Source organism: Erinaceus europaeus, chromosome 3, assembly GCF_950295315.1.
Source record: "Erinaceus europaeus chromosome 3, mEriEur2.1, whole genome shotgun sequence".
In the NCBI taxonomy this organism is placed as follows: Eukaryota; Metazoa; Chordata; class Mammalia; order Eulipotyphla; family Erinaceidae; genus Erinaceus; species Erinaceus europaeus.
Window position 1 is genome coordinate 23,516,347 of NC_080164.1, and position 72,089 is coordinate 23,588,435.

The window sequence follows — 72,089 nt, forward strand, 5'->3', positions numbered from 1 at the left end:
AACTCAATTGTTTGTAAGGTAGATTGTTTACTGAAATTAGTTTAGTTTGTGACTAGAGGGGGTTATAAATTTTAGTTCATTTCAGATTGTCTTTAAAAACACATACACGTTGATTCTTTGCAGTTGGGATCTGAACTCAGTATGATCAGATCTGTGCTTGGTGACCTGTGGCTAAATCCTCACCTACTTTCCCTGAATCCAAGAGGAGGTAAAGAAAGCTAGGACTGATCCCTTGAGGAAGTTTTGCTGATGGCAGACATCTTTAGGGATTTCTCTGGCTTGCTTTGTGTTCAGCCCAATCACTCCTGCCACAGTAGAAACTGCTTCTGACCTGTAAATCAACATGAGGTTATCCTTATCTGTGCTTTCATCTACCTACTTGAATTCAGCACCTTGGAAAGGACCTTTCTCCCTTTCATAGGGCTTTAGATGCTTACCCCATGCCTCCTAATTGCCCAACTCCTTTAGCTGGTTTGCATTTTGAAAGGAGTAGATTTGCTGCTTTCCACTAGAAAACATTTTGGGAAGCTTTAAATGTATTGGCTTAGAGTGCCAGACTTGAATGCATAAGTTCTGTAACTGTCAGAGTGATGCACTGGTTCTCTCTCCCTCTTTTTCTTGTTCCTAAATAAGATACTTGTTGGAAAGAAGCATTTGCAGACTGAGGGAGCCATTGCCATACCATTAAGCCCAAGTTTGTCTTCACTCTTTCCTGCCTATCATTTTCTTCAAATTCTATTTTATCCCGTAAGTGAGAAGACGAGAGTTAGAGGATGATAATTCTTGTAGGTGTTTTCTCCCCAAAGAGCAGGTTTAATGTGACAAGTGAGAGAATCCTATCCATGTTGTCTCCTTGCCATGAAGGAAATCTTTGCCCTGAGAATAAGAACTCATTCCCTCCTGGCAGTGATTTTTCCTTTAAGCATTTTGATGTAAAGAAAAACATATTTGTAGGTAAATGAACTAACATTGAGCACACTTTTCCTGCTACACAATAAGCAAAAGAATAGGTTCTTATCTCGAGCACTGTGGATTACATGCTAGACTTTGGCACAGAAAGGGATCCTGGCATGTGGTGCGTTACAAGGTGGGAATGAGTTGGAAAGAGGAAGAGACAGAAGAATCAAGACTCAGATTTCACAACCAGACCTGGGGTTAAAGGCTTCTGTGTGAAACTTCATGGTACATATTTCACAGGGGAGAGCCTTGTGCACAGTTTAGTCAAACTGGAAGGTAACTCATCATCCGGTCCTGAAAAAGAAGCATCTTGATTTTCTGAAGCAGTGATTCAGCAAATTACACTTGGTAATATCCTAGTATTAGCCACTTGGACTATGACTGTGCCATATTGCAGTAATTTTTGTCAAGGGGTGAACTGACCCGCCACAGCATTTTGTGAGAGTGTGTTGTTGACTAACTGCTTCAGTGACCACTTTGCAAACAAAAGGACAAAGAATAATGCAAAGGGAAATGTTTGTCACCTTGTAATTTGATTTTAGTTAGTCTTTCAGGCTGATGGGATGTCCTGCTGGTTTAGAGAAGCAAGTTGTCTTTGCAACAGCAGGCCCACTCCTCAGCCTGGCAGAGTCTTGCCTTCTGTTTGACCTCCTAGATTTTTCTACCACCTTATTGGAAAAAGCCTTACCCATTTCTCTAAGCAGCTATATAACTGGCATGGAGCAAATTTAATAATTCTACTTTCTCACAGCAAGTTCCTGAAAAAGCTTTTAATATTTGCAAATGAACAGAGGAGCATGGACTACTCTAAAATATCGTTTTTATTTCTTTCTTTAATCCATCCTTTTTTTCCAGTGTAGTGCCAGGGAATGAACTCAGCAGGTCCTGCATTCAGGATTCTTCTGAGCAGCCTCTCAGGTTCAGATCCTTCATTCTTTCTTCTGGGGCTGGGCAAGGAGGTTACCACAACAGTGCTCTACCATCCATGGATATTGCTTTGTGCTCTCCATGGTGCTCTCACATGGTACTGGAATTTGAACCCAGGGTCTCAAACATAGTAAGGTGTGTGCTTTATTGAGAGAGCAATTTGTTTTGTCTCCAATCTTTGATTATTAGCCCTTGCTTAGGAGTATGGACTTCTTATGATAGTGTGACTTAGTGTAAGTAGACATACCCCAGAGAACTGATGGTAGAGTGAAAAGGGATGGGCTTTGGATTCAGACACTTGAATTTGATTACTTCTGCACCCCATATTTAACAACTGAGAGAAATTCCCATGATGATCATTGAGGGTTGTTGGGTAGTATGCCAGCTCCCCCTGGCTTCTGCTTAACCATATGCCTATATAGGGATAGATTTAATCCCATTCAAAGCTTTGGTCTATTTACATAAATCACTTTTACATTTACATAAAGCACTCCCTCCAAGGCATTGGTGGTTCAGTGATAGGATTCTCACCTGCTCCGCCCCCTCCTTGTCACACTCTGATTTTCACCAGTCATTTTTCTCTCCACCCTCTCTATGTCACATCCTGTTTCCACCCTACTTGGCAAGTATATATAAAGACAGCATTGTGAGTTTTACAGTACTTGAGTTTAGCTTAGCTCGTCTTAGATTGTGCTGCGTCTTGCCTGAATAAAGAGATACTGCCTACAGCTCAACCATGAGTCCCTGGTCGTCTGTTACCCGCCCGTGAAACCAGCCCGGAGAAAACAACATAACCCGGCAAAAACAACAGAGGGTATATCGTCTGCTCACCACAGCACCACCTGCAGAAACATTGTCTTCCAATAGCCCTCTGCACACAGGAAGATTATCTGGCGTACTACTTGAGTGGCATTGCACAGAGGAAGAATTCCCATAAGAGTGATCTTCATAGGGGGTAGAATTTGCACCTTCCTGCAAAGATGCACCTGCTTTCACAAGGCAGTACACTTCCTGTGCTCAGAAATGGTAGGAATCAGTTCATTTGCTAGCTGAGGGTCCACAGAGACTAGCTCCTAGTAGAGGGGGAAAGGGCAAAGCCCAGTTCTTGTGCCCTGTTATGGTCTCTTCATATGACACATATTTTGCTTTTTATCTAACCTTGGTTTAGAATGACAGGGAAGAGAACTCTAGTTGATTTTACAGGTAGAAAAAATATAAAAAGGAAAGATAGATGTCATTGATTAGTTTCACTTTTTCTCCTTAACTAAATTTTTATCAATTTTTATCTGTGTCATTGACAGGGATTCAGTCTCTGCACTGAGACTGCACATTGCTCAGCTTTCTAACTAAATTCACAGTAGAAGTTTCTAGCTTTTCTTTTGTTATTAATCAGTTGTTGAATATTTACTTCAGTGTACACAGTGGTGCTAATTAGTATATAGAATACAGAAAACTTGGCATTTGTAGTGTAATATTCTGTACAGGATGCTGCCAATCTTGATTTCTCCTATCTAGGGGCAAGAACTTTATTTGTTATGGCCTATCAAAAGGCCAACATTACTTTAATTAGAACTTTAGGGAGGAAGAGAAACAATTTTGGAAGTGAACAAATACATTACTTGTGAGTAAATGAAAAAGATTACCAAATAAACTTTTTTTCTTTTTTTCCCTTTTTTTACAGAGCACTGCTCAGTTCTGGGTGATGGTGGTACAGGGGTTAGAACCTGGGCCTTTGGAGCCTCAGGCATGAGAGTCTCTTACCATTATACTATCTACCCACTACCTGCACAGAATAAATTTCAGCCACCATTTGTATGTGATGCTGTTGATGCATTGATAGTTGATATAAACTTCCACTTTCTCCTCAATTAGTTGGGTCACCTTGATGTAGTCTCCAAGTATTACAGATAGCCTAGGGGTACTGTTCAAGGTCTTGTGCAAAGGCCATTCTAGGCTGAACTTTTTCTTCATGTTCTTTGATTTTATTTTCTGTTTAATATTTGCTTACTATTTTGGCTATGCTACTGTCACTGACCTCTGAAAAAGGCATTTTGCTTATTTTTTACTCATCTGAATGGTGTTCTTAGCTTTTTTTTTTTTTTTTTTTCTCATGGAGCTGCTTGGTCCACATGACTTGTGTTATTTCCAAATCTAGAGACTTAGATCTACATGGTTTAATGACTATGGGGACTGCTCAAACCCAACATGACTAAGCCTAATCTTATTTCTAACTGCTATGCCCACTCCCAAATTGTTCAGACTCAACCTGACCACTTCGGGGGTGTGGGGTTTTGGAAATTTCTCAATCTTTTTGTGTCGTCCTCATCTATAAATGGGAATTTAAAGAAATCCAACTCTCTTACAGAGTAGAGGAGAGATGAATGAGTCAGCTTGTGTGTCTTCACACGTAAACCGGATATCAATATTAGTTATCACTAACTGGTAAGGCTTTATTCCCTTGGTTTTCTCTAACTCTGTGGCTAACACCACATTTGCACAGTAGCTCAATTTTGAAACCTTTGGATCATCCTTAATTCCTTCTTCATTATGCCATTCATACACAGGTCAAGTAGCACCACATCAATCCCTAGGCATCTCTTGAAATTGTCTTTCTTCTATAATCCAACGGCCACTACGATGACCTTTTGTAATAATAACCACTGAGTTAGAGTTTTTATACCTATAATAGCTGCTTTATTCCTACTCTCAGCACTAAATGCAGAATTATGCATTTTATTTTTAATTTTATATATAAAAAGGAAACATTGATTAAACCATAGGATAAGAGGGGTACAACTCCACATAATTCACACTACCAGAACTCCGTATCCTATCCCCTCCCATGATAGCTTTCCCATTCTTTAACCCTCTATGAGTATGGACCCAGGGTCATGATGGGGTGCAGAAGGTGGAAGGTCTGGCTTCTGTAATTGCTTCCTTGCTGAACATGGGCATTGACAGGTTGATCCATACTCCCAGCCTATCTCTCTCTTTCCCTAGTGGGGCAGGGTTCTGGGGAATCGGAGCTCCAGGACACATTGATGGGCTGCTCAGGGAAGTCAGATTGGCATCATGGTAGCATTTGGGAACTGGTGGCTGAAAAGAGAGTTAAGACATAAAGCCAAACAAATTGTTGACTAATCATGAATCTAAAGGCTGGAAATGTGCAGATGAAGAATTGGGGAGGTCTCCATTTTGTAGATAGCTAGTAGGCATATTCTATTTACAGTCCAAAGCATGTGATTATACTGTTGTTTTCCCCTGAGCCTGAAATCTCATATACAGGTGGATCCAAGTTATTGTCTGGGGAGATGATGTCATGGCTGGGAAAAGGACCAGAAAGCTGGATCAAGGAAGAGAGTAGCTCCCAAATATGGAAAAGGTGTATAAATATTGTTGACTGTAAACTCCATGGATTTGATGTGATCTTGGGGCCATATTAAGCTTAGGAGCCTATGTGACCTCTGCATCCCTGTAGATCTGAACTCACATTCTGTGGTCATGAGTAGGAAAGTTCCAAGCTGCTACAACTTCAGGAGCCATCTTCCTCAGGTGGAAGATAGAGTATGTTGCCCATCCTCCCTTCAGAGGTTGGAACATTCTCTACTATTGTTGATCAAAATTGAGGGCAAGTTCCTATGGGGGCCCACTAAGGGGTCTGTTTTGTTATTCCTGAAAGAGATGACCAGTAACAATGGAGAGAGGGATTTATTCAAGGTCTAGGCCCATCATGTCTGTTTGGGAATATCAGGACTCCCCAATTAGGGCCCCAGCTGATGAGGTGGTCTGGTAGTGACTAAAGAGTCATCTTTAAATTATGCCAGTCTCTTGCCCTTATTCAGCATTTGCACTCCTTGCTTTGATAAGGTTAAGGAAGGTTAAGGTGAAGGTGAAGGAAGTGTAATAGGAAGTAGATGAGAATGGCATCCATGAAGAAGGACAGCAGCAACAAATAATGGTGGTAGTATCTCAATGTTGTCCTCATTTGCATTTCTCTAGCAATCAGCAAGCTGGAGCAATATTTCATGTATTTGTTAGCCTTTTGGATCTCTTCTTTAGTGAATGTTCTGTTCATATACTCTGTCCAGTTTTGGATGGGGTCATTTGCTTTATTGTTGCTAATTTTGATGAGCTCTTTGTATATTTTGGTGATTAGTCTCTTGTCTGATGTATGGCATGTGAATATCTTCTTCCATTCTGTGAGGGGGTCTCTTTTTGTGTGATAGTTTATTTGGTTGTGCAGAAGCTTTTCAATTTGATGTAATCCCATTGATTGTTTCTGCTTTAGTCTTCCTTGAAATGGAGTTTGTTTCATCAAAGATGTCCTTGAGGTTTAGGCGGGAAAGTGTTCCACCAATGTTTTCCTCTTAGTAATTGATAGTTTCTGGTCTAACAATCATGTCCTTGATCCATTTGGAGTTGACTTTTGTTTCTGGTGATATAAAGTGCTTCAGTTTAATTGTTCTGCATGTTTCTTTTTTTTTTTTTTTTTTCCTCCAGGGTTATTGCTGGGCTCGGTGCCTGCACCATGAATCCACCGCTCCTGGAGGCCATTTTTCCCCCTTTTTGTTGCCCTAGTTGTTGCAGCCTCGTTGCGGTTATTATTGCCATTATTGACATTGATTTTGCTGTTGGATAGGACAGAGAGAAATGGAGATAGGAGGGGAAGACAGAGAGAGAGGGAGAGAAAGATAGACACCTGCAGACCTGCTTCACCGCCCGTGAAGCGACTCCTCTGCAGGTGCGGAGCCGGGGGCTCGAACCGGGATCCTTACGCCGGTCCCTGCGCTTTGCGCCACGTGCGCTTAACCCATTGCGCCACCGCCTGACTCCCTGTTCTGCATGTTTCAACCCAATTTTCCCAGCATCATTTATTGAAGAGAGCCTCCTTCTTCCATTTGCTGCTTTGGGCCCCTTATCAAAGTTTAGATGTCCATACGTGTGGAGCTTTAGTTCTGGTCTTCCAGTTCTGTTCCACTGATCTGTGTGCCTATTTTTGTTCCAGTACCAGGTTGTTTTCATGATGGTGGCCTTATAATATAATTTGAGATCTGAGAGTGTGATGTCCCCATTTATTTTTCTTTTCCTCAAGATTGTTTTGGTGATTCTAGGTGTTTATGGTTCCAGATAAATGATTGTAGTTTTTAATCTATTCTCTTAAATAAGCTTTGTGGAACTTCAATGGTTATTGCATTAAATTTGTATATGGCTTTGGGGAGAATATTCATTTTGATGATATTTATTCTTCTAATTCATAAGCATGGGACGTCTTTCCATTTCTTGGTATCATTTTCTATTTCCTTGAATAGTGTGAGTCATAGTTTTCAGTATACAATCTTTCACTTTGGTCAGCTTTATTCCTAGGTATTTTATTGATTATGCTGCAACTGTGAATGGGAGTGATTTCTGCATATCCTCTTCGTTGGATTTAGTGTTTCCATAAAGAAATGCCACTGATTTTTCTACACTAATTTTGTAGCATGACACCTTGCTATATTGCCTAATAACTTCCAGTAGTTTTTTGCTGGATTCTTTAGGTTTTTCTATGTATACTATCATATCATCTCCAAATAGTGAGACCTTGACTTCTTCTCTTCCAATCTGTATTTTTTTTTCTTTCTCTTGCCTGATTGCTATGGCAACAACTTCCAATACTATAGTTGAAGAGTTATTTTGATGGACAGCCCTGTCTAGTCCAAGCTTAGGGGGAATACTTTCAGCTTCTGTCCTTTGAGTATGATATTGACTATAGTTTTGCTGTATGTGGACTCCACTATGTTGAGCAATTTCCCATATTCCCATTTTTTTCAGAGTTTTGAGCAAGAACAGGTGTTCAAATTGTCAAAGGCTTTCTCTGCATCTATTGAGATAACCATGTGGTTTTTGGTTTTGCTTTTATTAATGTGATGAATGACATTGATTGAATTACATACGTTTAACCAGCCTTGCATTCTTGGGATAAATCCCAAATGGTCGTAATGAACTATCTTTTTTGATATACTGCAGTATTCAGTTTGTCAGGATCTTGTTCAATATTTTGGCATCTATGTTGATCAGAGATATTGGTCTGTCGTTTTCCTTTTTTGTTGTGTACCTATCTACTTTTGGTATCAGTGTGATGATGGCTTCATAGAAGTTTGAAGGGAGTGTTCCTGTTTCTTTGATATTGTGGAAGAGCTTTAGAAGTATAGGTATTTACTGTTTTCTGAAGGTTTTGTAGAATTCATTCATAAAGCCATCTGGTCCATGACTTTTGTTTTTAGGAAGATTCTTAGTAAATGTTTAGATTTCTTTTTCTGTGATTGGTGCATTTAGGTTTTGTAGTTCTTGGTTCAGTTTTGGAAGGGCATATGTTTCTAGGAAATCTTCCATTTCTTCCAGATTCTCTACCTTGGTGGAGTATAGGTTTTCATAAAGTTTCACATGATTTTCTGCATTTCTGTGGTGTCAGTTGTGATATCTCCTCTATCACTTACAATTCTATTTATTTGAGTCTTCTCCCCCCCCCTTTTTTTTGTGAGTCTGGCTAGGGGTTTATCAATCTTGTTTAATTTTTCACAGAACCAACACTTGGCTTCATTAAATTTTTTGTGTGGTTCTCTTATTTTCAATGTTGTTTATTTCTGCTCTAATATTAGTGATTTCCATCCTTCTGGTTGCTTTAGGGTTCCTTTGTTCCTCTTCCTCTAAGTCCTTAAGGCATACAGTAAGGTCAGTTATTTGAGCTTTTTCTTGCTCTGTAAGGTGTGATTGTATGCTTCTGAGTTTCCTTCTTGCCAGGCTAACCTGAGGGTGTTTCTTCCCGAGCATGTGCTCTCTGGATTGGAGAGAACTCGGCTGGAGCCAACCTAGTCTGCTGCATGGGAGAGGGATCAGGAACTTGTGCCGGGCTAGTGTCACGGGAGAGAGAGAGACCTTGGAACTCACGGAGCAGGAACACAGTGCAATGTGTTTATTGATCAGAAAAGAATATGCCTTTATATCTTCTGAGGCGGATGTGGCTGGCTGGAAAAGGAAGTGGGTGGGAGAGTGGGTGGAGAGAAGGAAAGAGGATGAATTCCATCTAACCAGTGGGGATTAAACCAATGCCCTGCAGGAATCTTTTACACACATTGACCCATTTATATATGACCATTAAGTAAGAGGGAGATAGATGTTGGGAAGTTGTGAGGATGTGGTTGAGCTTGGCAGGGCTTGATCCTGAGGGGTGTGTCAATCCTGTTAGTCTCTCTCTCTACTGAGAGGTTGAGCAAGGAGGGACAGTAGAACCCCAAAGGTATGCCTCCTCCTATCAGTCTCCCTGCCTCACAAAGCGCCTGGCATTCCTGATACTATAGCCATTAGATAAAAAGAAAGGGTGAGATGTTGGGCATTATGCCAGCTCCCCCCTGCTCCATTGCTTAATGTGGCGGTCTATTTACATAATCATTGTTTTGCCTGAGATCCACTCTGCCTGCAGGGCATTGGTTTAATCCCCACTGGTTAGATGGAATTTGCACCCTTTTCCTTCTCTCCACTCACTCTCCTACCCAGTTCCTTTTTCTGACCTGCCACTTCCGTCTCAGAAGATATAAAGGGCAGGTTTTTCTGATCAGTAAAACATTTCACTGTATTCCCGCTCAGCCATGAGAATTCCTGGTTCCTCTCCCATGTCGCTGAGTAAGCAGCAGCTTAAGTTGGCTCCGGCAGAGTTCTCTCCAACCCAGAGAGCACGTTCCCAGGAAGAAACACCCTCAGGCTAGCCTGGCAAATTCTCTATACTGTATGTCTGAGTAAAATCATTTCGTAGCTTTCTTTTTATTTCCTTATTCACTGAGCACAATCACCTCAAGTTCCATCCATTTTGTCCTTAAAATACACAATATTATCTTTTTAAATGTCAGAGTAGTATTCCAATTAAATAAATGTTTCATAGCTTCATATATATATGTATATATATATATATATATATATATATATATATTTAGTGATTTCCAAGATTATAAGATAATATGAGTATAACTCCACACACTCCCACTATTAAAGCTCTGTGTCCCCATTCCCTTCCAATGGTAACCACCATAGTTTTCTTTGAGTCACAGATATGGGTTGATAGTATGTACTTTTTTAAAAATTTTATTTATTTTCCCTTTTGTTGCCCTTGTTGTCTTTTCATTGTTGCTGTAGTAGTAGTTGTTGTTGTTGGATAGGACAGAGAGAAGTGGAGAGAGGAGGGGAAGACAGAGAGGGAGAAACAAAGATAGACACCTGCAGACCTGCTTCACTACCTGTGAAGCGACTCCCCTGAAGGTGAGGAACTGGGGGCTCAAACCGGGATTCTTATGCCACAGTTCATTCCTTAACCCCAGCCTTCCTTTGTCTTTCCTTATAGGATACTGTTTTGGAGAGGTGAGGTTCTTGGACATGTTGATGAGGCAGTAATATATAAAGCAGGATAAAATGTTTAATGAACAGAGACCAAGGTATAGGAATAGAGTGAATAGAATGGGAACCCTGGGATGGAAAGAAATTAGGATGTTTATTTTAGTCATGTTCCTAGGAAACTACATCTCATAACTTATTTTTTTTTAATTTTTAAAAATATTTATCTACCCTTTTTTTGCCCTTTTTATGTTGTGGTTGTTATTGTTAGATAGGACAGAGAAAAATAGAGAGAGGAGGGGAAGACAAAGAGGGGGAGAGAAAGACACCTGCAGACCTGCTTCACTGCTTGTGAAATGACCCCTCTGCAGGTGGGGAGCTGGGGGCTCAAACCAGGACCCTATGCTGGTCCTTGTGCTTTGCACTATCTGTGCTTAACCTGTTATGCCAGGACTCTACTCCCCCCATAACTTCTTTTTCCAGTCATCTGTCCGTGAGCAATTGGGTTTTTTTCTACTCCTTGATAGTTGTCAATAAAGCAGTATGAACATAGGGATTCATATGTCCCTTTGAATTATTGTTTTAATACCCTTTGGATGTATGCCTAGGATTGATATTACAGGATCATTTATGTTCATTTGGGGGCTTAAGCATTGTCCATACTATCTTCCAAAGGAGCTGCATGAGTTTACATTCTCACCAACAGAGCAACAAAGTTCCCATTTCTCCACATCAGCAACCTGAATATGGGGATAGTGAATGATCTGTAATTTATGAAGCAGCATATATGGGACTAATCCTGCTTGATGCTGAAGAGGAAGAATGATTTTCTCTTTGATCTTCTAGGTCCTTGACTGAAACTCCCAGAATCATTCCCATTTTTATAGCCATTTTCCTTTCTCCAGACTCTTAGCTATACACTATTCTATGTCAGATTTGCTGAGTAAAGGCATTAGAAACCAGTTTCAGAGTTTACAACCCAAACCTCTTGGGTCTATGGGTCTGTGGATCAGTGAGAGAGAGATGAATAATATAGGTTACACTTCAGGTCCCTACTCTGTTCCTTGTGCATTTCATGAATACTGTGCCTGGATAGCTGTACCACATTCTTTTCATGGTGTATGGGGATGGGGGAGTGAGAGGGAGTGGACTAGAGGTCAAGCCAAGTCGTGCATTTAGTTAAACCTTTGCTCACTATCATTCCATTGCTCTAAAGGGAACATATGCCCATGGTCAAATTCGTCAGGGTGAGGAAGTACACTTGTTCAGTCTAGTAGGTGGTGATACAGATTCACATAGCAAGGGCATAGAATATGCAAGCTACATTATTCATGCCTATTTCAATAGCTTAGTGGTAGGAAGGAATTTGGCACACTGTAGTTTCTTTAATGGTTCTCAAATAACATTTTAAGACTGTTCTGGTTACCTTATTGAGGTGAATAAACTCATTTTTGTGTTAATGATAAAAGTTATGAACATGCTAATACCATTTCTGTATCCTTCACTAAGTTCTTTATCTGTTCTTTTCTATTTGACTCTTACAGCATTCTAGGTAGTAGTAGTTGGGGTATAGTACATAGTTAAATAAATTGGGTGGGGTTTGATATTATGTTTTACATTTTACATACAGAATACCATGAAATAACTATCCCCTGTATCTATGTGAATTGTTTTTCCTAAGGTCATAGACTTGGTAAATGACAAAAGCAGTTCTGAACTTCTCCATCCTATCTCCTTCTAACTCTGCCAGTGTACATCTCTGTAATCACTGTAAGCACATGGCCTTTTTTAAAAATATTTTTTCCAATAAGCCTTTTATATAACCACATTAAAAATAAATTAACCTAAAGGTGCAATATGGCTAAGTTCTGACCTCATTCAAGAGGCTTGTTCAGATGGCCGGGCCCACATGGCTCAGGGAGTTCAGGCACCGGGCACATTTTCTGTGAGAGGAGTAATGAAAAAATATTGACCCCCCCCCCACATTTGGACAGAACCATTGCTTGAAAGTCTCATTGCCTCTGTCTTTATCTTGCAGCATTTTTGCCTCTGCTTATTTAATTTAGGCAAAAGAAGATGAGAAGACTCACTTGTAATGCTACACAGGGGCACATACTTTGGACATGTTCTAGCTAAGACTACAGACCAGATCAAGTTCATTCATAATCCCCTAGTGGAACAAGTGACTGAAATCATGAAAGGACACAGATCATGAAAGACCAGTGATGTGTCATTTACTACTTAAATGCCTTTGGAATGTGGGAGACCTCCTCAGAATAAGGAACTGACTGCCACAAAAAGAAATTGTAACCAGGACAAGATGACTGCTGTGACACTGGGTCTCAAAACAAAAGCAGGATGTAGCTAGGGGCAAAGTGATCTATCTAGATGGGATGGAACTCCCTCAGGCATACCTCCACTTCCACTCAAATTTCAAGACCTGACCATCCATCCTTCCTGCATCCACACCCCGTCTTTACTTCCTTCCCCTATTCTTACCCAGGTATAAGCTTCCAAGTCTGTAAAGAAGGATTCAGGTTTGACTTCTTTGTCTGATTGTCCCTCTCAGGTTTCATATCAATAAACCTGCCTGGTTCTATGAGATACATGTCTCTCTCTCTCCTTCTTTGCATCTTGATCCCCAATATACCTTGATACTTTTTTTCTATCAGAAGAATATTAATTAGGTAAGGCTACCACAATCCTTACACTGGAAATTTTCTACTTGGTAAACATACTGGGGTTTTATTTTAATATCCTTCTTTTTAAATTTATTTATAAAATGGAAACACTGACAAGACCATAGGAAAAGAGGGGTGCAATTCCCACCACCAGAACCCTAAACCTCTATCATTTATTTCCACTTTTTCTTTGTGATTAATAGTAGGTTATAAGATTGTATGATTACAGGGCATAGTTCCACACCACACCCACCAGCAAAGACCTATGTACCTTGGGGGATTGTTTTTAAGACTAAAACTGAGATTACATTTTTAAAAAGAAAAATGAGCTTTTCTAGCATAGTTCCTAGCAAGGTGTATTTAGTTGACTTGATTTCAATTTTCCTTTCTAGAAGTAACTTAATGTTTCTTCCCTCCTTAAACATAATAGTGCAGTTGTCTTTTTCATTTTGTTTCACTTAAAAACTACTGTACCTTTAAAACAAAGTTAAAGGTAAAAGCTATACTTCCTCCCAGCTTTCATTGTTGAACCCAAACTAAGGATACAATTATTTGGAATATAACTAAAATATGTCTACTAGCTATCTACAAAATGGAGGGCCCTCCAACTCTTCATCTGCACTACTCTAGCCTTTAGGTAAATGATTGGTTGACAATTTGTTTGGCTTTGTATGCTAACTCTTTTCAGCCACCAGATTCCAGATGATAGCATGATGCCAAGCAGAATTTCCTGGACAGACAACTCCACTAATGTGTCCTGGAGCCCTGCATTCCCAGATCCCTGCCCTACTAGGGAAAGAGAAAGACAGGCTGGGAGTATGGATCAACCTGTCAACATCCATGTTCAGCAGGGAAGCAATTACAGAAGCCAGACCTTCCACCTTCTGCATCCCACAATGACTTGGGACCATACTCCCAGAGGGATAAAGAATAGGAAAGCTATCAGGGGAGGGGATGGGATACAGAGATTTGGTGGTGGGAATTGTGTGGAGTTGTACCCCTTTTATCCTATGGCTTTGTCAAGGTTTCTTTTTTATAAATAAAATAATAATAATAATAATAATAATAAAATATTCTGTATGCCTATGACTTGGGGAGGGGGAGGAAAGAGGTGAAGAGAAACTTGGGGGCCTGTGCATGATGATGTAAAGTGGTCTAAATTGTGGGTGAGTATGTTCTGCTAGAAATGTTCACTAGGATATGAAAAGTTATACCCATAGGCCAAGTACTGCAGTGTAAATTATTAACCTCCCAGTAAAACGTTAAAAAAAAATTCTGATTACATTAATTCGAGAGAAAACTATTCTGATACTATTATTAAAAGAAAACTGTGGGGGTTGGGGGATAGCGCAATGGGTTAAGCGCACATGGTGCAAAGAGCAAGGACCAGCATAAGGATCCTGAGGCCCTGGCTTCCCAGCTGAAGCTGGGTCTCTTCACAAGCGTTGAAGCAGGTCAGCAAGTGTTTTTCTTTCTTTCCTGCTCTCTATCTTCCCCTCCTCTCTCGATTTCTCTATGTCTTATCCAACAAGAACAACAGCTATAATAAGAATGACAATAACAACCACAACAAGGGCAACAAACTGGGAAAAATAGCCTTCAGGAACAGTGGATTAATAGTGCTGGCACTGAGCCCCAGTGATAACCCTGGAGGCAAAAAAGAAAGAAAACTGTGAAGCAGAGACTCTTTAAAAGTGAAGATAAAGTTTGCTGACAGCTCTGCCAAAATAAAGGAAAAATAAACCTGCTGTTAGGAAAATAAAATTATAATAAAAAATTGATAACTGTATCAAGTTTATATACATATTATTACATCATGTCCTCATATTGCCCAAACTACATGATGCCAAATGTGCATACTTCTAAATAATATGTTTACAGGAGCAACATGAATTTTTAAAAATGTATTTATAAAATAAAAATGTCAACAAGACCATAGGATAAGAGGGCTACAAGTCCTCCTACTTCCCACAATAAATTACCAATTTCCGTTCTTGAGCTTGAACAACTGCAAAGGAGAAAGTCAGACTTAAAAAAAAATTTTATCCTCATTAGTGAAGAAAGTGTCCAATTAGACATCACTCCCATTAACAGAGACTCTCAGAAATGTATTTTGCTGTTAAATACACACTTTACCTTCAAAAATGGTTTTTGAAAGCCTCATTTGAGATGTTTGAAGTCATCCTTAGAAACGACTGTGTGTTCAGGAAAATTAGAAGCAAGTGGCAGTCCTAATAGATCAGGGGAGCTTGGTGAAATGAACAAAAGTAGCTCAGCAGGGCGTAAATGCTTGAAAACAAAAATTCAGAGTTTACAGGCAGAGGTTGAGGCGTTTAAGAGGTACTTCAAGGTAGTTGTGCGGTTAATCCTTTATTAGGTCATAGAAATGCATTGCATTGAAGAAGCAATATCCCGAGTTAAATAAACATAATTTCTTTTCTCACCAAGTCTGTTAAATAGATAGTTTTCCTATGTAAATATTTTGGAACAACTAACCCCCCATAGGACTTCCTTCTATTGGAATATAGGAATATAGTTGACATATAACATTTGCAAATTTAAAGTACTATGAAACCTAAAATAGCTCTTGCTTTTTTTTTTGGCCCATATGAAGATGTATGGAAACCCAGCATGGCAGAGTGGAATAGATGTTCTTTAAGGGTCCAAACTTGCAGGAGTAGTGAATCTGTATAAGAGTCTACAAGAGAGTGACTGTAGGCACCAGTGTTGGATTCTAATCATAAAACTGGATCAAAAACTAACTCTTGATTATTATAAACAAAATCTCTTGATAGTCTTTTATTTTTAACTCTGAGACCAGATACAGAAATAACAACTCAGAATAAGTGTACTGAGAAAAACAAAAGAGGGAACAATCTCATGAAGAGAAATGGCAAATGACAAAGAAAATAGAAGGGGAGAATGATTTGGAGGAATGATCTTTGGACCACTGACATCCAGGAGATGCAAGAGAAATAGGGATGATTTTTAGCTGGTTGACTAAGCAGAAACATCTCAGATAATTTTTCTATCCACAATATCCAGTTATTCATAGTTTTCCTAACATCCACTACCAAATATGCTCTATTACTCAGGAGACTCTACTCAATTTAACCCATCACTGGACTCATTTGACCCTCTGGACTTTCTGTCCATGTATAGGAAGAAACCAAAACCATGGTGCATATTTGAGGTAGTAGTACTATCTACTAACTACTAGTATTTGCTAGTAGAAAAAAACTACTAGTATTTGCTTTCCTGCCTTTCTATTCAGTTTCTATCCATCCTCTATTTTCCTTGTTGCTCAACAACATTATCTCTGATTACTTTGCTCTGATAAGGTCTCACCTCCATTTTTCCATGTCAAAAGTTAGTATTTCAAAATATAGTTTGAATTGTGACAAATTCATATTCTTTCACTTAGAATGAATAACTCTCCTGTGTTCATGTAACAGCTGGTCCATATATTTCGAAATGCAACACTTCAAGCCTTGATTTTGATATAGCTGTGCAGGTGCTGTACAGATATTGGTTACCTTTTCCACTAGACCACAATATTCTTGGGAGCAAGGACCCTGTCCTGTTTCTCACCATAGACTTCACAATGCTTCACAAAGTATATGCTCTACATATTTATAGAGCCTGCTGGGTAGCCTTTCAAGCAATATTCTATTGAAATGCACATATTTATTTATTTATTTATTTATTTATTTATTTATTATTGTGTGTATGTTTCTGAGAGAGAGGGAGATCAGAGCACTGCTCATCTCTGGCATATGATGGTCCTGAGAATACAATGTGAACCTCAGACATTCACATCCTGTGTTCTAATGCTCTGATGTATCTGTTTATCTGCTTAGCCCTCAAATAGTATTGAATTTTAATGGATTATTTAAAATAGCTCCATTGAACCTTTTAGAAGAGTTGGAAAAGGCATCCTGCTTGAGACCTTGTCTAGTGCTCTCCAAATCTTACCATATATACTCCTTTGTGATAGTGCTAGTTCTTATGGCACATGGCACTTGTTGAACATCAGTATTGCCTTGCAGAGAATTCTCCTGATTTATTCAATGTAACTAATTAAAAGTATAGAGCTTTGCCAGTGGTTAGGTCTCCTGAATGAATGATCAGTCACATAAAAGTTCCAAGTCAAATCACTGAGTGGTTTTCTCTGATCACCTTACAGTGCTGGTGTACCCTTTCATTTGCTTGCCTTGCAAAGAAAATAATGACCACAGCAACAAAATGGTCTCTAAAGGTAATGCTAAGAATCCTGATGCTCAGTTAGTATATTGGGCTTCACAATTTGGCAGTAATAATCAGACTGATTATTACTGATTTCTTTCCTTTTATTCACCAGTTTCATTTATGGATCCCCCACTAAATAACAGGTATAGGCATAGAGCTTTGAGATGTCAGAGGAAATGGGGGGGCATGACTCCTCACTGCAGCAAGACTGGCAGAACACTGAGCTTAGTCAGGTAGATTCTGAAAATGATACAAATTATGTTTCTATCTTAATCTAGAAAATTGGTAGTGTTTGTCAACTGGGCCTAGTTTAATATCAGTATTCTATTCATCAGTGTTCATCTCTCCCTATCTTTTTCAAGGTTCTATACATTTAAATGCTTTATTTTAGTTTTTGGACAGTCTGACATTTGCTTAGCATTTTCATGTTTATAGGCTATAAGTTCACCGACTGAAGGATAGATCTGTCTTCTAGATCTTGTAAATGCAATCTTAGATTTTTTTGTGACCTTAGGCCCTCACACAATAATTTCACCAATCCTTGACTTTGGACAGGTGGAAAGGAAGAGGCAGATTCTGTTGTAAATAATTATTTCCCTAATAAAATAATATTAAAGTTGTGGTCACTACCACAACTTCCCCCTAATACTGTGGCAATTCCATATGGTGCTGGGGTTCAAATCTGGCATATACATGGCCAATATGTATTACAAGGAATACCCTTTACCCAGTGAGTGGTCTCTTCAGCCCAGACATGAAACAACTTGAAGTAAGATACTTGAAGAATTAATGAAGCTAAGGATCTCAGAATGAGGTAGTTCTAGAGCTCTGCAGATGGCTTGGTGGGTAGAACCCAGGTTTACCATGGTGTGTGCTGAGTGCAAGCTCTCATGGAACCACAATGAACAGAGTTAAGGGAACTCTGTGGATGGCAGTGCAGTATATTGGACTCTCTCTCTGTCATTCTTTCTCCCTCTCAAAATACAGACTAAGTATTAGGTCAGGAAGATAATTATCAGTGTCATGAATGTGCAAAGCTCTGAGTTTATTCCCTGGCTCTGCATTAAAAAAAAAGTTGAGATCATCCTGTATTACTCAGGTAGGTAAATCCAGTTAGTGGACTTTTTGTCATCACCAGGGTTTCACTTCTTTTGGTCAACTTTGTCAGAATAAACAGAGACAGAGAGACATAGGAAAACATACCACAGTCTTGAAGATTCCACTGGTGTGTGAGATCTAGACAAGGACATGGATATCTGACAAAGCAGGTTCCTTCCCTGGTGAGCTATCTTCAGGCCCCACAATTACCCTCTAAACAGACAGAAGAGAAAACATTCAGAGAAGATTACCATGTAAAGATGGGCCAGAATTTGGAAGGATGCAACCATAAACCAGAGAACACTTGAAGCCTCAGGTGCTGGAAGTCTGAGCCCGGGTGTGTGGGTGGGTGGGAGACTGGCAGAGACAGGTACATCCCTGTGAGCACTTTGGTGTTGAATCCCATGTCTCCAGTGTTGTTTTGTCAGTTTCCCAGATTAGCTTCCCTATATCCAACATAGATCCCTTCCTAGGTGCTTTGAATTATTAAATCTTACTTGACACATTCTGGTTAAAGCCAGTTTAAAAACTAAGACAAATACAAAATAAAAGTCCAGAAGGTAAAGGAATTGTTCATGTTCTCACATACATAAAATGCCCAAAACATGCATCCAACTCGTTTCTGTCTGGCTCCAAAGCTAATATATTTTTTTGTGTCTGAGGCTCATTCACATGAACGCCAGAGTGAACAGTAAACTCATAGGAATACTGTTGTTCATAACTCAAAGCTATTTCTTTTTTATCAGAGTACTGCTCAGTTCTGGCTTATGGTGGTGCAGGGGATTGAACCTGGGACTTTGGAGCCTCAGGTGCTGGTGCTTACTTACGTGCTGGTGCTCTCAACAGAGGTAAGCCACTGGCATCCCTGTTGCCAATTCAAGGGCTTGCGTAAAACAGAAAGGACCTGCCACAAGAAATTCAGGTATGAACTTCAAATTTTATACAGAAGGGAGAAAGCTTATATAGCAAAGTGGAACAAAACATTTTTCACATATGTCAGTAATCATAGGTTTCCAAAAGGTCAGTACCCCCATGGTGGGGAGGGCTAAGTAATGACGGGAATTGATGAAATACCAAAAGGTCAAAGCAGTTAGTTTCCATGAAGCAAGAGATGTTAATTACCTAACGGTATTAAGAAAAACATGGTGGTTAAATCAGCAGAGTGAGGTGAAGCAGACAAGGGCAGAGTATTGATGTAAACATGATGATCAAAGACGGAGGAATGAGGTGTGTGAGGGTCTCATTGTTAAGTTACTGGCAAGGCAGTGTGATGAACTATACTTTGTATGTGATCAAAGATTATACTTTGTATGTGATCAAAGATGGTGAACTTATAGTGAACTTTAAGTGAACTTTCAAGCAGGCAACCATTTGGTTTGCAGCAGAAGAATGATTTAAGCGTTAGAGGTTGCAGGACTCTGTGAAGCCTGGGAGACTGACAAGGGGGAACTGAGTCAGGAAAGCATTTCCCTCCAAGCTCTATCCTTGAAAGGGAGAGATTGACAGGTGGGGTGTCTTTTCAGACCTCCATCTCATGGATGGGGGAGTTCCCCTATTCTCTACCATGCTTTCACATAATCCCACACTTAGGCATGAGAGTCTGTTTGTATGAACATTATGCTATCTACCCTACACCTTTTTTCTTTCTTTCTTTCATCTTTCTTTCTTTGCTTTCTTTTCTTTTCTTTTTTTTTTTTTTTTTTTTTTTTTAGATATTCTTCATCAGTATTGTTTCATGGAGTCTACCAGAATATTCTGGACACCAAATGTTTTAAGTAAAAGCAGGGCTTGAATTTTGTTCCCCACACCATTTTTCTATTTTGTTTATTCAACTTTATCTTGGAGTTTTTTTCTTAACATAAGAATTTTGTTTTCTTCATTGATTTTCGGACACAGTTTCCATTCCTCCTTCTCCTTCTGTCCATCAGACTAACAGTAACACAAGTGTCCTATCATATGCAGATAATGCAGAGTGCCGTAATATGTACTTCAGTCCTGCTGCTAATGTGTGATAATTGCATGGTTTCTTTGAATGCTAAAATGGCACACTTTCTACTTAGTGATTCTGTACTAGTATATAATTTTGTTTTAGAGATTTATTATTTTTTTATTTGAGCTGGTTGTAGATATTTTTAAGCATGAAAAGCATAGTAGATCAGGTAATATTTTCCAATCAGGAATATTAAATTCTGCTAGATTTAAAAACCTATATATAAATGGTATCTTACTCTAAATAAACACTCATATGTGTAAATAATTGGAATTACTGTCTACTAGACACTCATTTATGCAACTACTGAGAAGGCATTTATAGGGACATTTACTGAGAAGGGAATGCATTGTATTTAAAATATCTGGCTGTCACTGATCTCCAATGCTGTTTACAAAAGACCTAATCCCAGAAGGGAATTATTTGTAGCATCTGAAATTATGTGGCTTTATCTTAATTTATCTAAGATTTAAAGCAATTCTGTTAGCCTGACACTTATTGATAATATCCGTTGCTGGTTATATCCTAGTGCTTAGATTCATCTTAACTTGTCTCTGATTCCTAAACTTGCTTACCATAGTGCTAAGGATCTTTATTGAAGTAGCAACATTTGATTAAGTTAAATGGAGAAAAAGAGACTGCCGAACCTCTGTGTATTGCTTGCAGAGGCATAATTAGGTAGTGGGATAAAAGATTTCAGTGGCTTCTTGAGAAATCAATGATCAAGAGAGTAAGTTTGCAGAAGACATAGTTATAAAACTAAAGGCATTTTAAGACAGACAGGAAGAAATTCTCATGAAACTGGTATGGCATATAACTAGTTTATCCAGTGATAGGAATGAGTTTTATAAGCACTTTTATTTTTCACAATTCTACTTATAGCCACCAATTCAGAGGACTGTAGACTTTTTTTACCTTCCTCCAGAACCATGTATGATTTCATTGCCTTGGGTCACATTTTCATTCAGATAGACACACATAGGTATCAAAAGACAGAGAGGCTGGTAGGGGCCAGGCAATGGCACACCTGGTTGAGCACACACATTGCAGTGCTCAAGGGCCCAGGTTCAAGCCCCTCCAGTCCCTACATGCGTGGGGGGGGGGTGGGGGGGTGAGGGGGGTGGGAGAGGCTTCAAGAATGGCAAAACAATGCTGCAGTTATCTTTCTCACCTCTCTTGATCTTTATCTTCCCTCCCATCTCAATATCTCTGTCTCCATAAGAAATAATTTAAAGAGAGATACTCAACATTTATTTAAAGAGAGGGAGAAACACCATAGTACCTGCATTTCTTCCAGCACTATAGCATTTTCCATGTGGTTGCTGGGCTCAAACTTGGGTTGCATATATGACAAGGCAGAGACCTTCCTTGCTTTCCTGCTCTAAAAAGCTATAGACAAGAGGGTATCTGGGGATCATTTAACCCAGACACCACTATATTTCATAGGTGTTGTTGTAGAGTTAAAAACAATTGAGATGGGGGGTGAGGGCGGGCAGTAGCACAGCAGGTTAAGCACATGTGGCACCAAGCACAAGGACCAGTGTTAAGGATCCCAATTCAAGCCCCTGGCTCCCCACAGGCAGTGAAGCAGGTCTGCATATGTCTGTCTTTCTCTCCCCTCTCTGTCTTCCCCCCTCTCTCCATTTCTCTCTGTCCTATCCAACAATGACAACATCAATAACAACAACAATAATAACTATAATGACAACAACAACAAAACAGCAAGGGCAACAAAAGGGAAAATAAATTATAAAAAACTTGAGATGGTAACCATACCTCCCAGACACAATGGTCTAATTGATCTGGATAGAAACAAAATGTTTTGTTTAAGTTTCAGGCATTGGTGTTTTACTTTCCTATTTTAATTTTTCGGAGTGAATCCCATCATAATTACTCTATCTTGTTTTGAATTTCTTATCTTGTCTGTTTTACAATTATACATTTTGTGAATTGAACCAATATTAGAAAATTATAGACAGGTCCCAATTAAAGCTTTCAGAACCTTACTTTTTTTAACCCCATAGTTACTAAAGGTTGGATTATATAACCTGTATAATTGTCTTATGAGTTTTTTTTTTCCCATTAAGTGCCAAGTATAAACCAGAACTTAGTGAGGACTCAAGACAATATCTCTCCATTTCACCTAGACTAGTTCATGGACATCTGTCCATGTTACATTGACTGGGTGTTTTTCTGGCTCACCCATCTCATCTATATAAAGCACTGTTATTAGTGTTCATGGCACTTAAACTCTGGTGGCAGGTGTGGTGAGTCACACTATGGGTGTGAAGCTGTACTACTAAAATATTCCAATACTATTAAGTCAACTTTTAAAGAAATGGAATGAGGCCTTCCACCACAATCATGGACTATAGCCTCATAAAACAGGCCACTTTGAATCAGAGGTAGTCAAATTATGCCACTAGTAAATCAATGGTCATAATTTTATTAAAAAATATATTTCTGTTCTTTTTTCTCACTATTATTTTGGTGATTCTAGGTATTTTCTGGTTCCAATACATTCCCTGAAGGTATAATTACTGCTAGGTTACAAAACACCATCATATTGCATATATATATTAAATGGATTGAATAATTCAGGATTTAAAATACCCAAAGATAATTTATCATAGAGAAATTTCAGGCAGGGGTGGATAGCAAAATGTTTATGCAAAGAGACTCTCATGCCTGAGGCTCCAAAGTCCCAGGCTCAACCCCCTACTCTACCATAAGCGATAGCTAAGCAGTGGTCTGGTAAAGAAGAAAGAAAGAAAGAAAGAAAGAAAGAAAGAAAGAAAGAAAGAAAGAAAGAAAGAAAGAAAGAAGAAAAAAAGAAAGAAAGAAAAAATGAAAGAAAGGAGGAAAGAGAGAAAAATCTCACAGAAAGAAGGAATTTCTTAGAATGACACATGACTCTAACTTTGAAGTTCACAGTATTTTGAAATAGCAATTAGAAAATGATTTAGAGATGGCTCACAGATTTGAACAATCTTGACACAATTTAGATGTTAATTAGTCTGAGTAGAGTTATTTTTATTTATATTTCAGCTCATATGATCCTTTTTAAACTTTTTAAAAATCTTTACTTATTGATTGGATAGAGACAGCCAGAAATTGAGAGGAAGTGGGGAAATAGGGAAAGAGACAGAGACATCTGAAGCAGTGCTTCACCACTTGTGAAGCTTCCCCCCGAAAGTGGGGATTGGAGGCTTGAAACCAGGTCTCTGTGCATCATAGCATGTGAGCTCAACCAGGTGTGCCACCACCCAGCCCCTGTGATCCTCTTCAGATATACCATCACTGATTCTCTTTATACATAACATCTCCTTAATCACTTTATTGTGTCACTAGGGGGTTTTGTTTTATTTCCTTTATGACTTCATTGTCTTTTTCTTGTTCACTTTGGTATAATGGAAAGCTCAAAATTAAGATACACATTTAATATGACTAATCTTGTCAGCAGTGTTCATCACTATTTCCCAAAGTTTCTAAATATTTCAGAAAATATTTACTTAAAGAATAAATAGTAATTGATAAATAAACCTACAACAAAAACATTGAAATTATATGGAGAAAATTTTCAGTTAAGTCCTGAATAAATTGTACATAAAAAGTAGAGGAAGCTTTTTATGTTGATGTTTTTATAACTGGCATGTCTTAATTTAGACCCTCCTTATAAAGAATAAAAATCCAAGAATATTGTTTTTAATTCATCTGAAACTTATATGAAGCTAATGACTATTATATGACTACTAAAACAGAAATGGAATCCTGAATAGCATGAATCTAAATATTCTGTCATAGAGAAAGGAGGTAATTGCCTCATTATGTTTTGTACTAGTAAGAATTTTTCTTAGGAATCGTATTTAAATTAGCTTATTCAAACTGTGCTGCATAAAGAATATATCACTGCCAAGATGATTAGGAATCTAGAAATAATTTCATTTCAGAGATGTTTGAGGGGATTGATTTGACAAACTAGAAATGTAAGTACATTGCTGGCAAAAGGCAGTGGTCCAAGAAAGCAGAGAGTTAGCAGGTGGAATCTAAATTTCCTGTATAAACTCTGCCCATTTACCAGGCTAACTCCACAAAGAGTCATCCACAGTGATGGAAAGACTCCAAATAGGCCATCTAGGATTAAAAAAAAATCTGATCTAAGATTTAAGATACCAGCCAAGAGACAGAGTTCACAATGTGAGTTTAGCTTAGTAAAGTCTCTACAAAATCAAAACACAATGCAACGCTCTCCAGGGGAATGTAACAACAGAATCTAGAAATCCACAACATCCCAACTGGAACGAAAGAGAACAGTCCTGCCCCACATGCCACAAGGAACATATATTTCAAAGCAGCCATGATGATTTATGTTCAAGAATATAAAGGAAGACTTGCCAATAGTGTAAATGTTATTTTAATAAGTTAACAATAAATTTTAAAATTAAAGAGAACAAAGTAAAATATGATATGAAACAAAATTTCTGAAACTAGTTTGTAGTATATGCTGATTAATGAAATAATGTTCATTCACTAGTTATTACTCTTATACTGGTAGTTTTGTCTTTTTTTTCTTTCTTTTTTTTATTTAAATTTTTTATTTAAGAAAGGATTAGTGAACAAAAGCATAAGGTAGGAGGTGTACAACTCCACACAATTCCCAACACCCAATCCCCATAACCCACCCCCTCCCATGGTAGCTTTCCCATTCTCTATCCCTCTGGGAGCATGGACCCAGGGTCGTTGAGGGTTGCAGAAGGTAGAAAGTCTGGCTTCTGTAATTGCTTCCCCGCTGAACATGGGCGTTGACTGGTCGGTCCATACCCCCAGTCTGCCTCTCTCTTTCCCTAGTAGGGTGTGACTCTGGGGAAGCTGAGCTCCAGGACACATTGGTGGGGTCTTCAATCCAGGGAAGCCTAGCCAGCATCCTGGTGGCATCTGGAACCTGGTGATTGAAAAGAGAGTTAACATATGAAGCCAAACAATTTGTTGAGCAATCATGGATCCCAAGCTTGGAATAGTGGAGAGGAAGTGTTAGGGAGGTACTCACTGCGAACTCTAGTGTACTTCTGCTTTCAGGTATATATTCTGCAGTAGTTTATGGATATGTGTGCACATAAGCTCTCTCTCGGTTTTGACTTAGTATTGATTCTGTCATTAAAGCATGTAATTTTGTTTCAAAGAGAAACAAAATTTTTCTCTTCCTCTATGACTCAATCTAGTAATGGTTGTCCTTAAAGTCTGAAATGATGATAATTTATGTTATGTTTCCTGCTTGAGAGGAGAGAAACAGCCACATCCTAAGAGGATGTTCTGACTCAGTCTTCATTCATGGAGTAGAAGATATTAAAACTTTGAAGTTGAATGACTCTGCCTACACCACAGGTAGTCCAATCCCAATAGTGAATCTGAGTCATTTGTGTAGGAACTTCTTGCTAGTTTAATAGGAGAGGGAATGGATAAAGAGTAAGTCAAGTGTCTTTCTCCACAACTACTTAACAACTGGATCCAGTCACTATCAGGCCACCCCATCAGCTGGGGCCCTAGTCGGGGAGTCCTGAGATTCCCAAGCAGACAAGATGGACCTAGACCTCGAATAAATCCCACTCTCCATTGTTACTGGTCATCTCTATCAGGAACAACATAATATATCCCTCCATAGGACCTTGCCCTCAAATTAGTTTAACCACGGTAGAGAATGTTCCATTCTCCTAAGGGAGGCTGGACAACATACTCTATCTTCCACCTGAGGAAGATGGGTCCTGAAATTGGGGCATCTTGGAATGTTCCTACTTAGGACCACAAAATGTGAGCTGAGATCTACAGGGATGCAGAATATGGAGAATATGCAGAATACTAAGCTGAATATGGGCCCTAGGGCAGATCAAATTAATGGGATTTACAGTCAACAATATTTATACACCTTTCTCATATTTGGGAGCTATTCTTTTCCCTGATCTAGCTTTCTGGTCCTTTTTCCAGCCATGCCATCATCTCTCCAGACAATAAATTGGATTCGCCTACATATCAGATGTCAGGCTCATGAAAAAAAAAACAGAAACAAACTAACAAAAAACACAAAACACTAGTATAGTCATGGACCCTTTGAAATATACATAAATTAAGTGTACTGTCTACAAAATGGAGACCCCCAAATCTTCATCTGCCTTTAATCCAGCCTTTAGGGTTATGATTAGTCAACATTTTTTTTAGATTTATGTATTAACTCTTCTTTCAGCCACCAGGTTCCAGATGCTACCATAATGCCAACCAGACTTCCCTGGACAGAGGACCCCACCAATGTGTCCTGGAGCTCTGATTCACCAGAGCCCCACCCCACTAGGGAAAGAGAGAGATATGCTGGGTGTATGAATTGATCTGTCAATGCCCATGTTCAGCAGGGAAGCAATTACAGAAGCCAGACCTTCCACCTTCTGTACTCCATAATGACCCTGGGTCCATACTCCCAGAGGGATACAGAATAGGGAAGCTATCAGGGGAGGGGAGAGGATATAGAGTTCTGATGGTATGTACTGTGTGGAGTAGTACCCCTCTTATCCTATGGTCTTACCAGTATTTCCTTTTTATAAATAAATATTATTAAAAAAAAAACCAACTGGATCCATTATCCTCTTACTTAGTCAAACTGTTCTCTCCAAGGACACCAGTTTCTACATAGTCTCTGAATCCACTTCTCTGTGAAGTTCTTTAGGGACTGTCATGACACATTATTAGATGCCATCCTAGTTCCTTAGATGTTATTTTACAATAGCCTATTAAGATTCTTGTCTTCTCTACTTCCAAATGTAGGCTGAAGCCATAGTTAGGTATTTAATCTCCATTTCTGGATCTATAGATTTTGTTTGGGAGAGTTCACAGATTGTTTTCTCTCATGCACTTTCAAGGTTTCATCTAAATTTACTAACTGGTCATTTCTAAAAATAAGAATCTCAAAGCTTCATTTCCTAAAACCTCAGTTGTGAATGTGTAAAATTATCCTTGATTTGTTTATTTTAAATTAATGGAGTTTCATATGGGGAGAGATAATCATTTATGGTTATGCAAAAGACCTTTAAGCCTGATTCTCTGAAGCCCCAGGTTCAATTCCCTGTACCACTAAGAGCCAGAATTGAGCAGTGCTCTGGTAAATAAACAGCTCAGTGAGTTTCTGACCTGGATACATGGAAAAAGATATTTCTCAGTTGTTCACAGTACCATTTGTCAGAGCTAATCTGAGAGAGTAGGCTAAGACTGTAGCTACGGACAGCCTATGTTCTTTTCCATCTCTTTATTTTTTCTTTCAAAATTTGTACTAGTCATTTAATATTGATTTACAGAATTATAAGATAACAGGGGTATATATTTTTAAAAATTTTTATTTATTGACAAGACCATAGGATAAGAGGGGTACAACTCCACACAATTCCCACCACCAAAACTCTGCACCTAATCACCTCCCTTGATAGCTTTCCTATTCTTTATCCCTCTGGGAGTGTGGACCCAGGGTCATTATGGGGTGCAGAAGATGGAAGCTCTGGCTTCTATAATTAATTCTCCACTGAACATGGGCATTGGCAGATTGATCCAGACTCCCAGCCTGTATGTCTCTTTGCCTAGTGGGGCAGGGATCTGGGGAGGTGGTGTTCCATGACACCTTGGTAGGGTCATTTGCCCAGTGAAGACAGGGCATCCTGATAGTGTCGGAAACCTGGTGGCAGAGTAATGAAGCTGAAGAGTTGACATTCCATGTCTGACGTCTCTGGACAAAGTTCGAAGTGAAACATGTCAAGGTGGTACTGTTGCATTCATTAGGTTGGGATCAGCAGGTGCAGTAAATTGGCGTGCATTGAGAGAAGCATGCGGGGAAGTGAGCCCCACCCTAGAGGTTTCAGGACTAGGAGAAATATGAACTTTATAGAGAAAGGGGAGGATTCCTGCTGTCTTGAGGTTTAAGAAGGCGAGAGATTTTTCTAAGATGTGAGAAATGAAAGAGTTAGACTATTTATTAAGGTAAATTCACTTTTGTTCATCCTAAATATTGCAAATCTCTATTTTGGCATAAAATGCTACATATATTTTGTTCATAAAAGATAGAATTAATTGCATTTTAAGCTACACATCAGTGTCTTCCTCACAACTATAATTGTCACAAAGAATTGGAAGTATGACTTGTAAATTGTAGAAAAGATGGAGGGACTTTAGGGGTAGCATCCTTAGGTTTTGTTGGGAGAAACCATTCATTTTCTGGGCATATGGCCAAATGGTTTTTCTTTTATAGATCAACATTGAAAAATATTATGAAAAATATCACATAATTTAATTAAATTTACATGTAAACTAGCAAATTCAAATCCAGAGACCTGCATATTAGTGAACAAATGTATATAAAAATAAAATTTTATTATTTAAAGGCAGAACGTGCTCCTTTCCATTATTTGAAACAATATTATTCTTCAGCCACAGGCAAAATATAATAAATTAAAGTATCACTTTTTTCCCATTTACTATGAATCTTGACCCTGGCTAGAAATGTTTTGCCCTGTGGCTCAGCAGAGCCAACTCTTCAGGAAGTAGTCAAGGTACCACTACTTGCTTATATCCATGCCTTCTACCACAGTGTCCTGTGACTACAGTTTCTCTACCCTATGTCACCTGGAATGAGTGATTTAGAATGATCCTCTGGGATTTTTATTTATTTTGTTTTTGTGGCAGGACCTCATACATGTGCATGTGTGATTCCACGGTTCTAGGTGGTCATTTTTTCTTCTTTCTATCTGAAATTCAGATAGGAAGAGACCAAAGATGATAGATAGATAGATAGATAGATAGATAGATAGATAGATAGATAGATAAATAGGTAGATAGAGATAGAGCTCACAGATAAACAACCTAGCATTTTTCCACCATCCATGAAGCTCCCTTGGTGCCATCCATGGTGGTGCCAGGGAGGGAACCCAGGTCCTCATGCCTGGTAACACGTGAACTTTCTTGCTAAGGAATGAGCATTGGTGAGTGATAGCTCTCCCAGCACCAATACCTGGTTATAAAAACTGTTTCTGCAATTAGTAGACTTGTAACCTCTTCTCCCTCCCTCCCCATGTTGTGAATGTTATGGACTGAATTTCCTTATTCATCTCTGTGATTTAAATACTGCCTTGCTCAGTGAGACTGTAAAGCACTCAAGAGATAGGCTTACAGTTTTTTGGATATGAGATACAGTTACTAGTATCCAGTCCCTTACACAGAGAAATGTTTTTATTGTTTGAATATACATTTATTTATTTACTTATTTATTTATTGGGAGAGTGAAAGAGAACTAGATCACAACTGGCCTATGAGTTCCTGGAAACCAAGCTTGGGACTTCATGCATACAACTCTCATGCCCCACCCACTGAGAAATCCCTGCAGTGGTGAGAAATGCCTTTTTTTTTTTTTTAAAGATTTTATAAATTATTATTTATTTATTTATTTATTCCCTTTTGTTGCCCTTGTTGCTTTATTCTTGTAGTTATTATTGTTGTCATTGTTGTTGGATAGGAGAGAGAGAAATGGAGAGAGGAGGGGAAAACAGAGAGGGGGAGAGAAAGACAGACACCTACAGACCTGCTTCACTGCTTGTGAAACGACTCTGCTGCAGGTGGGGAGCCCCTGGCTCGAACTGGGATCCTTACACCAGTCCTTGCGCTTTGCGCCACGTGCACTTAACCAGCTGCACTACTGCCCGACTCCTGAGGAATGCTTTTTAAAGAAAGTGGAATTTAATGTTTATTAAAATAGTTTCTATGTAGTAAATCTCAATGGTTCTTAATTTTTCTCCTTTCTAATTGCAGTTAACACATCGCTTCATTGAGATTTAGACTTCATGTCTTATTTTATTTGGATCCTATAATTCCTGTCTTTCTTTTTAAGGCAAAATAACCCTTATCTCAGGTTTTGTTTTCAGAGACATTTATCTCACACTAAGGCTCATTAAAAGTTTTAGGACTGAGATTTTAATCTTACTAGTTAAGCAAACTATAGCAGGGACCATGTGAATTCTCCTTAGATTCAGTATTTTTTGTTATATTAATCATAAAGCCCATATGTTTTCTTTTGTATATGAGCAGAATGAGAGAGAACAGATTGTTATAGTGTATGTCTAGAAAGTGAAATTCTGGGGGCCAGATGGTGGCACACCTGGTTGAGCACATGTATTACAGTGCATAAGGACCTGGGTTCAACCTCTGGGTCCCCAACTGCAGGGGGAAAGCTTTATGAGTGGTGAAGCAGGGCTGCGGGTGTCTCTCTAACTCTCTTCCTCTCTGTCACCCCCCACTTTATTTCTGGCTATCTCTATCCAATGAATAAAGATTAAAAAAAAAGAAAGTACAATTCTGTAGGAATAATGATGTGACAGATGCCAAACATTTTTATGTGTGAAGGTCAGGGAACTTATTTCTTTTTTACAAGAACATTGGGTGTAATATCTAAAGAATATTGGGTATAATGTCTAAATAATTGGAAAATCATGATTTTAGACATATGGCATGTTCTTCATGCTTGAGCTTTCTTGGTAAAGCATGAACTTTGCTGAGACTTAAACCACCCATCACTGTCAAACCCTATTCCCAATTAAAATGTTGCTGACAGGTTGACTTCAGACACAAAAGTCTAGGTCTCTCTGATTCTATAATCTGTGGTCTGTTCAGACTATGTGTTTACACTGTACAAGGTAAAACTTAACTGTTCAACATGAATAGTTACTGTAGTTTTCATTTTTATTTAACTCATCAGGTTCATTTCACCACCTTTGAACCATATAGTGAAGATTTCATATTCATCTTTTTTTTCCTCCCCTGGGGCGTATCTTTTCTTAGGGAGTTGGCAACAAAGATATACTCTATAATTCAGTTTCTTCTTGTACAACTTTTTTGATTTCATATATTATTTTGTTTTACCGAAGGGTTAATGATTGACAGTGCAGTCATTGATCTGTGCATACAATTTCATTATGCACCAGGCCCATTGAGTTTTCTTCCTCTCCTCCCTCCTCCTTTATCCCCAGAGTCCTTTGCTTTGGTGCAATCCACGGTGTCCAATCTGCCTTTCACTTTATGCTCTTCATCCCTGTTCCTGTTTATAAGTGAGGTTATTTGGTATTTGTCCTTCCCTTTTTGGCTTATCTCACTTACCATGATGTCCTCAAGTTCCATCCAAGAGAATACAAAGGAGAAAACTTTGTTATTTTTAATAGCTGAGTGGTATTCCATAGTGTAAATATACACATTTTTTCACATTTAATATAAAGGGTTTATTAATGTAAAGCTCAGGGGAGGAGGCTATAAACTTTCCGAGTACAGTCATAAAGGTTATCAATGAAATGTATAATCTCTCTGAAAGTTGATGCCATGCTTATTTCCAGGGTGAGAAATCAGACTAACACATGTAAATTAATTCTCTTCCCTTGCCTCCTTACAGAATTTAACTTCTCTCTCCCATCTTTTATTTTTTATTTTTATTTAATTTTTTATTTATAAAAAGAAAACATTGACTAAACCATAGGATAAGAGGGGTACAACTTCACACAATTCCCACCACCAGAACTCCGTATCCCATACTCTCCCCTGATAGCTTTCTTATTCTTTAACCCTCTGGGAGTATGGACCCAAGGTCATTGTGGGATGCAGAAGGTGGAAGGTCTGGCTTCTGTAATTGCTTCCCTGCTGAACATGGGCATTGATGGGTCGATCCATAGTCCCAGCCTGTCTTTCTCTTTTCCTAGTGGGGCAGGGCTATGGGGAAGCAGAGCTCCAGGACACATTGGTGGGGTCCTCTGTCCAGGGAAGTCTGGTTGGCATCATGCTAGCATCTGGAACCTGGTGGTTTAAGGAGAGTTAACATACAAAGCTAAGCAAATTGTTGACCAATCATAGACCTAAAGGCTAGAATAGTGCAGATGAACCATTGGGGGGCCCTCCATTTTGTAGATAGCTAGCAGGCATATTTCAGTTATATTCCAAAGGGTTTGTGGTTATACTAGTATTTCTTTTTGTTGTTGTTGTTTTTGTTGTTTGTTTTTTTAGCCTGAGTTTGAAATCTGATATGCAGATGGATCCTAATTATTGTCTGGGGAGGTGGTGTCATGACTGGCAGAAGGACCACAAAGCTGGATCAGGGAAGAGAATAACTCCCAAATATGGGAAAGTTGTATAAATATTGTTGACTGTAAACCCCATTGATTTGATGTGACCTGGGGCCCATATTCAGCTTAGGAGCCTATGTGACCTCAGCATCCCTGTAGATCTGAGCTCACATATGGTGGTCATAATTAGGAACATTCCAAGCTACCTCAATATCAGTACCCATCTTCCTCAGGTGTAGCATAAAGTATGTTGTCCTCCTCAGGTGGTAGATAGAGTATAAACATAAAGCAAGAATGTTGCAGATGAAGATTTGGGGTCTCCGTTTTAGAAATAGCTAGTAGGTCTATTTTAGATATATTCCAAAGGGCCCATGACTTTACTAGGTTTTTTTTTTTGTTTTTTTGTTACTGAGCCTCACATCTGGTATGCAGGTGGACCCTAGTTACTGTCTGGGGTGATGATATCATGGCTGGAAAAAGGTCTAGGAAACTGAATCAGGGAAGAGAATAGCTATCAGATATGGAAAGGTGTATTAATATTGTTGACTGTAAAGCCCATCGATTTGATTTGGGGCCCTTATTCAGCATACAAACCTATGTAATCTCTGCATCCCTGTAGGTCCAAGCTCATATTCTGTGGTCATGTGTAGGAATGTTCCAAGTTGCACCAATTTCAGGACCCATCTTCCTCAGGTCGTATGTAGAGTATGTTATCCAACTTCCCTTTGGAGGATGGAACATTCCTTACCTTTGTTGATCCACATTGAGGGCAAGGTCCTATGGGGGCCCCCGAAGGTGTCCATTATCTTGTTTCTGATGGAAATGACCACTGACAATGAAGAGAGGATTCTATTCCAGGTCACACCCATAGTTTCTCTGTGGGAATCTCAGGACTCCCTGACTAGGGCCGTAGCTAATGGGGTGGCCTGATAGTGATAAAGAGTCATCATTAAAGTATGCCAGTCTCTTGCCTTTATTCAGCTTTCTCAGTCCTTACTTTGATAAAGTTAGCTTTGGAGTGACTGAGGGAAGTGTAATAGGAAGTAAGTGAGGAGGGCATCTATGTCTAAGTAGAAACTATTTCATTAGGAACTTTATGGGTGTCTTTTTAGGTCTTACTACATGCTTGCTTCATTTATTGACTCACTGTAAACTAAAGTGCACTTTTGCTTTCAGGTATATATTTTGCCCTAATTTATGGATACATGTATACATATGCCCTATCTCATAGAACCTGGTCTACATCTAGGTTTTGGGGCTTTGTTAGGAAGTGAACTACCAGAAATGGAATTAAGAAGTCCTATGAGACAGGAAAGGTCTCACCACAGTAATGGATCTGAAGCATTGACATTCCAAGCCTGACATCTCTGGACACAAACCTAAGTGAAGCATGTGAGGTGGTTCTTGTTGCATTGACTAGGTTGAGATCAGCAGATGCAGTATCGTTTGGTATGAGTTGAGAGAAGCATGCAGGAAAGTGAGCCCCAACATAAAGTCTCCAGGACTGGGGGAAATACATGCTTTATAGTAGAAGCGGCTTCTGTCTTAGGGTTAAAGAAAACAATAGATAGTTATTGCAGTGATCAAATTATTTGGCTTAAATTCAAAAACCCCATTGTTAGGATTTGTTGTATCATATAGGACCTCACCATAATTTCTGTCCTTTGATGTTATTTAAATATACCTGTATCTTATAGAGTAACACCACTGGTTGCTTCTTTTTTTCCCTGGTGTATGCTTTTGGGAAGGTCTATTTGTACCCTTCTGAGAGTTCTACAGACTGCTATCCACAGAGGTTGGGCTAGTTTACATTTCCACCAGCAGTGCAGGAGGGTTCTTTATTCCCCACAACCTCTCCAGCATTTATTGTTGCTACCTTCTCTGGTTTATGTCATTCTCACAGGAATGAAGTTGTCTATCATTGTTGTCTTTATTTGCATACCTCTGACAATCAATCATTTGGAGCAGTTTTTCATATGTTTTATTAGACTTTGCATCTCATCTATGAATAATATTCTGTTCATGTCCTCACCTCATTTTCGAATGGGATCATTTACTTTCTTCTTGCCTAGTTTGGTGAGATCTTTATATATTTTGGTTATTTACCTCTTGTCTGATATATGGCATGTAAAGATCTTCTCCCATTCTGTGGGAAGTTTTTTTGTTTTGTTTTAGAGGTGGTTTATTTTGCTGTTCAGAAGCTTTTTAATTTGATGTAATTCCACTGGTTAATTTTTGATTTAGTTAGAAGAACATTTAATTAATCTGAATGAATAAGAACAATAATTACCAATCAACTAGTTACATAATGGGGTAATAAACTATCTTTTCTTTCAGTCAAAATTTCATTAGAATTTATCTGGTCTAAAAGAAATGTTTATTTCAATTCAGCACCTGAAATTCTTTTAAAAATATATTTATTTATTCCCTTTTGTTGCCCTTGTTGTTTGATTATTGTAGTTATTATTGTTGTCATCATTGTTGGATAGAACAGAGAGAAATGGAGAAAAGAGGGGAAGACAGAGAGGGGGAGAGAAAAATAGACACCTACAGACCTGCTTCACTGCTTGTGAAGTGACTCCCCTGCAGGTGGGGAGTGGGGGGCTCGAACCAGGATCCTTAGGCAGCTCCTTGCATAGCTCCTTGTGCTTCTCACCATGCGCATTTAACCCTTTACGCTATACCAGACTCCCAGCACCTGAAATTCTAATACCTTTACTCATATTACCATTTTAATGAACAATGTTGAAAATGAGTCATTGAGTTAAACTGCATTAGATTTTTTTCAAAAGTATGAGCTCTTCTATTATTTTATCTATTATAAATGTAAAGAAGTCAAAGGGTGGGTGTGTTCATTCTAAATCTCTTATTCACAAGGTATGAAATGCTGAATGCAACTAACAAGTAACTTTGATTCCATTTCTCTATGTTGCATTCCAGCTTAGAAGGAATGGAGACATATGACCCCAATCATTAAGTTAAATAGTACTTACAGAAGTTTCTTTTAAACATGCCAAGGGCTTTTAAGTAATTTACGGTTATCTTCTCAGCTGTTTTCCTTGTAGTAAAAGCAAGGTCAGATTTGCCTAGAATGGAATCCAAATATTAAAGTCTATCACCTACATACATTGACTAGTCCTTTTATTATTATTGTTTCTTCTGGAAGTCACATCTTTAAGGTAACTTTTTCAGATAGAAAGTAAGACATAGAGCTGGATGGTGACTCACTTTGTTGCGTGAACATGTTACCAAGAGCAAGGACCCAGGTTCAAGCACCCAGTCTTTACCTGCAGGGGGATAACTTCACAAGTGATGAAGCAGGGCTGCCGGTGCCTCTCTGTCCCTCTTCCTCTCTATATTCCCCTTCCCTCTCAGTTTCTGACTGTCCCTGTCTAATAAATAAAGATTTTTTAAGTTGAAAAAGTTAAAAAAAAAAAGAGACTGGAAGAGAGGAAAAGACACTGAGGCACTTAAGCTTCTACCAGTGTGTTGGGGGCTGGACTCAAACCTGGATCTGTGCAAGTCTCTGTCTTAATGTTACATGAGTCTCCTCTTGATTGTTTCAGAGTCCCTATTTCTAATCCCTGACTTTTATTTATTTATTTTTTATTTAAGAAAGGATTAATGAACAAAACCATAGGATAGGAGGGGTACAACTCCACACAATTCCCACCACCCAATCTCCATATCCCACCCCCTCCCCTGATAGCTTTCCCATTCTCCATCCCTCTGGGAGCATGGACCCAGGGTCATTGTGGGTTGCAGAAGGTAGAAGGTCTGGCTTCTGTAATTGCTTCCCCGCTGAACATGGGCGTTGACTGGTCGGTCCATACTCCCAGTCTGCCTCTCTCTTTCCCTAGTAGGGTGGGTCTCTGGGAAAGCGGAGCTCCAGGACACATTGGTGGGGTCTTCAATCCAGGGAAGCCTGGCCAGCATCCTGATGGCATCTGGAACCTGGTGATTGAAAAGAGAGTTAACATACAAAGCCAAACAAATTGTTGAGCAATCATGGACCCAAAGCTCGGAATAGTGGAGAGGAAGTGTTAGGGAGGTACTCACTGCAAACTCTAGTGTACTTCTGCTTTCAGGTATATATTTTGCAGTAGTTTATAGATACGTGTGAAGATATGCTCTCTCTCACAGAAAATGGTGTATATCTAGGTTTTGGGACTTTGTTAGAAAGTGAACCACCTGAGATGAAATTAGAGTATACTATGAAAGGAAAGGTCTCACCCGACTAATGAAGCTGAAGGGTTGTCATTCCACATGTGAAGTCTCTGGACACAGTCTGAAGTGAAGCATGTTGAGGTGGCAATCGTTGCGTTGGTTAGGTTGTGATTGGTGGATGCAATATTATTTTATATGGATTGGGAGAGGCATACGAGGAAGTGGGCCCTATCCAAGGGTTCCAGGACTGGGGGAAGTAGGGGCTCTATAGTGGAGATGTGAGGTTCCTGCTGTCTTAGGGTTCAAAAAGACAATCGATAGTTAATGTTATCATCACATTATTTGGTAATTGGGTTAACTTTGAAAAGTCCTTTTGTTATGGTTTGCTGTACAGTACCCAGTATCTTGTATATAGCTCTGCTATTGGATGCTTCTGATCCATCTTGGACAGAGCTAGAAGGAATTATGTTAAGTGAGCTAAGTCAGAAAGATAAAGATGAGTATGGGATGATCCCACTCATCAACAACAGAAGTTGACTAAGAAGATCTGAAAGGGAAACTAAAAGCAGGACCCGACCAAATTGTAAGTAGGGCACCAAAGTAAAAACCCTGTGGTGAGGGGTAGACATGCAGCTTCCTGGGCCAATGGGGGGTGGGAGTGGGTGGGAGGGATGGGTCACAGTCTTTTGGTGGTGGGAATGGTGTTTATGTACACTCCTAGCAAAATGTAGACATATAAATCACTAGTTAATTAATTTGAGAGGGGGAAATCAATTGTATGTCTCAAAGTTTTTCAAAACACAAACTGAATCTTTTTAATATATAGGCTGTGTATTTGATATGCAGACTCTCTCAAAAGCCTAGACCAAGTAGACCTGACTTTTATTTTTTTCCTTTATTGCCACCAGGGTTATCACTGCCCTCTCTCCCTTTTTAACAGGATGGAGAGAAATTGAGAGGAGAGGGCTGGATAGAGAGGAAGAAAGGAAGAGAGAAAGACACCTTCAGACCTACTTCATTCACTTCTCCTGAAGCACCCCCCTTGCAAGTGGCATGTAGAGGCTCAAACTGGAGTCCCTGAGCTTAATAATGCGAATGCTCAACTGGGCACACCACCACCGAGCCCCCCTCCCTGACTTTTCAAGCAAGAAAATAATATGATTATGAACAGAGTTTTTTTGTATATGGGTCTGTGAGCAAGCAGAAGTAGGATGTGGCTTGGGATGAATAATAATTAGTGTTTAATAGCCTATTTGACCAGAAACTTCTCTGTATTATTTATTTATTATTTGTTGCCAGCAGTAGTATTACTGAGATTTGGTGCCAGCAGTACAAGTCCACTGCAACCACTTTTGCCATTGACCCCCCTTTTCTTTCTTTTTTTTTTTTTCCTTTTTGTTTTATTTGACAGGACAGAGAGAAGTTGAGAGGGAAGGGGGAGATAGAGAGGGAGAAAGAGAGGTAGTCACCTGCAGATCTGTTTCATCACTCCTGAAGCATCACCCCTGCAGGTGGGAAGAAGGACCTTGAACCTGGGTCTCTGAGCATGGTGATGTGTGCATTTAACTGGGTACAGCAAGTCCCTGTTCCCCTACCCCCTGTGTTCTGATAGTAACCTTCCTGCATAGGTCTTATTTTCCAAAATTATAGGTGAAACTGACCATGAGATCACTAGCTTTAGGATTAGAGCCTGTTTCTTCTGTCTTCAAAACCCTCCTCCTTAAGGTTTTTATCTACTGTTTTGTGTGTTAATTTCTTAAACAGAAGCATGACTTTAATATGCTATATTGAGTTAAGCCGAAGTTGTTGGCCCTACACAAAGACTATGCCTGTTCTCATTTTGCATTTTTCTTACTTTTGTAAAAATACATCATTTTCTCTATTAACTTCTGTTTTCTTTGTATCAAACTATATTCAATAAAAATAAATGATCTTTTGAATACCCAATCACTTTCACAGGTGTTGCTCTACAGTGCAGTACTGCACTACCTATTATTAAGTTTCATAAAACTCAGTGTTTGGTTTAAAAGAAAAGTGTGTTTGTGTATGTGTGTGAGTGTGTGTGTGTGTGTGTGTGTGTGTAAGTTTACCTGATCCAAGACTAGTTGTCATGTACTTTTAAGAATGCTTTATTATATTAACAAACAAGAACCAATGTTAAGAAATATTTTTTAAATATAGTTGTTAAAACAGAGAGAGATAAAACCAATACTGATTTTCAGATAAAGTGGGAATGCCAAAAAGTAAGTCACATAAATTTAGGTATAGAATCAGGCCATACAAAATATGGGAAAAAGTGTATAAATATTGTTGACTATAAACTCCATCTATTCGATCTGAACTGGGGCCCATATTCATATTTGGGAGCTATTCTCTTCCCTGATCCAGATTTATAGTCATTTTCCCAGCCATGCCATCATCTCCTCAGACAATAACCTGGGTCTACTTGCATATCAATGTCAGGCACAGGGAAAAAAAACTAGTATAGTCATGGATCCTTTGGAATATAATTAAAATAGGCCTACTAACTATAAAACAGGGGCCCCCCCAATTCTTCATCTGCACTATTCTCGCCTTTAGGTTCATGATTAGTCAACAACCTGTTTGGCTTTATATGTTAACTCTCTTTTCAGCCACCAGATTCCAGATGCTATCATGATGCCAACCAGACTTCCCTGGACAGACAACCCCACCAATGTGTCCTGGAGCCCTGCTTCCCCAGAACCCTGCACCACTAGGGAAAGAGAGAAGCAGGCTGGGAGCATGTATTGACCTGTCAATGCCCATGTTCAGCAGGGAAGCAACTATAGAAGCCAGACCTTCCACCTTCTGCATCCCACAATGACATTGGGTTCATACTCCCAGAGGCATAAAGAATACTAAAGTTGGGAGTAGGGTGGTAGCGCAGTGGGTTAATCGCATGTGGCACAAAGCTCAAGGACTGGCTTAAGGATCCCGGTTTGAGACCCAGGCTCCCCACCTGCAGGGGAGTCGCCTCACAGGTGGTGAAGCAGGTCTGCAGGTGTCTATCTTTCTCTCCCCTTCTGTCTTCCCCTGCTCTCTGCATTTCTCTCTGTCCTGTCCAGCAATGACAACATCAATAATAGCTACAACAATAAAAAACAACAAGGGCAACAAAAGGGAATAAATAATAAATAAATATTTAAAAAACTTAAAAAAAGAATAGGTAAGCTATCAGGGGAAGAGATAGGATATGGAGTTCTGGTGGTGGACATTGTGTGAAGTTGTACTCCTCCTATCCTATGGTCTTGTCAGTGTTTCCTTTTATTTATTTCTTTATTGGGGAAATAATGTTTTATATTCGACAGTAAATACAATAGTTTGTACATGCATAACATTCCCCAGTTTCCAATATAAGAATACAACCCCTACCAGGTCCTCTGTCATCCTTTATGGACCTGTATTCCCCCCCCCCCCCATAGTCTTTTACTTTGCTACAACATGCAAATTCCAGTTCAGGTTCTACTTGTGTTTTCTCTTCTGATCTTGCTTTTCAACTTCTGCCTGAGAGTGAGATCATCCCATATTCATCCTTCTGTTTCTGACTTATTTCACTTAATATGAATTTTTCAAGGTCCATCCAAGATGGGCTGAAAATGGTGAAGTTACCATTTTTAGTAGCTGAGTAGTATTCTATTCTGTATAAAAACTATAACTAGCTCAGCCAATCATCTGTTGTTGGACACCTGGGTTGCTTCCAGGTTTTGGCTATTACAAATTGTGCTGCTAAGAACATATGTGTACACAGATCTTTCTGGATGGGTGTATTATGTTCCTTAGGATATATTTCCCCAGGAGAGGAGTTGCAGGATCATAGAGTAGGTCCATTTTTAGTTTTCTGAGAGTTCTCCAGACTGTTCTCCACAGAGGGTGGGCCAATTTACATTCCCACCAGCAGTGCAGGAGGGTTCCCTTGATCCCACAAACTCTCCTGCATTTGCTGCTGTTACCTTCTCTGATGTCTGACATTCTCACTGGAATGAAGTAGTATCTCATTGTTGTCTTTATTTGCATTTCTCTGAAATCAAAGACTTGGAGTTTTTTTTCTTTTTCTTTTTTTTAATTTTTAAAATTTATTTTAAAAAGGAGACATAAATAAAACCATAGGATAAGAGGGGTACAACTCCACACAGTTCTCACCACCAGATCTCTGTATCCCATCCCTTCCCCTGATAACTTTCCTATTCTTTATCCCTCTAGGAGTATGGACCCAAGGTCACTATGGGATACAGAAGGCTGAAGGTCTGGCTTCTGTAATTGCTTCCAGTCTGAACATGGGTGTTGACTGGTCGATCCATGCTCCTAGCTTGCTTCTCTCTTTCCATAGTAGCATGGGACTCTGGGAAAGCAGAGCTCCAGGACACACTGGTGGTGTTGTCTGTCCAGGGAAGTCTGGTCAGCATCATGCTAGCATCTGGAACCTGGTGGCTGAAAAGAGAGTTAATATACAAAGTCAAACAAATTGTTGAACAATTATGGACCTAAAGGCTGGAAAAGTGCAGATGAAGTGTTGGGGGGCCCTCTATTTTGTAGATAGCTAGTAGCCATATTTTAATTTTATATTTGAAAGGGCCTGTAGCAATACTATTTTTTTTTTCTCTGAGCCTGAAATCTGACATGCAGGTGGATCCAACTTATTGTCTGGGGAGGTGATGTCATGGCTGGAAAAGGGACAGAAAGCTAGATCAAGGGAGAGAATAGCTACCTAATATGGGGAAGGGGTTTAAATATTGTTGACTATAAACCCCATCAATTAGATTTGGTCATGTGTTTATTGACCTTTTGGATCTCTTCCTTGGCCATATAATATTCTGTCCATGTCCTCTCCCCATTTTTGGATGGGGATATTTGTTTTCTTGTTGTTGAGTTTGGCAAGCTCTTCATATTTTGGCTATTAGCCTCTTGTCTGATGTATGGCATGTAAAGATCTTCTCCCATTCTGTAAGGGGTCTCTTGATTTGGGTATTAGTTTCTTTTGCTGTGCAGAAGCTTTTTAATTTGATGTAGTCCCAATAGGTTTATACTTCCTTGGTCTTCTTTGTAATTGGATTGGAAAGGATATTGAAGGCTGCAAAAGAAAAACAAAGAGTCACCTACAGAGAAAAACCAGTAAGATTAGCAGCAGACTTCTCCACACAAACACTACAGTCCAGAAGAGAATGACAAGATATCTATTGAGTGCTCAATTAGAAAGGCTTTCAACCAAGACTACTCTATCCTGCTAGACTGTCATTCAGACTAGAAGGAGGCATAAAAACCTTTTCAGACAACAACAGTTGAAAGAATCAACTATCACCAAACCTTCCCTGAAAGTAGTTCTGGAAAGTCTCCTATAAATAGACCACCATAAATATACCATCTATCAGAAAAATCTAAAAGAATGGTGTTAAAATATATCCAGTCTTTGATATCAATAAATGTCAATGGCCTGAATTCACCTATTAAAAGATACAGAGTAGGAAGATGCATCAGAAAACTCATAGCTGCAGAACCTCCAATCTGAGCCCCTGTGTCATTTTCTGAGCTGGAATACCCTGGACATGTTACCCTCAATTGTCTGTCCACTTTTCCTCTAGTCTCTGAGACCTCTCACCTTCTTCCTTGCATGCTAGTCCCCAAGGACTCTTTGCTGGCCTTCAGACACTTATGTATTAACAACACAAGTGTGACCACCAGACTATTAGACGGAAGTGTGGGATAAAGACTCCCTCAAAACACTTGGAAGAACCAACTCTTTATCTTTTACTTGTAACCTTGATAACTATTTGACAATTCTAAATCGGGGAGGCAGCATAATGGTTCTGAAAATTACTTTCATGCCTAAAGCTCTGAGGTCCCAGGTTCAATCTCTGATACTACCAAAAGCCAGAGCTGAGCAATTGTCTGGTCTCTCTTTGTGTGTATCTTTCCTTTCATATCCCTTTTTCTCACTAAAAATAAAGTTTAAAACAAATAAACAACAAAAACCAGCAGAGATGTGTTTCTAGAGAATTACATAGTTTATGTAAGGGCAGTCCTATCCCTGTTTCCTCCTCAGTTTCCCCTGCATTCCATATTGTATTTGTTTATTATTTTAAATACAAATGTGGGGGATGAACTCAGGGTCTTGCATGTGAATGATACTGTGAGATAGTCTCCCTGGGCCAACTTTTTCATTCTTTATTTTAGAGACAGAGAGACTGATAAAAAGATAATGAGAAAGAACAGAGTGGGGGAGAACAAGCACAGAAAGAAAATATATACCGCAATACCACATCACTATCCATGAAGTTTTGTTGGTGCAACCCATGGTGCTTCCATGTGGTGCTATGGCTCAAGTAGCTTGTATCATGGGAGTGCATGTGTGTGACTGGATGACCTAATTGGGCCAAGTTCCATACTTTCAAGGTGCTGAAATATAGGGTCTTTCCATGCCTGTCCTCTGTACACACACTACATTAGATTAGATTGGTGACTGCTTAGAAGGACCACCAGATGTCTGACTAGCATATTTCACCTACATTCTAATGTTAAAACACTAGATACTCCATAAACACTGAAAAAAATACTGAAGCCTTATTGTCTTAGGCTAATGAAATGTGTCAATAAGTTGAGGTAAATCACAGGTCTAATGTCCTTATTGATATCTGGAGAGATTCCTCAAGGGCAGATCAACATAGACCAGGATTTCTCTGCTGCTGTGCTCTATACTTTTCCTCGATATGTGTTGTAGTATGGTGCGGTGCGGTACAGTGTAGTATTGTGTGTCTCTCTCTGTGTGTGGGTGTCTTAAAATGCTGTAAATATTCACATTTCAGGCCTTTCAGGCCCGTGTGTTTGACAAAAATTTTCTAGCAATGGAGAAAATATGATTCTTTAAATACAGATTCTTAAATAACAGCAACAGTAGCCACAAGAGCACCTTCCTTCCTCTTACTTGTCTGTGAAGCTTCAGCTCAGTTACCAGTTCAGTGGCCACTGGTTTATCCTTTATGTAGTTACCCATTTATCTGCTATTTTATGTTATATTTCACATGTAGGTAGAATCATTCACTTGTATTCAACCATACTTTTTTCCTTAATTTATTATTGGATAGAGACAGAGAGAAATTGAGAGAGGACAGGGAGATAGATAGAGAGACACTTACAGCCCTGCTTCATTAATTCTGAATATTTCCCTCTGCAAGTTGGGACTGGAAAGTTGAACCTATGCCCTTGAGCACTGTAATATGTGTGCTTAACCAGTTGTGCCACCACCTGACCCACAAAGTTTTATTTTTTAATATTTATTTATCCCTTTTGTTACCCTTGTTTTTTTTATTGGTTTAGTTATTAGTTGTTATTTGATGTTGTTGTTGTTGTTGGATAAGACAGAGAGAAATGGAGAGAGGAGGGGAAGAAGGAGATAGGGAGAGAAAGATAGACTCCCGAGTTTTTTTTTTTTTTTTAACTTGAGCTTGTAAGATATAAAGCACGGATTCATACGTATTTGATTTGATCATTTTAACCAAACTGTGTTAACATTTTGTCATATTTTTTCTCTAACAGGAATACTCAATGTTAATTGTCCCAAGCAACACATTTGAGCATCTCTCCTGAGACTGATAGATGGATTTCTCTCCTCTGGATCAAAGATGAGAGTTTTGGAACCAAGAGGAAGAGAGATTCAGAAAATTATAAGTTAGGCAATGTCTGTCTTTTAATAATTCTCTGTCTATATCAGTACTTCTTTAGCTCCATGCCCCCTTCCTTTTCTCCAGAGGCACCTGTCTCTGGGCTCTGTGTACAGACACATGGAACCTCTAGAAAGATGCTTATAGGGAGCACAGCAGGTTAAGCGCACGTGGAGCAAAGTGCAAGGACTGGCTTAATGATCCAGGTTCAAGCCCCCGGCTCCTCACCTGCAGGGGCGTCACTTCACAGGCGGTGAAGCAGGTCTGCAGGTGTCTGTCTTTCTCTTCCCCTCTCTGTCTTCCCCTCCTCTCCCCATTTCTCTCTGTCCTATCCAACAATGAAGACAACAATAATAACTACAACATAAAACAACAAGGGCAACAAAAGGGAATAAATATTTTAATAAAATAAAATTTAAAAAATTATTTAAAAAAAGAAAGATGTTTAGAAAAAACTTGGCCCACAACTTACTATTCCTTGCTAAACCAGATATGTAATAATTAAAAAACAAAGAAATAACAACAAAATAACAGCCATAGTTTCTAAAAGTGAATCTGAAATGTCCTGTGGGATGCTGTTAATAATCATCATACGATAAATTGGCGCCATTAGCAAACACATATGATCTAAATTGTTCAAGGAGTTGTTTTATTTACCACACAGATCTCCCAAGAAATAACAATAAACAGCAGTATTTATGAGCATTACATTTAATGTTTACTATTTCTTTTTTTGCATTTTATTTTTTAGTTTTTTAAAATTTTTTTATTTAATAAAGGAGACATTAACAAAACCATAGAATAAGAGGGGTACAATTCCCATAACCTGATCTCCATATCCCATCCCCTCCTCTGATGGCCTTCCCATTCTCTATCTCTCTGGGAGTGTGGATCCAGGGTCATTGTGGGTTGCACAGGCTTAAACTTACGTCATTGCAAAACTTTAGTTTTATGAAAATATCTTTTGAAATCATTGTACTTAAAAGAAATTTAGGGAAGGAACAGAAGGTGTAAAAAAATGCACAAAGCCTAAATGTATTATAAATATCTAACGACCGTTAACATTTTCATCTCAAGACAGAAATATATGTATCTTTTTTCACCTTTCATTGTTGCAAGCACAATCGTAATGACTTTCCCTTCCCCTGAAACTTAGCCTTGCTGAGAACTAAGCAGTGCTTAGTCTTGATGAGGCCTGATTTCTCCTCACTGGGTCTTAATTTCCATCTATAAAATGCATATTTGGGCCCAGATGGACTCTGTGATTTTAGCATCTAATTCTATGCCATTACTGAAGAAATCCATTAGTGATGGGCATTTCTTAGTAATTTGAATTGCTTTCTTTTTAATATGCCAGGAAATATAGCATGCCATATGCAAAATATTTAATGAAAACTTTAGAACATCTCCCTATAAGAAAATAAAATGTGGATATATATGCCTGTTTCCAAACACATTTTATATAGAATATGATAAATGAGGGAGTAGAGGGTTAAGTGCACATGGCACAAAGCACAAGGACCGGTGTGAGGATCCTGGTTCGAGCCCCCGGCTCCCCACCAGCAGGGCAGTCGCTTCACAGGCAGTGAAGGTGAAGGTGTCTATCTTTCTCTCCCCCTCTCTGTCTTCCCCTCCTCTCTCCATTTCTCTCTGTCCTATCCAAAAATGATAACATCAACAACAATAAAAACAACAAGGGCAACAAAAAGGAAATAAATAAATATAAAAAAATGAATATGACAAATGTTAAGATAAATTCCCTGGTGTCCACATTCAGCTGAAAAACAGAACATCACAAATATCTTTGAAGCCCCCAAAGTGTCCCTACCTTAACTGCATGCTCTTTCATCCTTCATGGAAGCATTTGTTGAATTTATTTATTCTCCTGAAGCATTGCTCAAATCTGGCTATCTGTGGTGCTGGGGATTGAACCTGGGACCTCTGTGCACAAGCCTTTTGAATGGATTCTTTGCCATTTCTGTGACTCCTATTAAAATTCACTAGTGATATTTGTTTTCTAGTTATTTAGTTCTGATAACATTAAGATATCTAATCTTGTTCCCTCTTTGAAACACGCAACTTAATTTTAGAAGGTTGTGTAACTTGAAGTTTACATGTTAAGTCATCTTTTTCTTATTGCTCTTTAATGTTATTAGCTGAACTTCAGAGAACATAATTAGTATGGCATTATTTTTTTCTTTATTGTTCAGGATGTTTTATGATATAATATAGCCTAAATCCAATGAAAATGAGAGGTTAGGAAAAAACTGAAAATGAATATAAAAGGGAAAAATCACTTGAAAAAATGGGGGCTGGGTGGCACACCTGGTTAAGTGCACACACATGTTACAATGCACAAGGACCCAGGTTCAAGCCTCCCGTCCCCACCTGCAGGGGGAAAGCTTTGCAAGTGGTGAAGCAGGGCTGCAGGTATCTCTCTGTCACTCTCCCTCACTATTTCCCCCTTCCCTCTCAATTTCTGGCTGTCTCTATCCAATAAATAAATAAAGATAATAAAAAATTTTTAAAATGTTAGTTCTTTGGAAAGACTAGTGAAGTAAACAAGTCTGTCTGATAAAGGAAATAGAAAAGAATGAGCACAGCCAAATTGCCTCGATAAGTTGATGTCAGAGCCATAGGTTTAAAAGACAATGCAATATTCCATGAGTATCTCTACAAAATGGTTAAAAATCAACACATTCTGAGAAGAAAAACGTAATGTTGGAAAACTGGATAAGAAAGAAGTAGAATTCAAGCACAGATGTATAATAAATAAAGAAATTAGTTTACAGTATTCTCACATAGACAAGTCCAAGCCTAGATTTTTTTTTTAATTACAGTGAAGTCCTTCCAAAGTTGAGAGCAGATAATGCTACTATTATACACTCATGCAGAGAAAAGACGCAGGGTTAGCCATTCCTTTTGAGTGCGAGGTCCTAGGTTTGTGCTTCTAAGCATCACATGGGAACACCATGGGTCGGATTGGGGGTGGGGGGCTGGGGGTGGGGGCTGCTTCATGGATTGAGAAGCAGTGCTGTAGTGTCTCTCCACTCTTGGCCTGGTGGATTTCCACCCAGGACAATTGTATGGGATGTTTTTACTGTGATTTAGCAATTTCCCACAACCTAGTCTTCTTCCCTCCCTTGCTTCTTGGAGGTTTGGGCTCACCCTCTGCAAGCTGAGCAATCCTTTAGATCTGTTTCTGTGGCAGGTTATTTAGCATCTGGACATCTACTCAAAGCTGTGCAGAATAGCCTAACTGCTATATCACAGGATGCAGGTGCGCTTCTCCAAGTTGGATTTCAGATCTGGAATAGCTTCATAAGGTGGGGGAGTGAGACATTGACAGTCCATGGAAGCACCCTGCAGGAACATGAATTAGACATCTCCCACTGGTCACTTTCTTCTCCCATCTCTGACACTGTCTGTGGCATGACTCTTTTTTTTTTTAAATTTATTTCTTGGGAATTAATTTTTTACAGTCAACAGTAAATATAATAGTTTGTCCATGCATAACATTTCTCAGTTTTCCATATAACAATACAACCCCTATTAGGTCCTCTGTCATCCTTTTTGGGCCTGTACTCCCCCTCCACTCTCCCCAGAGTCTTTTACTCTGGTACAATATGCCAATTCCAGTTCAGGTTCTAATTGTCTTTTCTCTTCTGATCTTGCTGTCCAACTTCTGCCTGAGAGTGAGGTCATCCCATATTCATCCTTCTGTTTCTGACTTATTTCACTTAACATGATTTTTTTTCAAGGTCCATCCAAGATCGGCTGAAAACGGTGAAGTTACCATTTTTAATAGCTGAGTAGTCTTCCATTATGTATATATACCACAACTTACTCGGCCACTCATCTGTTGTTGGACACCTGGGTTGTGGCATGACTCTTGAATTTCTTTCTTTTTTTTTTTTTTTTGACTCTTGAATTTCTATGTAACTAGTCTTAGCTTTCAGTTCCTGGGAAGGCAAAAGCCATGGTGTATTTTATTATTATTATTATTTATTATTTTTTTTATCTTTCTTCGTGACTTTTGTGTTTGCAAAGTGCTGGACTAGCATGAAGGCCCAATAATAAAATGTCAATTGACTAATTTAATCATTAATTAAGGCACTGCTTTCTTGACATAAAATAATTAGTAGTTAATAATTCAGTACTTAAACTATTAAACATGCAATTTAGCTTAGCAAAATAATTTTCAGGGAGCCTTTGTCCTCATTAGTTAATTAAAAATATATGAAACGATTCCCAGGCTCTGCATAGATGCCAGAAAACACTCTGAAACCATTACACACAGGTGGATTTCATTGATCACTGCCATTTAGAGACTGGCCCTGGAGCATCTGAAGAAGTCCTGTTGACTTGTATAAAACTGACAGAGTAAGAGGCTGGGGGGGAAGAGAGGGTCCTCCTGCAAACTTCTGCTGTTCCTACCTGGAATTCCTTAAATAAACCCTGCTGGCAGCTTTCCTCATAACAGCCTGTGAGGTGACACAGCACAAGGTAAGGACGTAAACCACATTCCAGAAGCTAGCATCCTCAGGTAGTCTATCAGTCAAAGACAAGTTAAACCTCCCCTTAACTGAGAGCCTGCCTACAGGAGCCCTGCTCAGTTTTCTTTACGGATGGGAGACTGGGGCAGCTGCCAGTGCTAAACTCTTAGCAGCACCACTGTCCCGCCATGTTTCACAGCAGAGGCAGGCTGCTTCCAAGTGCAGTGCAGGAGCCTAGGAGGCAGCTGATCATCAGGCGGATATATCATTAGGAATCAGTTCTAAGCCTCCGTGATATCTCACATAGTAAAACACACATCTTACCAAGTACAAGGCCGCAGGTGCAAGCCCTGGCACTGCGTGGGACCGCTATGGACAGCACCGAGGTAGCTCCATGGGATGTTGGAGGTGCTCTGAGGTATCTTTCTTGCTCTTCTCTCTTTTCTTTTCTTTTTTTTTTTTCTTTGCCTCCAGGATTATCAGTGGGGCTCAGTGCCTGCCCTACGAATCCCCTGCTCCTGGAGGCCATTTTTTTCTTTTGTTGCCCTTGTTGTTTATCGTCATTACTATTATTGTTGTTGTTATTACTGCCATTGTTGTTGGAAAGGACAGAGAAAAATCGAGAGCAGGGGGAAGAGAGAGAGAGGGACAGAAAAATAGACACCTGAAGACCTGCTTCACCACCTATGACGTGACCCCCTTGCGGGTGGGCACCCAGGGGCTCGAACTGGGCTTCTTATGCCGGACCTTGTGCTTTGCACCATGTGCGCTTAACCTGCTGTGCTACCGCCTGGTACCCTCTTCTCTCTTTCTATAACTAAAAGAAAAACAAGTGTATATATATTGGGATGGAAGACCACTTGATGATAACATGCATACTGGAGGCACAGAGATAATATCTCTGCACCACGATGAGAAGAATTTGGTGTCAACAGACCAGGTATCTGCAGGGAGTGAAGGGAACACTATTTCCTCTGCTCCAGGGAAGGGAGGGCTGGTACATGGTGACTGGTGAGTAGTTTCACCTGAAGGCAAAGCCATCACATCTTGGCTGTTCACTCTGGCCCATTGTTCTCCAACTGGCATCTTTATCACTCTAAATGCACTCCCAAGGTACCAGTAATGCTGACATGTATCAGGAGTACCAAGATGTGTGAGTGTTTAATGAGTGGAGCAAGCATTTGTTATGGAATTAAAAGACTTGAAATGCAATGCTGTCAGTGTTCATCTAGTAGATCAGCCTGCCAGCAGGTAGCTAAAAGAGACTCCATAACTTAAACACAAGAACCATTCAACTCTGCAGCTCCTCTGATGTGAATCTGGTCACCAGAAGGATCCTGACATCACACATGGCTCTGGTCTTACACTCATTCTCAAACTTGCTTTTCTCGCCCCTCACTACTGTCTGGAGCTTCTTTAATAATAGTGATTTTTAGAAAAGCTTGATTTCATAGGAGTATAATGCAAAGCACAAACTCAACTCACATAATATTTCATTTTCTAGTAGTTATGTTAACAAAAGCTACAACTAACAAGTGAAATTAATAAGAAAAAATATAGCTAACTCACATATCCAGAATAGTATAATTTTAATGTCAGAAAAGTTTAAAGTAATGGAATAGTTTATATTTCCATTTCGTGGCAAGCCTTGGGATGTGAGGTATGTTTTCATTTAGAGCACATCTGAACATAGACATGTCACATTACAAGTCCCCAACCACCACATGTTACTAGTGGATGCCATAGGCAGAGAAAGAGAAAGAATACAGTTTATTTACCACATCTGTTCCTTTTCTTTTTTAACTACTACTGTTATCTTGCCACTATCACTGGGATTTAGTGCAAAACCACTGCCTCCTTCCCTCTTTCATACTGGCCCTCCCTCCCTCCCCTCTTTCTTTTTATATAGAGAGAAAAATGAAAGGAAAGGGGGAAAGAGAGAGGGAGAGAGAGAGAGAGGAGAGAGTGAACTGCAGCACTACTTTATGGCTTCTGAACTTTCCCCCTGATGATGGTGATGAGACATGAACCTGGAACCTTGCCCACGGTGACATGTGCATCCTCAGAGTCTACCACCATCAGTTTTCACCCCTGTGGTTTGGATTCTAAGCCCTGTGCATGGAGTTAAAAATATTCAATGAATGAACACATTTTTACAAAGGTTCCTTTAAACTTTTATTTTATTTACTGTAATAGGCAAAGTTTCACCTGAAAGAGATGCCAGAGTACTGCTCTGGCACATGTGGTCCCAGGGGCTAATCAGGGGTCTCACTCCTACCCATGGAGCTGTTTGCCCAGGTTCTCATGAAGGTTCTCCACAGCATCTGTACCTAAACAGAACGGTGTCACTATGGATGAGTTTGAGTATATTCCCTCTAACTTGAAGCGTCTCTCTTCATCAGCCACAAGCAAATGGACTCTGAGTAATGGATCTGGGTATGTCATAGCCAAATTGAAGCATCATTCTTCATTAGCCACACAGCTAAGTTTGGAAAAGTGCTTTAGAGAAATGCAACAAGTCACCACACCTTTGCACTTGAAATACTATGGTCTGTCTGTAAAAAGGACCATAAGGGAGTCCAGTGGTAGAGCAGCAGCTTAAGCACATGTGGCTTGAAGCACAAGAACCTGCATAAGGATCCTGGTTTGAGCCCCCGGCTCCCACCTGCAGGGGAGTCGCTTCACAGGCAGTGAAGCAGGTCTGCAGGTGTGTATCTTTCTCTCCCCCTCTCTGTCTTCCTCTCCTCTCTCCATTTCTCTTTGTCCTATCCAACAACAACAACATCAACAACAGCAACTGTAACTACAACAACAGTAAAACAACAAGGGCAACAAAAGGGAAAATAAATAATAAAAAAATCAAAAAATAGTATAAAAAGGACCAGTATCTTCTCATGAGGAGAAAAAGTGAGTATCCGGTAACGGTTTGAGTACTGTGTTTAGAGGCAGGTCACCAGAAGGATCCTGACATCAAATATGGCTCTTTTCTTAACACTCATTCTCAAATGTTCCTCCTGATTGAATGAAAACTATCCCCAAAAGGCCCTGTGACTAGCGGTGACCTAATATATGATTTCTTGGGACCTCTTGAATTTTATGCCTTATTCCATTCTATTTTATCATTTACCTGTACAATTACTGACTATGGACCCAGGGGATTAAATGAATTGTGGACCTGAGATGTGGAAACTGGTTTTATAATATTTAATTATGGAGAAAACCTCATTGAAAAGATTTAAAACACACAAATTAAACTTTATAATTACTGGAAAGCATTGGAAAACACAATTCAGAAAGTAATATAGTTTTTTTCCTTTGAGCACAAAAAAAATAGCAATTATATTTTATATAACTTTATGAAAAAACTACAGGAGTAGCACAAATAAAACCACCTACGTAATCTACATTCTCAGCATGACACATAATTCATCTGTACTGTTATGGAGCAATTTATTTATTTTAATTTGTGGAACTTATCTGACAACACTTCATATTTGCCTAGAAATATATAATTAGAGAAGAATTGAATTCACTTGTGGAAGTAAACATAGAGAACAGGACCTTCTCCCAAGGTGATGTTTGGGAAAACCAGCATTAAAGGTTCAATTCTCCCCACCCGTTTTTCTTTTTGTCTCTTACCCTCTATTAAAACAGAAAAAAGAAAAGGAGAGGGAGAGGGGGAGGGGGAGGGGGAGGGGGAGGGGGAGGGGGAGGGGGAGGGGGAGGGGGAGGGAGAGGGAGAGGGAGAGGGAGAGACCACTGGGAGCAGTGGTGCTGTATATACTATCACTTAGCCAGACTTGACAACTCTAGTGAAAAAAAAAGTACCTTAGTATTTTTTTGAATTGCCCCAAGGACTATTTCTGGGGCTTAGTCCTTGCACTATGAATCTCTGTGGCCATTTTCCCTCCTCCAGCCCCCTCCCCTCCCTTCCCCTCCCTTCCCCTCCCTTCCCCTCCCCTCCCTTCCCCTCACTTCCCCTCCCCTCCCCACTTCTCCCCTCCCCACCTCTCCCCTCCCCTCCCCACTTCTCCCCTCCCCACCTCTTCCCTCCCCTCCCCTCCCCTCCCCACCTCTCCCTTCCCCTCCCTTCCCCTCCCCTCTCCTCTCCTCCCTTCCCTGCTCTCCTACACCCTCTCCATTCTTCTTTTCTTTTCTAGTATTCTAATTTATTCTATTTTATTTGACAAGGCAGAGAGAAATTAATTGAGGAGGGGGAGATAGGGAGAGAAATTGAGACATCTACACACCTGCTTTCCTGCTTGTGAAGTCTCCTCTCTGCAGGCGGAGAGCAGGGGCTCAAATCCAGGTCCTTGCATATTGTAAGTGTGCTTATCGAGGTGTGCCACCACCCAGCCCCCACATCCTAGTATTCTTTGATATGATTTTGTCTAAAGAGGATGGTAGAAAAGTTGGTAATTTCTCAGGGCCTGAAAAATTCATCATCCCCTAATAACATAATTGGATAAAGAATTTCTTGGATATATAGTCCATGAAAAACACTCTGCAATATATAAAAAAAAGATGATATTGGGGCTGGGTATTAGCACAACTGTGGGGGACGGGGGAAGCTTCAGAAGTGGTGGAACAGGCTGCAGGTCTCTCTCTAATCCTCTCCCCTTCTATTGTCCTATTTCTGTCTCAATAGTAAAGATAATAATAATGATATGATATGATATTGCATCCTTTGGGAAAAAAATGGATGCAAGTGGAGGTGGTTATGCTTAGGGAAATAAGAGTTGAAACACAACTTTAGAGGGTTTCACTCATATGTGAACTATAGAAAACTGAAACACATAAACTTATAAAAAAAAAACCAAAACAGGTGTTGGATAGTGGCACACCTGGTTAATTACATATATTACTATGCATGAGGACCTGGGTTCAAGTCCCTGGTCCCCACCTGCAGGGGGAAAGATTTAAGAGCAATAGAGCAGTGCTGTATCTCTCTCTCTCACACACACACACTCTCTCTCTCTCACTCTCAATTTCTCTCTATTTTACTAAATTAAATAAATAAATAAAATTTAAATTTTCTAAATCCTGAAGACACACATAAGCAAACAAAGACAAAAATAAGACCAAAAGAAAAAACAAATAAAAAAAGTATAACTGATCCCTTCCTTAGTGAATAGATCATGTTTTCCCAGCCTGATGACAAGGAAAGATGTGTGTGGTAACAGTTTTATTGACTTCAGAGTATTATTTTATCAGTGATTTAGTAATGGTTTAAATATTAGAAGTTTATGAGGGTATAGTTTCACACTGTACCCTCCATCAAAGGTCTGTCTTCACTCCAACCCAATGATAATCTCCATAGTTCTCATAGTCTGAGAGACAATTTGGTCACTTTTATAAGCAAATATACATGCTTTTTTTTAATTCAGTAGCATAATTGCCTCCAGTTTCATCCACTTTATGCTTAAGGATACCATATCTACTCTTTCAGTTGTAGAGTAGTCTTCCATTGACTATCTACCTCTTATGTTTTTACCCTGTGGGGATTTAGATTCCTTCTTCATCTTGGTTATTGAGAATAATGCAGCCATGAACACAGGGGTACATATATTTCTCCAAATTAGTTTTTTAATGTGCTCTATATAGTCCTAGTAGTGGTATTGTTATATCATAAGGTATTTCTATTTTTGTTATGTGAGGAGAACAGTTTGCATTCCCAAATCCAGTTTACCAAAGGTCGCTTTTCTCCACATCTTCTCCAATACCTGTCATTTCCTAATTTATTGATGTATGCTGTTCTCACAGGTGTGATAGAATATCAGTGTGGTTTTAAAAATGTGTTTAATCAATTAGAATTTAAGGATGTTGTGGGGAATATTTTTCATGTGTGTAGGTCATTTGTATGTCTTCTTCAGAAAACTGTATGTTCAGACTTTGCCCACTCTTGCTGCTGAGGTGCCTCCTTTTTGATGTCAGTTCCTTGTCTGTTGTGTGATTATATGATATATTCTGCAAACTACTGATATATTCTGCAAACTACTGCATATCATTTCTATCTTTGTGGGATTTTAATTTGAAGGGCAGCGGAATTTAATCTGATGTAGTTTTATTTATTTATTTTTGGTTTACTTTCTACTGCCAATGTAGTTGAGTCTCTGAACATGTCTTTGGTGTTAAGGTACTGAAGTATTTCATATGTGTTTCCTTCTATTCATTTGATAGTTTAAGATCTAATACATGAATCTTTAATCCATTTTTACTTCATTTTGGTGTATGGTGTTAAGTGATGGTATAGTTCTACTTTTTAAATTTAGAATAGATACATTTCTCTGGAAGAAAAACTGATTTACTTGAAAGTCTATAGATAGTTTTAAAAGGGAAACAGATCTTCAGAATGTATTTTATGGTGTTTATATTAAACACTATAGCAGATTTAGAAACAGCATAAGTTGGGAGTCAGGCGGTAGCGAAGTGCGTTAAGCACAGGTGGCGCAAAGTACAAGGACTAGTGTAAAGATCCTGGTTTGAGCCCCCAGCTCCCCACCTCAGGGGAGTCATTTCACAAGCAGTGAAGCAGGTCTGCAGGTGTCTATCTTTCTCTCTCCCTCTCTGTCTTCCCTTCCTCTCTCCATTTCTCTCTGTCCTATCCAACAATAACATCAATAACAACAACAATAATAATTACAACAATAAAACAACAAGGGCAAGAAAAGAGAATAAATAAATAAATAAATAAATATTTTTTAAAAAGAGACAGCATAAGTTATATCTCTCCAGAGTTGTAGCTGAAGTCAAATCATAGGAATCTCCACATGGAGAAGACCTTGGAAGTTGTTTGAACTTTACATGGTAGATCTTTCCACAAAGGATAAAGTGGGCTCATGATGCTTTCAAATAATTAGCTAAAACAAATAAAATATTACAGAGAGCAAAATAGATTCAGAAGAATGCAGGATGTTCTCTTTTCTTTCGTCCATTTTGTCCTTATGTTTCTTAGTAAGATAAAACCATGGCCATCTTATATTCAATTAGTTGCAAATCTCTAAGACCATGAAATTCTTTACATTTACAAAAGTGATGTTCAAACCAAATGAGAGCTGTAAGGTATAAACATGATTTCTTCTGTTGGCTCTCAGGCACCCAGTCCAAGTAGTTGAATTCCAATGCATATCTATTGATTTATATTGTTACGTAGATGCTATAAGAAATATTGTATCATCAAAGACCAAACTGCAGTGAAACATATTTTAGCACCAGATACTTAAAGGGCTGGGGAGTAGGCTTATTTTGTGAAAATTAGAAATCCCTTCATAATATACCTTTAATTACATTAGGTGGTCCAGGTCTCAGAATTTCTGAATCTACCAGAATTTATTTTAATTTCAAGAGAGATTTACATATTAAGCATCTTTAAAATGGTGATATCTTATTGTGTTTACCTCCTCTCCATTATATAAGATTAGAAAACCAATCTATATTATTAGATGGACTAATATAATAAGGAAGTTATAAACAGTGTGTAAAGGAACCAGTGAGGGTCTCCCTTTGAATACATATAGACATATTTTACTGAAAGTATTATATAGGGAGTAATGTTTGTCAACAGCTTAAAGATATATGCAGTTTTGATGACAGAGAAGTTACAGATGAATACAGATGAATAAAAATATGCTCCAATTTTGAGTAATTATTTATTTTATTTTTTAAAACATTCTTTTTTATTTATTTATTTATTTATTCATTCATTCCCTTTTGTTGCCCTTGTTTTTTTTTTTTTATTGTTGTAGTTATTGTTGTTATTGACATCATCATCGTTGGATAGGACAGAGAGAAATGGAGAGAGAAGGGGAAGACAGAGAGGAGGAGAGAAAGATAGACACCTGCAGACCTGCTTCACCGCCTGTGAAGCTACTCCCCTGCAGGTGGGGAGCCGAGGGCTTGAACCAGGATCTTTACACTGGTCCTTGCGCTTCGCGCCTCGTGCGCTTAACCCACTGCACTACCTTCTGACTCCCATCAGTAATTATTTCTTTCTGTGACAGATAACTAAATTTATCACGTAATTCAATAAATTTCTGCCCGAGGATAATCTCCAGATAACTTAGCCTAGTGGAAGTTTTATGAAATGCAGCTGTATTTTATAAATATCCTTGTGCCTACTTGCTGCTTTTCTCTGATTATCTCCAGTTATTATTTGAAAGAGTTGGCTCCCAAGAGTCGATGTTATAGCAAATTTAGCTACAACAAATAAGCTGGAGAGTAGCAATTCAGACAATGACTCCACTCCCTAGAGCAGATTGAGTAGGTTAGAGCAAAGTGTGCTCAAATAATTCATCTGAGAACAAATTGATAAAATCAACTTGGGAAGAAAGTTGCATGTGTTTCCTCAAGAGGACCAGGGAAATAAAAACTACTGTAAAAGTCAAATCAAAGCTGTTAGCTTCCCCTTGGAAACAAGCAACAAGACCAGAAGGAAAAAAAATATCATCTAAAGGCCATCTTAAAAAATGCTTTGTGACGGGTATTTCACTAAGGATTGGGGTGTGTGGGGTGGGGGGAGTCCTTCACTGATGGACTCAAAGGAGAGATCCTGAGATGCTAGCCAACCTCCTATTGCCCAATATATTCCTAAACTTCCTCTCTGGGTGGAATGTGGTGGAATATCCATCCAGAGCTTTTTTCCGGGAAGAGCAGTTATGGTGCAGCTTGAACATGCGGTCTTTTTCACTTGGGGCCTAGTTTTCAGTTTTTCAGCCTAAGGAATACAGTTTACCCAGTCTTTGGTATCTAAGTTCACGAAGACATTAGAAGACTCATTTTTTCCCTCTAGTAAGAGGTCAATTATAAATGCCCTGGAATAGAATGTTCCCTAGAATGCCTTTTATACAGCAATCATTCAAAGACAGGTTGGAAAATTTAGTTAAGCAGTTAGACTGTGATGCCTAATTCAGATGATTAGAACTGTATCTTTAAACCAATCACCAAATTAAGACGAAGGAGAAAAGCAGTCATATAGAATGAAACTGAGGGAGTCAGGCAGTAGCGCAGTGGGTTAAGCACAGGCACAAAGTGCAGGGACCAGCATAAGAATCCTGCTTCGGGCCCCCAGCTTCCCACCTGCAGGCAAGTCATTTCACAAGCTGTGAAACAGGTCTCCAGGTGTCTATCTTTCTCTTCCCCTCTCTGTCTTCCCCTCCTTTCTCCATTTCTCTCTGTCCTATCCGGCAACAACAACATCAATAACAAAAACAATAATAACTACAACAATAAAACAATAAGGGCAACAAAAGGGAATAAATAAATAATACATTTTAAAAAAGAAACAAACTGAGTTTAAGGACTAGTATGATTACTTATGATATAACAGTACACTCTTCTTTTATCTTGTGTGTATAATCTGGTGAACACGCCAGAATACAGGTATTATTCAAGTATTATTTGCTCTGATTACATTATAAAATTTCAAGTGGGAAGACAAACTTGGACATGTTGGAGACAAACATACCTCGGGTTAGATTCAGCTTCTGACTCAATCCGTCATGTAACCTTGGGAAGCATACTCAATTACTTTGAGCTTCAGTACTCACTTTATTTATTTATTTATTTATTTATTTTTGCTGAACTGAGCTATATACATTCACAATGTCACTGCTCTCGAGTTAACTCTTTTCCAGTCTTTATATTTCAGATAGAGAGAAGGAGAAACATTACAGCACCACCTTACAATCTATGGAGCTTTCCTGGATGCTGTTCATGGTGTCCATGTGGTGGTGGGTAGCAAACCAACATTTACAAATATGAGGAAGAGGAAGGCCTCAGGTAGAGCTCTTAAGTGACAGGAAACCAGCACAGAAAGGTTGAACTTGCACATGTCTGCAAAAACCAGCATGGTGAATTGCCCACTAAGGGATGTTTCTTTTTTTGTATGCTACTTCCTTCAGGTGCTTTCTAGATAAGATGTTATAACTTGAGGCATTAAGCTATTGATACATGCAGAAATACTAACCTTGACCTTTACCTGCAAACATACATGTTGTTACTTTGATCTTTTGTTAAAGAAAAGCCTAACTCAAAAACATGTTATGATTTCAGATGTATGTCAACATATATTGTGCTGTGATCATAAAAATCTGGCTTATATGCATAATAAATGGATCATTCCCTGAATGGTTCCAAAGGATCCCTGGTGGTGGTTTTCTCAGTCCTTTGCTTGCAGGCTAGAGCATTCATTAACCAACACTGCAGTGGTGGGGCTTAAATCATGGGAAAACATATGCTCTATGAAGTGGTCTTTTTCTGAGCATTGTGTTCATCCTTAAATTGTAAACAATGCAAACTACTTAAGATGAAATGAAGTGAAAAAAAATGTAATGGTTGAGGTGAGGACCCTAGTTTTATGGTTGGGAAAAGATCTCAGTGTTTTAGAAAGCTCTGCTCCACTGAGTCACAGAGGAACCAGGCTGAAGGGTTCTCCGCAAAGAATAAGTTTGCTGCTGAGCCCAGAAGGAAGGGAAAGGGTCTGTGAGCAGCAAGTCAGTGCTGGCACATTAACCCAGACAGAAAGGCATTCGAGTGTCTAATGCAATTCCTGTGGTTCTCTAAAGACCATACTCCTCAACTTAGATTTTATTTACTTTAAATAGCTTTGTCCTAGTGGAGTATTTTCTACACTAATACAGCTACAAATACAGGAACTTCATTTTCTGATTCATGAGTTTATGTTACTGATTAGCACTAATTAGTACTTAACTGGCTACTTATTAGCTAGTCAGTGAAAGTGTTCATATTATTTAAAATATTATGCATGGGGCTCGCTGGTCGTGCATGTGGTTCAGGGCACACATTATCATATTCAAGGACCTGGGCTTGAGTCCCTATTCCCAGCCTTCCGGGGAGATGCTTCACAAGCAGTGAAGCAGCTATTCAATATTCAAGTTTCTCTCTCTCTCTCTATCTCTATCTCTGTCTCTCCTTCCCTCCCTCCTTCCCCCCCTCTTATCCCCACCCATCTGAATGTCTCCTTGACCTTTCAAATAAAATAGAAATAAAAAATAAATGGTCTCCAGGAGTGGTGGATTCACAGCATCAAGCCCCAGATAAAACCCTGTTGACATAAAAAAGTTATTTAACACATACATGTATATGTTATACATATGTTTGTGTGTATATGTATATATAGTGCACACACACAGCATCTAATCTTAACAAACAAGATTTGCTCTTGCCTTAGAAGATTTAGCATACAAATGTCAAGTTCTGGGGGTAGGGTCATGACACACCTGATTAAACACACATACTATCATGCAGAAGAACCTGGGTTCAAACTCCTGCTCCCCACCTGCAGGGGGGACACTTCATGAGCTGTGAAGCAGGTCTGTAGGTGTCTCTCTTGCTCTCTCCTTCTCTATCTCCCCTCCATTCTCAATTTCTTTCTGTCCTGTCAAATAAAACAAGAAAGGAAAACAACAACAATGGAAAAAATGGCCATTAGGAGCATTGGGTTCATCGTGCTGGCACTGAGGCCCAGCAATAGCCCTTTTGGCAATAAAAACAACAGCAATGGAAACCCAACTTCCTTAAGATTAAGGCATTTGACTGATATATTTACAGTTAGTATCTCAATGGTATGTTTGGTTAGTGAGATTTATTTATATCTTCAAGAATACCCAAAGGCTGAAAAGCAAAATATAACTTATCTTAGTGATCTGGAATATATTAATAACTAGAATGCTTCTACTCACTAAGTTTTATGCTATGCTATAGTAATAGACAGAGCATAAAACATAGAAAATTATTGTTTTAACCAAGTTATTTGGGAATTTGGTTTACTTTGAAAAACCCATGGTTAGGATTTACAGTACTGTACAAGTCCTTACAATGATTTATGTCATTTAATGATATTTACAAATAACTGTTTCTTATATACTGATAAGACCAGTTGCTTCTGGTCTCCCTGGTCTAAGACTATAGGTGATTGAATATTTCAAAGAAAAAGTCATTATTAGAAATGTATTAACAATTTAAGCCCACTATCAAAATTCAATCAGGTTATCAATTTGAAACCTTCAATCTAAGTGTTTAGATTAAAGGAATATATACTCAGAACTGGTGTCTATACATCAAAACATTTGAGACATTTAATTTATGTCTCTACTCTCATATTGATTAAAGAATGATTTATATCCTGGGATTCTCACATAGATATGCTAGGCCTAGACCTCTAACAGATCCCTCTCTCCACCATCCCTGGTCACTTACATCAGGAACAGCATTGTGAATCCTCCTGTGGGCCTCTACACGACCTTGCCCTCAGTATAGAACAGCAACGATAGGGACTGCCCCACTCTCTGAAGGAAGGCTGGGTCAACCTATTCTTCCACTCTAGGAAGACGGGTCCTGAAGTGAGTGCACCATAGAATGTTCCTAGCTACAACTCTGGAATGCAAGCTCAGACCTGCAGGGATGTAGAGGTTACACAGGCTGCTGTGCTGAATATGGGGCCTTGAACAAATCGATGGGATTTATAGTTAATGGTGTTTACATACTTTCCCCATATTTGGGAGCTACTCTCTTCCCTGATGCAGCTTTCTAATTCTATTTCCAATTCTGACACCATCTCCCCAGTCAATACCTTTAGCCCACCTGTATGTTAGCTGTCAGAATCAGGCAAAACTAAGTCACGGGCCCCTTGAAATATACCTAAAATAGATCTTCTAGCTTTTTCCAAAATGAAGACCCCAAATCTCATCTGCTAATATTCTTATCTTTAGGTTCCTGCTTTGTATCTTAACTCTTTTTCAGCCACTAGGTTACAGCTGCTACCATGATGCCAACCTGACTTCCCTGGACAGATGGCCCCACCACTGTGTCCTGGAGCCCCATCTCCCCAGAGCCCTCCCCCACTAGGGAAAGAGAGAGGCAGGGTGAGAGTATGGATTCACCTGTCAATGCCCATGTTCAGTGGAGAAGCAATTACAGAAGCCAGAGCTTCCACCTTCTGCACCCCATAATGATCCTGGTTCCATACTCCCAGAGGGATAAAGAATAGGAAAGCATTCAAGGGAGGGGACTGGGTATGGAGTTCTGGTGGTGGGAATTGTGTGGAATTTTACCCCTTTTATCCTACAGTCTTGTTCATTATCAAATCAATAAATAAACAGAAAAAAATTTTAAAAGAGTGTAAGAAAAGGGATACACGAGGGTCAGGCAGTAGCACACCTGGTTGAGTGCACATGTTACCATGAATAAGGGTCTGGGTTGGAGCCTACACTCCCCACAGGCAGGGGAGATGCTTCACAAATAGTAAAGCAGGTCTGCAAGTGTCTCTCTTTGCTTCTCCCTTTCTATCTTCTTCTCTTCCTCTAAATTTCTGAATTAATTTTAAAAAAAGAAAGAAAGAAAAGAAAAAATGACCACAGGGTGCAGTAGATTAGTTGAGCAAGCACAGTAACCCTGGTGATAATATAAATAAACAAATATTCATGGTATAATAAGACTTATTCATACATGTAAATATTATTTATATAAGTATTTATTTATTTTTATTTTTATTGGGAGGAGTAGTGCTTTATGGTAAATATGGTTCTTGGTACATGGTACATGTGCAAAATTTATCAGTTTAATGCAAAATACTTTCACCTCTTTTGTAGGTCTTCCTCCACCATCTTGCACCAGGACCTGACAGTGCACCTTACCACAGAGTCCTTTACTCTGGTACAACGCACCAGTCCAGGAACTGATTTGTGCTTCTCCTTTCTGTTGTTGTTTTTCAAATTCTGTCTATGAGTGAGATCATCCTATATTCAACCTTCCTTTTCTTATCTCACTTAACATGGCTTGTCTCACTTAACATGATTCCTTCCAACTTCATCTAAGATGAGGCAAATAAAGTGATTTAATAATTCTTAATATTTGAGTAGCATTCATATACCACAACTTTCTCAGCCACTCATCTGTTGTTGGACACCTGGGTTGCTTCCAGGTTTTGGCTGTTACAAATAGTCCTGCTATGAATACAGGTAAACATAGATCATTTTGGATGGATATGTTTGAATCCTTAGGATCTATCCCTAGGAGATTTATTATTTATATAAGCATTTATAAACAATATTTGAGCCAAAAATGTTAAGTGGTACTAAATGAATGAATTTCTTTTATACTCAAACTTTTCCAGAAATGAAACAAAGCACGTTTCTTCACCAGACTAACTATTTAGAAGACTTTTTGCCTGCGGTCAGTTATACTCTAGCCTGCAAGAGAAAGACTGAAACCACTACCAGAATCACTCAGAGAATGGTCCCTTTATTAGATGTGTAAGTCAGCTTTTTATAATCATAGCAGAGTATATGTTGACATACATTTTAAATCATAATGCCATGTTTTTGAGTTAGACTTTTCTTTAACAAAAGATCAAAGTTACAGCATCCATGTATCATTAACCTAATGATTGAATACCTTAGGTTGATATTCTCTTTTCTAGAAAGCACCAGAAAGGAGTAGCATACCAAAGAAGCAACTCACTTTACATCAGGCTCAACCTGACGCTGTTGACTGGCTACGGAAGAAGGGCAAACGCTAGAAGAAGAAGAAGGAGCAATTCACGCTATACACAACTTCCCCATGCTGGTTTTCCAGTCACTGGAGCTCCACCTGAGGTTTTTCTCATATTTAGGATGCTACATTTAAAAAATATATATTTATTTAATTGAATAGGACAGAGAGAAAGTTGAGAAGGAAGGGTAATAGAAGGGAGGAGACAGAGAGACGCCTGCAGCACTGGTTCACCACTTATGAAACTTCGTTCCTTGTACATGGGGGCCAGGGGCTTGGACCCAGGTCCTTCCTTGTTCATGGTTATATATGCATATGCACTTAACCGGCTGCACTCTATTTAGAAGACACTTAAAGTGATGATAGTAATGAACTCCTTAGAGTTTTCAGTTTGGGTCCATTTTCTACTAAATTATTTTAAAAGTAGTGAATCACATCCTTTCTCTAGAAATATCTATAATAACTGTGATCAGGGGCATTGCTGCCCAGGGCTTGGATGCTAGGAGGTTGCAAGAAAGAACTGTGTTCTTACAAAATCAGGAAACAACATTTGAAAGAAATCATGGCATACCAGGAGCACAGTGGGTTAAGTGCACATAGTATGAAACTCAAGGACCATGAAGGGATACTGGTTTGAGCCCCCGGCTCCACACTTGCAGGAGAGTCACCTCATTAGCTGTGTCTAATGAGGTGACTTATCTTTCTATCTCCCTCTCTATCTTCCCCTCCTCTTTCAATTTCTATGTCCTATCCAAAATGGAGAAAATGGCTGCCCCAGTGTTAACTCTGGAGGCAGAGAGAGAGAAAGAGAGAGAGAGAGAAAGAGAGAGAGAGGATCTTACTAAGTTCTTTAGAACAGGTGGTGCCTGTGATGTTGATATTTTTCTTTTTTAATATTTATTTTAATTAGAGAAATACAGAGAGAAAGACCAGGGTACTGCTTAGCTCTGGTTATGGTGGTGCTGGGGATTGAGGGATGTTGGTTTCCACACTTGCAACTGAGTTGGTGAGAGAAGAGAAATCCCAAGGAAGAGAGGTGCAGGTGATGTGAGGCGTAGGGATGGAGAACATTTAAATCCACTTTAAGGCATGCTTGTGACTCCTTGGATATCATCATTAGTCTTACGTTATGAAAAAAGAAGTACTGCTGCCCCAGTATATTTGAAAAACAGTTGTTGCGAACTCAAGAAAGGAACCGGTTTCAGAAGAAAACATGCACCATGTCGGGCTCCTTTTGGGAACCACTTGCTTCCTCTCCACTTCTTACTCCAGGTGCAACTGTATGACCTGTTCCATGGTGATTTCACCCAGATTCCTGCAGAACACCCTGATTGAGAGCACTTTGCCCAGCCTCTTCCCAGCATGCTATGGTGTTTCCTCTTCACTTTCTCTCACAGGGGTTTGTTCTACTTAGGAACCTAGTTGGCATTCACATGCAGGATCCTGAAATGCATGTGTTTGGGGGGGGGGGGGTTGAGGGGTTGATTTTTAAAAAATTTATTAGTGATTTAATATTGATTTACAAAATTACAAGATAACAGGGGTACAACTCTGCACCGTTCCCACCACCAGAGTTCTGTGTTTCCATTTTCTTCATTGTAAGCTACAGTAGCTCTGCTAAGGTTGCAGATATGGCTTAACTATTATTTCTATAACTATCTGTCTATATTTGTATATATTTGTTAATTTTTTTCCCATGGTCTCATCTTATCTTCCTTTCCAAGTCACATATACATCTATTACTACATCCAGACATCCCTCCCGTTTTTCTGTTCTCTGTCCTGGTGCTAATGGAGTTTGAGTTCAGAGCCCTCTGGTCATCTTACCCCACTGGATGTGGGCATTGGTAGATCTATCCATATATGGGTGGATTTCTTTGACAAATGAATAAAGACCATCTCTTTGCTGGGCAGACACATCATGTCATGAGGTTTATCCTTTGAGTCTTTCAACAGAGAATCATTTCCATTTTACCCCAAATTACAGGTGACCAATTTTTTAAATATTTATTTTATTTATTTTCCCTTTTGTTTCCCCTGTTATTTTTCATTATTGTTGTAGTACAAGTGAGCAATTCTATGGACACTCTGGTGTTCCTCACTTTTAATTCCCTTTTCAATTCTTTTGTGTCTCATTCCAATGGCTCCTACCAGTTTCCCCATGAAGTTCCTGCACTTAACTCTTTTTGTCTGGCTGTATTTTCTGGGGGAACTCAGGTTTCTGTTAAAAAAAAAAAAACAGAAAATAAATAAACTGGTAGGAATATTTTTTTTTCTGTCACTAGAAAGTATGCTTCCGAATCATTTTAATTTCTTCAATTCAAAATTGGGTTTAGGTCTTCAAGTATTTAAATAATGTTTTTAATATTCTCATTTCCTTTCTAGAACAGCAACTGATGAATCTTCAATTAACTGCACAATAGACAATGGAGAGCAACATAATTCAGCTACTTTTGAATAAAACACTCTTATAATTAAAAATCTGTTAAAAGAACAGTTCTAATTTTCCTTTATGTTTCTTGAACATTTGCCAGGAATTTAAAAGTCTTCTGTCATTACATGGGGCTTGTGGACTTTAACAGTCCCTTAGTTCCTCCCTTAATTTTATGTCCTAAACCACAATTACTTCTCTAAGCTTCCTTTCCTTTTTTATGTCACCTAATTTAGTATAATTTTTGGAGATGGCTATTCTGATTATGCTTTTCTTATTTAATTATGTAACCTACTTCAACAATTATGCCATTCTAAAAGCAGCTTCTGAATAGAAAACTCCCTCTCTCTCTCTCTCTCTCTCTCTCTCTCTCTCAGCTGATTTGGGAGTTTTCCAGCTTTATGCTCTCCTCTTCTGATCTCAAGGTTGTTTAAAGAATGATGTAGTGATAATGGACATCAGAAGCAAGGCCAGTACTGGATCTTCATCTCTCTATTGCATTCAATTAAGATTGAATCTAGTTACTATCTTGATTTGCTTAGAAGTTATCAGTCCATATGAAGTTTCTCCAAGGGCAGCGTCAGAAACTTTTGTGCCTTCTTTAGATTCCTGCCATTTCATTTTGGGATAAGACTATTTGAACTTTCTTCAAACAGAGAAAGAAACTTAAAGGAAAGCAGCACATTTGCAATGGAGTCTAGATTTTGAATATCAAATACTATATTTCTGGTAGTGATATATATATTCTATGATATCTACCTATATAGGCCTGCTCTCAAGGGCTCACCATTGACACCATTCAAGTAGATATTAGGAAAATTATGAAGCCTAACACAGGTCCACTGCACAGTGTCAAAGGAAGACACATGCCATTACACTGTTTTTGCATGCAAGGAGAAAGAGTTATTGCTATATGAACCCACAAGTGGAGGATAGACTGTGTTACTCAAGTCAATTTCTCCTGTGAGTCTTTTATACATCTGTAATGGGGAAGGCTGAAAAGCTAGGAGTTAGATTTGGGGGTAGACATAGAGAAGTCAAAAACCTTCAGATATTCCTACCTCTAGGAACAGGGCTCCTCAGACTGCTTCCTAAAACAAAATCCATTTGAGTTCTAACTATTTTTTTTAATTTTTTTTATATTTACTTATTTTCCCTTTTTGTTGCCCTTATTGTTTAACATTGTTGTGGTTATTGATGTCGTCATTGTTGTTGGCTAGGACAGAGAGAAATGGAGAGAGGAGGGGAAGACAGAGAGGGGGAGAGAAAGATAGACACCTGCAGACCTGCTTCATTGCCTGTGAAGCGACTCCTTTGCAGGTGGGGAGCCGGGGGGCTCGAAGGTCCTTATGCCGGTCCTTGCGTTTTGCGCCACGTGCGCTTAACCCGCTGCGCTACCGCCCGACTCCCTAGTTCTAACTTTTCTCTACTGTTTTAAAATGGCAAGACTAGGGATGTGAATCCCTGATGTTGTCATTTTATTTCCAGGTTTTGTTTTAGTGTCTAAAAGAATCCTTTGTGAAGGAATTCCTATACACAGTTGAGGTTACCCTCTCCTTCACCACAGAGCTGCGTCAGATGGCATATTTGGAGGGAGCACCATTTCGATAATAGCACTATGAGAAAATAAGTAAGCCCTAAAGCATGGAGGGTCAGATCCTGAATTTTTTATTTCTTCTTTTTTTAAAAAATATTTTACTTGTTTATTAATGAAGAAGACAGGAGAGAGAAAGAAACAGACATCACTCTGGCACATGTGCTGCCGGGGATCAAACTCAGGACCTCATTCTTGAGAGTCCAAAGCTTTATCACTGTGCCACCTCCCAGACCACGTATTTATTTTATTTTTAGAGAGATGCAGAGAGAGAAAGACACAGAAACCCTGAATCTTTTATTTCTTACCCACAGCTGCATGAAATAATTTATCTAAGCTTCTATGTCCTCATCTCTAAGCACAGTTGATAACTAACCACATCAACAAATTGCAAAGCCACTGTCCCCAACCCCAGAGCACACTCAACATTATGATTATTCATTAGGGTTATCATTATTTATTATGGCAGCTAGGGTACAGTCTAATCCATTATAATAAATGTCTTCCATATATGTGTGTTTTGTGTGTGTGTGTGTGTGTGTGTGTGTGTGTGTGTATTTTAATGATGGATAGGAATTTTCTAGATTTTTAGAAAGAAAGGAAGGGCTTATGGAAGAAATAAGGAACCTTGGAATATGGTTAAGTAGCAATATCTCTGGGAGAAAGCAATATTGTGTATTGCTTAAGATTTGCTGTAAACCTCAGTGTGGCCACTTCTTAGCTCTTATTAGTACTTGAATGAGCTACTTACCCTCTCTGTCTCCTCATTCTGAATGGAATATAACTATAGTGCCAGCTTACCAGTGGTGGTTGTGAAACCTGACTTTTTTCTTTTTTTCAAATCATTGTATTGGAGGCTTAATGATTTGCAGTATAGTTATTGACACATGGGTATAATGTCTCATCTCCCTTTGCTACATGTCTACAAAACACTGTCAACCCCAGCTTAGGTCCTCTTCCATCATCATGCACCAGGACTCCAGTGCCTTCTTACAAGTCCAGTGTTCTTCCAATTGCTACCAGTTGAGCCATTTCCCCAGGCACTTCAATACCTTCTTCTTCCACTTCTCATCTTCCCCCAACCCCTCCTCCTCCTCCTTCTTTTACATATATATTTATTTTATTGGGGGGGGGTTAATGCTTTACAGTGTAGTCACAGACATATGAGTACAATTTCATTATGCACCCGGAACCCATAATTCTCTTCCACTTCTTCCCTCACTCTCCTTCTCCAGAGACCTTTGCTTTGAAGTAATACACCATTTCCAGTCTATATTTCACTTTGTGTTCTCCTTCCTTGTCCCTGTCTATTAAGTACTTCTTATAAGTGAGATTATTTGGTATTTGCCCTTCTCTATTTGACTTATCTTACTTAACATGATGTCTTCTAGTTCCATTCAAGATGATGCAAAGGAGATGAGTAGTATTCCATCATGCAGATATACCACAATATTTTAAGCCACTCATCTGTTGTTGGGCATCTGAGTTACTTCCAGGTTTGGGTTATTACAAATAGTTCTGCTATGAACATAGGTGTACATAGATTTCTTCTGATAGGTAGTTTTGTTTCCTTTGGATAAATCCCCAGGAGAAAAATTGTTGAGTCATAGGTTAGGTCCATTTCTGGTGTTTTGAGAAATCTCCCGACTGTTTTCTACAAGAGTTGGACAAATTTATATTCCACCAGCAGTGCAGAAGTGTCCCTTGTTTCCATCATCCTCTCCAACATTCAACACCCTCTTCTTAAAGGAATATCTGACAAAGCTGGCTCCCTGGATGTGTCCTGGACTGAGACATGGGTAGCCCTGCTCAGCACAGGCAGAGTTTTGGTTTGAAATTCTGCTGTTACTATCTTGAAATTTCTTCTGCTTCATAGTATTTTTCCAGCGTTCGAATATTAGTGAGTAAGAGGCCTGTGTGAAACATGCATGTCTGCTCTGCTCCCGGCTATTGCACTAGCATGTAGCACTTGCTGAGCCTCATCTACATGGAGCTCTAGGAGCCACCAGTGTGTAGGAAGTTAGTGAGACATTAACTAGCAAGTAAAAAATACCTTGCTGAGTATAAAGAGGTATCACAAGGGAGAAATTGAAAACAAAAAAACCACTTTATCTTATAATATCTTTTAAAGTTTCCTCTTTTTGCTTTTTGAACAAAGGACTCTGTATTTTCACTTTGCACATGACCTTCCAAATCAGCTTGCAGGACCTGACACATCACAAGGTTGGCATATTTATACTTGTATGTATATCTCTGTACATGGATATGATAAAATAGGAAAGAACCTCACAAAAGATCTGTAAGAATTGGTGATGGGTCCAGGTCTCTTCTATATTCTTAAAAGAGAACACAGACTTTTTGGACTTATAAAAAATTATGGAAGAAGAGAAAGGTCTCTCTCTGTGTCCAAATTGTCCAGGTAAGTACCACACTCATGATGGAACTGAGGCTCCCACTCCTTCTTCTAGATTGGGAAGGTTCTTTCTAATCTATAGATGACCCCAGATAGCCAAATGACTGGATTTTCTCTTAACACTTATTTTGTTTCTATTACCATCTCTTAAATACTTTTCACTATTCTTCCAAGGATTTCTCTACCTTTTACTCTCTCATCCCCACACCATAACCCTTTGGCATTGAGCAATGAGGAAGTTAGAATATTCTGGTTGTTAATGGCTGGTTATCCAGAGCCCCAGGAAGGACTGCACATGCTGAGCTTGTAGACACAGAAAGCTGGTAATGCTGTTTGCTCTGAACTTTGTTGGACATCAGCCTGCTGAGTCCCATCAAGAAAATCCATAGGAGACGGAGGTAGAGGAGAGAGAATGACAGCATTATCATTCACAGAGATGGTATTTTCTAAGTATTTGATTGTTTCTGGTCTGACATCTAGGTCTTTGATCCATTTGGAGTTGATTTTTGTTTCTGGTGAGATAAAGTGGTTCAATTTCATTCTTCTGCATGTTACAACCCAGTTTTCCCAGCACCATTTATTGAAGAGAGCCTCCTTTTTCCATTTAATCCTTTGGGCCCCCTTATCAAAGATTAGATGTCGGTAGGTGTGGGGAAGAGATGGTATTTTCAACACACCTGAACTCACTTCCCCAGGAGCAAGACATCCCCAGAAGAAGCTAGATTGTAGCTTTGTGAGCAAGGAAGCAGAATGAGGAGAGATGGCTGGCTAAGCCACATGTTCATCGCATCAGGCTTCTTTGCTGTAAAAAATCCATCTCATGTTTGCATCATTTTATCTTCCTGTGACACTTTGTTCCACAGCCAGTGCTGGGGGGCAAACTGATCATCCATATCTTGCTTTCTCTCATGCTACTTGTTGCGTGAGTCATTTTCTGATAACTTGTCCTTCCTTGAGATCTGTGATTTGTATCAGTACAGTTCCAGCTAGCTGCTTTTCCTCTTTTTCTTTCTGCTCCCAGTACAGGGTATTTTTTTTTCTTCCTTAAGGCATTTTTCATATAAAAGGGATTTCATCTACCTTGTGCAGATTTTTGAGGTTTAACTCAGCCTTTAGGACTGGATTGTTCTCACCCTGCCTTTAGGCAATACCTTCTTTTTACAAAAGCTAAAACCCAGACTGGGAGTTTTAAGAGCTTGGTCTGAGGAAGAAACCCAACATGTTTACTTGCCTTTGGGGTGTTTTATGTGTTTGTTTGTCTATAAGCACAATCTTTCTCCTATTATATTATACTGCACTATATCTGTCTTCTTGAAATGTAGGCACTTCTTAAAAATTTAAGTTAGCATAGTGCTAGAGAATCTTCCTCATAGCCTTCCAACTTCTCTTTTGCATTCCTCTTAGGCTACTCTCTGCTCAGGAATTCTACATCTGTTTGTCCTTCTGCCTGGAATGCTTTTCCCTTAGCAATACCCTCTTGGGGCATGGCTGTGGCGCACCTGGTTAAACACACATAGTACTGTGCACAGGGGCCTGCACAAGTACTGGAGTTTGAGCCCCTGTTCTGCACCTGTGTGTGTGTGGGGGCATTTCATGAACAGAGAAGCAGGTTTGCAGGTGGCCTTTTCTCTTTCCCTCTCTATCTCCCCTCCCCTTTCAATTTTTCTCTGTACTATCCAATAAAATGGGGTGGGGATGGCCACTAGGAGCAGCCAATTTATAGTTCTGGGACTGAACACCAATGATAACCCTGAAGAAGAGAAAGAGAGGGAGATAGAGAGAGGAGAAATAGCCCTTTATTCCACCTCATTGCTTTGTTACAGTCCCTTTAAAGTCTGTCCCCTATCTAGACTTTTTACCATCACTTTTAAACTCCTGTAGGATCTTCCCATCAGTCTTAATTTTTCAACATCTTGCAGGTGTTCTCACTTTAATTTATAGGTTCAGGTTGATTGAATAAAGTCAAAGACACAAAGTGAGGTTCTATTAAGTCATCATGGCTGCTGTGATGGCCTGCTTCTAGGTCAGGGACAGTGGATGGTCTTAGTCTAGAATGTCCTTCAGCTGCAAGGCTGAAGCCCTAGGTGTGGGATCACGCACACTCCCTGTTTGTTAGGCAGCTGCCTCCCACACCATGGAGAGCATATTTTCTAAACATATTAGCATAATGAGGACTCTTTTTATAACCAAGGCCATTTCTCTCTTTGTGATGCTGATCTGCCTCCTACTCAGCTGTTGCCATTGTATTCTATTGTGAGTACACTCCAAATGGATTCAACATGAACACACCCTGTGACAAGCCCTCATGACAAGCTGGTGGCAGGGTACCATCAGGTGACAAGTAAATTCTTGTGATTCTAAAGGAGGACATTTGCTGCTTTGGGAAGCTCACTGCATGAGGACTCAGGAGGCTAGGTTATTATTTTA